Consider the following 72089-nt stretch of genomic DNA (forward strand, 5'->3'; position numbering starts at 1 on the left):
AGAAGATGAAAAGTTCTATTCATCATCAGAAGTGCAACACAACTGTCATCAAGTGTTTTCTGATGGTGAACGCGTGTTTGCACGGTTGGTAAAAGCGTAAGTGAAACTGATGGGACGCCGCCCTAGGTAACTGTGTAAATCATTTCAATTACCATGTTCTCTCACCTAACGTCACTCATCATTTAATGCATTTGATTTCAATTGATTCTGTAACTGTTCATTCTCATAATTTAATTGCATTCTTTTTCAAATCCGCCTCTATAAATATATTTCAAATCATAACGTTTATCTTTTTCGCTCCCATTCTCTCTCTCTCTCTTCTTGCATGCACTTTTGCAACCTCTTTGCCCTTTTCTCAAACCCTAAACGCAAACCCAGTAAAGTTTCAAGTGATCTCAGTACTGTTTCAATGGCTGCTTCATCTTCTCTCAACGCTGGTTCCTTTGTTCCTCTACATCTCCAAGAAGAAGAACAACAGATTGTTCCTGTTATCTCATGCTCTTTACCCAAAGATAAGTTGGAAGTTATCTGTGAACTTATGGTAGACTTTGATAGTCTTGAAGAACATGAGTTTCACCTTAAAGAAGATATCATATTTCAAGGTTGGACTTCGTTATTTGCTGAGTTCTGTGGACCTGTTTACCCAGAACTAGTAAAGGAATTTTGGGTGCATGCTGTTGTAGCCCCTAAATCAATTTTGTCTTTTGTTCATGGGAAGTTTGTGGTTGTTACTGAGAACATCCTAAGAATGATGTTTGACCTAAGAAACGCTGAAGGTGTCTTTGAAGCTGATAAAAGAGCAGATTGGGATGTGGTTCTGTCTACTCTTTATACAGATGTTGAGAAAACAAAGCGTGTCAAGGACATGAAGGATCTCTACAAAATCTGGACCAAGATTCTTCTGGGGTGTTTCTATCACAGGAAATCAACCCATTCTGCAGATTTTGTCAACAAAGAGCAGCAATACATTCTGTATTGCATTGCCACTCAGAAGAAGGTTGATATTATCTACATAATTTTCAACCACATGTGGAATGCTGTGAGGGATTCCAGAAATGCCTTCAGAACAAAGAAGGGTAACATTATTCCTTTTGGAAGACTTATTACCAATCTCCTGGTTCATTCCAAGATTGTTGAAGACTTGGAAGCTCAAAAGATCATCAAAGATCTTGTTGTTGATACAGGAAGCTGCTTGAATGCTTTCACTTTGAGAAAGATGAATGTTATTGAAGCTATCAGATAAACCCCTCAACCTCTTCCTGGAGCAAGAAGCAGAAGAGATCCTGTTCTTGCTGACTTTGAATCCTTTTTCAGAAGTGAGCTACCAGAAGTTAGGACTAAATATCTTAACTCTCTCAAAGAAGAAAAAGACGAAAAATGCTCCTGCAAAAGGTGGTCGCAAGAGAGCTTCTACTTCTAGGCCTGCTGCTTCGAAAGATGTTTCTGAAGCTGCACCGGAAGCTGTTGTCAAAAGGGAAAGAAGGACAAAGCGGAAATTTGATCATCCTTCTGTTAACCAGGAGAAGGAAGTCCAAGGTGTAGCTGCTGCTGCTGTTGTTGAAAAAGTTGTTGAAGAAGAAGTTGCTGCTGAAGAAGTTCAGGAAGCTTTAGTTGAAAATGAAAACAGTGAAAAAGAGACTACGGAGAAAAAGAAGAAGAAGAAGAAGAGAAAGTTGAAAAATAAGAATGTGGAAGATGGAAAGAATGTTGAAAAGAAGAAGAAAAGAAAAAGAAAATTGATCATTGAAGCCTCGGAAGAAGAAGAAGAAGTTCAAGAAGCTGTGAATCAGCAAGAAGAAATTTATCAAGAACCTGTAACTCAAGAAGTTGAAGGTCAAAAAGCTGCTGATAGTGAGAAGGAAAGACTGGAATCTGCCAGAAGAAGAGAAATTTCTCTTGGGAAGGCAAGGATTGTAGAAGAGAAGAAGAGCAAGAAGCAGAGAAATATTGAGGCTGTGTTTGAAGCGATTCAGAATGTGTCTAAAGGTATACATCTTTCTGAACCTGTTTCTGTTCCTGCTTTACGTTCAGAAGTTGCACCAATAGATGTTGCTCAAAATCCTGAACCAGAAAATCAACCAGAAACAGCCCCATCAGAATCACCTATAACCATCCATGTTCTCGCACCTCCTTCTTCTCCTTTAACCAATGTTCTTACTCCCCCTCACTCACCTATCACAAACGTTCCCATTCCTCCCTCTCCATCCTCAACCAACATTGCTTCTGAACAGGCCCTTGAAACCCTTGTTCTTGATATCCAACCCCTTCAAACTCTCCTTCCACCTCACACAAATATATCCACTTCTCAACCTCCACCTAATGCAAACTCTGAACCCATTCCTTCCACCTCACAAAATAATCCTTCTGTATCTGACCTTCCAGATTCTACATCACATGAGAAATTGCTTCGTGACTGCAACTACACACCCAAGCCTCGTCCTGAACCTGAGCTGGTAGTGTTAGAATTTGAGAATGAAGCAGAATCATCTCTCTGACTTGATAGAGAACCTCAACCCTATTCTGTCCCAAAACCAGATTCTGCTATAACCAAAATAAAATCTCGCCGAGCATACCCTATTGGTGTAATTTATGAAATGGTAAAGAGGAATGTTAGAAGAGTCTTTGACACTCTCAGAATAGCTCATCATGCTGGATTAAATGATGTTGCTATGCGGAAATTCTGGAGAATCTTCAGAAGAAAAGCAGATGCTTGTTTTCAAGAACTTCAGGAAATTTGTGTAGAACTTGCTCCACGACCTTGTGGAATTCTGAGGCACTATGAAGATTTTTGGTTCAGTCGTCTTGGAGGGAGATACTGTTTTGAAGAGAAGGAATTCATTGATGACCTTGCATAAGTCAATCCTTGCAGAGACATTTTTGTTTGGAGACCTAAGTATCCAGTTCTGACTGGAGACTTCAAGTGGCTGTTTGACTTTCTGAGGGAGAATCCTTCTGAGAAGTCTCCAAATATGGTCATTCCAGAAGTTGTTTATCCTCCAGAAGTTGAAGGTCCTACTCCACCAAGGAATCTTGCTGCCATTCTTCAAGCCCTTGAGAATGGAGATTCTGATCTTCCTGCTCCTGAGTATGAAGAAGATGCTTCTAGGGAAGAAGCTGGTGCTGAAGATCATCCTGCTGGGAATATTCCTGTTGAGGAAAATCATGATGATGATCTGACAATGGATGCTGCAGTGGAGAATGTTGTCCCTCTGAACAGAAGTTGTGAAGCTTCTTCTGGTGAACCCTCTCTTCTGGTGAAGACTCTAGAGGTTATTCAGAAGAATCAAGCTGATCTGGCTTCTCGCATGGACAAGCAAGATGATATCAACGATGAGTTTCGCTCATTCATGGTGAAGCAGGCTGAGAGCAATGCTGGGATTCATGACATGCTGGCCAATATTATGTCTAAGCTAGGCCCGTCGTAGTCCTTTGTGTCTTAGTTGTTTCCTTTGTTCTTACATCTGTTTTCTATGGATCTCCCTTGTATCTTCTGATAATCTTCTTTTGGAAATCAATGAAAATTATCTTCTTTTCTCTCATATTGTTTGTTTTTCATCTGAATCTTTTATATTTTTTTGATGTTATGACAAAAAGGGGGAGAAAATGTGATAAATGATATGATTTATATTATCAGTTGCTGGGAGTAAGTCTCCGCATTTCTAACAGAATTTGCAAGTTCTATGTCTTTTAGTGTTTTGCAGGATTGAAGACATTCTAAAAAACTCAACATGAGAAGCAAAGACATGATGAAAAGCAATTCTATATAGAAACAAGCTCATGAGAATTGAAGCAAGCTGAGTGCTGTGAAGCTTCAAGATCAGAAGCAAGAAGAAAGAATGTTATGATATTCTGATGATAGAATATGCTCTAACACATTCTTATTCCTTATATGTTCTGATGCATGTTTTTGTTCTTAATATGCTCTAAAACATTATTGTTTATGCTCTGATACATACTATACGTTCTGATACATATTTTATGTTCTGATTCATTCATGCTCTGACTTTTGTCGTTTAGTTTGTTCTGTAACATTTCAGGATGTAGAGATGCTCTGCTGATGCTCTGGTACATTCAACAATGTTCTGATACAATCTAGCATGAAATGATTCAAGATGAAATTCAAAGCTCTGAAGCTGTCCTTTGGAAGCAAGAAGCAGAAGCTATGAATGTTCTGAAGATCTAACCATATGTGATCATCTCAACTGAAATGGAAAATACTCAGGGAAGTCCTTATTTATAAATTTCTTCCAGTATTAATTTCAGGGGGAGATTATTTATCTCAGGGGGAGATTGTTAATCTCAGGGGGAGACATATTCACACACTATGTTTATATGCTTATACTATAACTGTGTAATTGTCTTTAGCCGTCTGATATTCTGATTGCAAATTCATATCATTTATATATGTTTTTGTCATCATCAAAAATGGGGAGATTGTTAGAACAAGATTTGTTCTGATCAATATTCTTAGTTTTGATGATAACAATGTATATGAATTTTGTATGAGATAATGTGGTACTCTAATTCTATGCAATTTCCATTTCAGGAATCACATAAAGAGTAAGCACAAAATCAGCGCAAGAAGCACTGACTCAGAAGGTTCAGCATGCAACATCAGAACATGGTCTGGCAAGACATCAGAAGATGGTCAAGCAGAATCAGAACATGGTCTATGGAAGCATCAGAAGAACTTGAGATCAGAAGCAGAAGCACTGAAGTTCTCATGGTATCACGCTAAGAAGCACTTCAAGGTCAGAAGACAAGAAGATGCTCTGCACCAAGCTGTTTGACTCTGATGATATTTAAACGTTGTTTACACAAACATCAGATCAGAAGCAAGTACAAGATGGCAGGCTACGCTGACTGACAAAAGGAACGTTAGAAGTTATTAAAGCGAAAGCAAGGCTCGAGGTAGTTGACAAAAGAGTGAAACATTAAATGCAATGCTGTACGAATCACGCAAAGCATTAAATGCTCCCAACGGTCATCTTCTCAAACGCCTATAAATAGAAGTTCTGATGAGAAGCTGAATACAACACTTTGCGCAAACTTACAGAAACGCTGTCAAATTCAAAAAGCTCTCAAACTTCATCTTCAAACTCACTACATTGCTGTTGTAATATCTTAGTGAGATTAAGCTTAAACTTAAGAGAAAAATCACAGTTGTGATAATAGCTTATTAAGAAGCATTGTAACTCTTATAAGAATTTGTTTACATTAATTTGTAAGAACTAGAGTGATCAGGTTGTGATCAGAATACTCTAGAAAGTCTTAGAGGGTATCTAAGCAGTTTGTTCCTAGAGTGATCAGGTTGTGATCAGAATACTCTAGAAGACTTAGAGGTTATCTAAGTGGAAAACCATTGTAATCTTGTGTGATTAGTGGATTAAATCCTCAGGTGAGGTAAATCACTCCAAGGGGGTGGACTGGAGTAGTTTAGTTAACAACGAACCAGGATAAAAATCATTGTGCAAATTATTTTTATCTTACAAGTTTTAAAGCTACACTTATTCAAACCCCCCTTTCTAAGTGTTTTTCTATCCTTCAAAATCTACCCAAAATGACCTAGGATGAGTTGGGGTTCAAAAATACCCAAAACATAACCTAAAAAAAATTTGATTTTCGCCTATTTATGAAATTTTCAGATCTGTCCAGCGCGCGTCACGCGCAGGAGCGTGCGTCACGCCCAACTCGCTGACTTGAAAAAATAGCTTTTAATAAAAAAGGCGTAACTTGAGAACTGTAACTCCGATTTGCGCCCGGTTCGAAGCGTTGGAAAGCTTATTCAATTTCCTATCTAACAATGAATAAATGGCAGTCAAATTGATGATTTTTATCATCCTCATTTTGAGCCTTAGCCACCGAATGAATTAATTCCGTCGCTCAAAATCGCGCGTGTGAAGCTGTGTCTTCGACACTTTGTTGCTCATGCTCCAAATACGCAAGAATACCTACAAAAAGAGTAGAAAACTATCAAAAAGTATAAAAGTGTATGAAAATATATCTATTCACAAAGTATACGTATTTATGCACAAAACGGGGAATTATTCAACGAATATCAACAAAAGTCTCGGTAAGTGCCACAAAACATATATACAAAATAACTACATTTTGGCAGTTAACACATTCTTAGTAATATGTCTGACTAAACTCTAAATTGTACACCACTAGTGATAGATCACTAACCCTTGTGAGACTTTGAGCCTAATAATGGATAGCACATAAAAATATATATCTTTTTCTTTCTTGTGTGAAATCACTTATGTTTGTTAGTCTCTAGAACTTGAATTGACTCTTGTTGAAGCTGTTTGTTTACTTGTGCACACTGACGTGATAAAGGCAATTTTGTTTTTGTTTTGTTTTTAACCAGTTAGCCAAAAAGCCAACCTTAACAATATAATTCCTTTGTTTGGAAACCCCTTTGAGCCTATTATCCTTTTTTTTTGTTTTTAACTCAATACAAGCTGAAAAGTGAAATACAATATTATCACCCTATTCAAAGGGTTAAAAGAGTCTTGTATGGAGTTGAACATTATGTTTATGTTGTTATGATGTTGTCAGAAAAGAAAAAAATAGAAAAGAAATGAAAAATTTCAATTTTGCTCGGAGTGCAAAAGTTCAAGTGTGGGTGAATTTGATCAGAACATTTTGATGCACATTCCTCTATGCTTGTACTTATACATTTCAATGGTTTGCTTTGCTTATTTTTATATTTTATAATGTTTTTCTAATTTATTTTATTTTTGGTTTAATTTCATTTTCGTACTTTATTTTCAGCATTAGCAGTCTGCACTAAAATGATCATAACTGGAGCTCCGGGAATTAGATCGACACGTTCTAGTAATAGTCAGAAAGTTAAGAGAAAGAGCTACAACTTTTGTGTTGGATTCAAATGCAGTTTCGGAGCGCATCTATTCCAGAATTTCGTTTGAAGTTGCAGCATTAGTTTTATTTTTGTTTTGGGTCGTTAGTTTTGGGCCTGGGTTATGTTTTCAACCCAGTTGGGTTGTAAACCATTTTGGTTGGTCTCTCTATTACCTAACAGCCGCGGTACTGTTCACACATACCATTTTCACGAGAAAAATTATACGCTTTGTACAACTCATGGAGAACTAACACCTTTTGGACGGATTTGATGTATTCAGGTTTAAAACTTTGAGATTGTTATAACGACAATTAGAATTCTATTCCTTTCAATAATATTATATGATCGTTGTTTGATTAATTCAATTTCCATGTAATATTGTTGATTAAATTCGATTGATATATGTTCTTGACTTTTGATCGCAATTCAACTCTGCTTAACCATTAAATTGCGATATCTTTAACCGTATGCTTAATCTGGCAATAAGAATATATATCTTACAATGTCGATCACGCTTGTTGAATGATATTGTGTTCAAATAGGATAGAGACCGTAGTTGTAGCTATCAATGATAAGTAGAACCCGAGGCAGTGAATTCGTTTGCGCTATAATCACTTATTTCTTGACAGCTTATTTTATAATCACTTTTGTTAATATTTTTTTTATTGTAAATCGATTCAGAATCAACCCCCTAATTCGATTTAATTTGGTTGAAATTACAAGAATCCTTGCGATACGACTCAAGCCGTTGTTGCTATACTGCATTTTTATAAAACACTCGTTTTTGATCCGTGCGCGACAGCGGATCAGCTGGTCAACAGTCTCCCAATCCCATGGTTGCCCAGCAACCACGTAGAGCGTATCAACAAAGGATGCAGGGAGTATATAAGCTAAAACCTTCTCCCTTGTTTCATTTTCTCCTCTCCTTTCTCTCTCTCGATCCAACGCCCTCTCTCCCTCATTTACAAGTCAGAGAGAGAAGCTCTAGCTTCTCTCTAGATTTATGTCACCGGAAATCGCTTCCGCCCCCAGCGCCACCGCCCAACTCCAAATTCTGGTTGAAGTTCAGTCGTGATCTTCATCTAAACCCAGAAACCCTTAGAACACATAAACCTTAACCCTTCAGCATAAGAACCCTAACCCTCAACTACCGTGGGTGTAACACCCGGTTATTTAATTAATTATTTTTATGGTGTGTTTGCAAATTATTTTATAAAATTATGAGTTATTTAGGAATATTTTATTTGGTTGGAAGTTAATTAATTAATAATAATAATATAATGAGAATATAAACATTTAGGCCTATTATGGTGTTAGTAGTAGTATTAGTGGGGGTGTGAGGCTAAGCCCATTAGTAATATTGGAAATTAGTGAGAATAATAAAATAAGAGAAAATTAGGAAAAAAAAATTAGAATTGGGAAGTTTGGAAGAACGTAAAAAGAGAGAAGAGAAAAAAAAACTAGGGCAATCCCATTGGAAGCTTAGAGTAACCTTCAATCCAAGGTAAGGGTGGGGTTCTTACTCTATAAGGGTTAGTATGATGATGGGTATGGTAGAGATTAAGTTCCATAATTTTATATCCATGTTTGTGTGAATAATTGAGTTTTTGAATGTGTTTATGATATTATGATTTATGTGTGACTTCTGTGAAATTGGTGGAATTGGTGTGTAGATATGAATCATTGTATGATGCTGGTGTTAGACTTGAAAAATTGTGACTTATAATGATTTTTTGGTGTGTAAAAGATAGGTTTTTGGGATTTTAGGGGAAAAAGATCGTAGCAGAAAAATTGTAGAATTTTGGCTCTGCAACAGTGAAGTAACCGATTACATGGTTTGAGGTAACCAGTTACCTCACTGAAAATTTGGGAATTTAGCCTCTGGAACTCCAAGTAACCGGTTACTTGGTCTAAGGTAACCGGTTACCTGGGGAAATTTTTGTGAAACAGTGACCACGTAGGTGAAATAACCGGTTATCAAACTTGAAGTAATCGGTTACCCTATAGCTGACAGCACTATTGTAAAACTTTAAAAAATTCGTAACTTTTGACTCGGGTGTTCGTTTAACGCGCTGTTTGAACTTCCGAAAAGATAAAATTATTTCCTATCCAATGAAATTAAATGGAAAATTTTTTGAAAATATTTCTGAAACTCGTGTTTTTCAGTATTTTGTGATGATGCGAAGTACGAAAGTTGTTGTATGATGATGTTACCTAAACGATATAATTATAGATTGCAGATTATTACGATGATGATGATGTTGTTGCTGCCACTAATTACTGGCGATTGAGATGGAGGTTAGTCCTCCTTGATGTTTAGTTGATGTTGTTGTATTTTATGATGTTGCATTATGGAGTCGCATACATTGCATTTTTACGATGACCTGGATTGGCAAACATGTTGGTCTGGATCTATATCCAATCAATTAATTAATTAATTACTAAATAGAAATCTTATTAGCCTTTTAAAATTTATTTTACCACTTAATTAATTAAGGATCTTAATTTGATAAGTAGCTAATATACATCATATAAATATATTTTCTCACATAATAATTATAGGAATATAATAATTAAATAATATTTAAATATAAAATATTCCAACCATCTCCCACTTGGGCAATATATCTTAATAATTATATCTTAGTCTTTAGACGCGCATCCAAATGCTTTTTATCCTTACATTTCAACTTTACAATCTGGTTCATCTCATACATTAATAATGAGACCACCGCAACTGTCATGACTGACATATAACCTGACAGAACCCCGACGACCACCACATAATTGTACTTGATAACATAGATTGATATAGATGAACGGCATAGAAATTTCATGCAATATGACTTCTAAATCATATTTTTCCAACTGGTCTAACTGAAGTATTTATTGAGACCAAACTAAAGTTTGTAAATTCAATATTTGTCAAACTATACAAAAATGGTTATAACATCAATAACTTTATAATCATTATTTCTGCAGATAATTTTAACATAAAGTCATATCAATATCAAAACAATATTATAAAACATAAAGAAGGAGTGGCTCCCACTAATCTAAGATATCATTAGTGACAACAAACATATTAAAGACCTTAGTTGTCAAATCTTTAATTAGTAAGTCAGCTAGCATAAAGTTTCTATTTATATGTTCTATCCTTCAACAACAACTTATAAGTCAATGAACTTTATAAAATGTTGAAACATTATCTGACGAACTTATGTCACAATATAGCTCGAGTTGTCTTTCAAAACTTTTTAGTATATGCAACCAAAAATGAGAGAATTAGAGTGAAAATATGGTATTATTGATTGATAATTTTTTTATAAATATGTGTTACATCCTTTATATAAGATCATACTATTAAATAACTAGTTAGTAACCACATACATAGTTAGCATTAACCACATGATGAACTATCAGTAACCACGTACTGAAATATTAATAACTACTTACTGAGCTATCAATAATCACATGCTGAACTATCAGTAACCCCTTAGTGAACTATCAATAACCACGTGACCACTTGAATTACTATTTTCTCAACAAAAAGGACCATTAACATCTCATTTAGTCATTATACTCAACACTTGGACTTTAGAGCTTCCATGTCTATTATGGTCTTACACTTCTCATGATTTAGCCATATAATGTATCCTTTGGTGCTTCCACGTCTATCATAGTTTTATACTTCTCTGAATTCAGCCTGATGATGTATCCTCAGACCTCTCGAAATACAACCTCTAAGCAATCTTGTTTTTAAACAAACATTTTCCTTATTTTTTTATTTTACTATTTATTTTTGCGACCTTGTTGTGATGTAGATATATATTTCGTCCCAACAAAATTAAATAAAAAAACACCAATTCCTAAACTTCATTATAATCCAAACAAGTTAGGAGTTGTGATCTCCAATGATAGATATCTGAAATTCTCGTATAACAGATCTAGATGTCTTGAGAGATGTCGAGACATGTGATCTGTCAAGAAACATTAGCAAGGTATATACACATATTTACGCCAAACTGAAAGATAAATAACACCAGTAATTGTTGACCCAGTTCGGTGACAAACACACCTACTCTAGGGGCATACCAAGCCAGGAATGAAGTTCACTATCAACAGTATTAATTCAGAGCTAAACATCCCCGTTTATAACCCCTCACTTAATCCCTACCCAATGAACCTTCTACCTAGATCCTATCTAGATATGGAATATCCCCATCCCACTTCCTATTACCGCAGTAATATTGTACAATTTTCCAGTCCCAGGAGCTGTAGCAACGACCTAATACCCAAAGCATTCTGATCACACAGACAAGCAGTTTGGAAGACATACTTCCATGAAAATCCCTAGCCAAGAATCTTGACTATGAACACTACCTTGGAGTTACTTCAAAGCTTCCTCCAAGAACAATACATACTCCTCTTGCCTACAGGCTTCGAGGACTACAGTGACCTTCCCACAGTCCGGGAGGTTCACTTTGACAAACCCTAATGATTACATCTTTTCTACTCGTTGGTTGTCTATACTTTCTAGGTTATCAACACTTCTATTTATAACATATATCCAACTGGATTTGGGCCTTCAATCACAACATATTTGCTGTTACAAATCGCAGTAACTTCTGTACAAACAAGGTCTTCAATCTTTTAGTTTCCGAGAATATCTACATATTTAGAAACTATATAATCTATAAATATTCTGATTTGATTCTTCTGATTGATTCCTCAAATTTTCTTATTGATTCTTCAGACCTGTTACGTAAATATGCCTTTATTTAATTTGCATAATATCCCTGAATATTCTGCATTCTTCTGTAGTAATTAAATCACACAGATTTAATTAGAACTCTTCACTTCATCTTAGGCATGATGTCGTAACATCCCATGTGACATGTTATTCCAGATGTTGAATTACTTCAACATAACATGTTCTATCATTTCAGTGGGACTTCTTTGTTGTACCTGTTCTTCTTATACATTACACAAACTGATACTTTTAATTGTTTTACAAAAATTAAGCCAACCCTAAAAACAGAGAGCTAACAATATCAAAATTAAAATCCTTCATTTTGCATTTGATACATTCTCAATATTATTTTTTACCACATCAATGATTATTCCTTATTTAAACTCTGCGCCTAAATATAAGATTCTTTTAGAATATTCAAATAGACCAAATGCAAGCTAATCAAATTGAGGAGCGTATGTGTTTATGCATCTTTCTATCCATTTGATACCAAAATGATAGGGAATTTCTTACCCCACTCTATGAGGTGGAAAAGAGCCCTGTGGAAATCTTAAAATGCTCCTCTGTTTTTGAAGATGTATTTCCGGATGCATCATTTTTAAATTAGCGACATCTTGTTCAAGTTTATTTGAAACCAAGATGCTCTATGCCACTTACATCATCAAAGTGGGCATCTCATTCATCAACTAAAGTCAAGACTTGGTCGAACCATTTTGTTGAAAGGATGCATGAGTTCACCAAATTGAGAGAGATTGAAAGAGAATCAAATAAATAAAAATCAAAAGGGGTACCACCCATAGTTATAGATTTTGGCGGCGACAAGTCTTTCAGTTCATTTTAGTTTTTCTTTATCAATTTATTATATGTAATCTTGTATTGATGTTAATGATGTCTAATATATACATTTTGAAGTTTACAAAAAATATGCATTTATTACATGTTCTATTTTATTCGGGAATAGAATTTCATTATGTTCTGCGAGGTTCCGAAAATACATCTTCGGATTGAGATAACAGGGTGGTACCGAAGATGCATTTCCGAAACATCCCCTGGTACAAGATATAAATTTTGAGGTCCATAATTATCTACAACTATTATAAATATGGGGCACTTGTCTGATTATTTCATACCAAAATACATTACACCAGAGTGAACATCATTTGACATGTCAAAAATGTCTACTTTAACATTGTGAAACCCTTAATTGCATTTAAGATCAATGAGTACACCCCTCTTGAAAATTTGAAATATATACTGCAGAATCTCCTATCATATAACGACAATCCAAAAATTGTGAAGATCGAGTACTGTTCGCCGTCCGTTTACAACAAAGGGAAGATTGAGTTCAACAACTTTGAGCTGAAGACGGTTGCAGATTTAAGGTCTATGTGAAATATTTTTTCTATTTTGAAAAAAAGTTCTGATAGAGATGGTTGCGACGATTTCGAGATCGGTCGAAGATATTATGAAGATGTTACAACATCCACCTGGATATTGAAATTTAATGTTTGATCTATACTGATATCACCTATGTAATGCTTTTTTTTTATGTTACCAATGAAATTTTTATTTTGTTAACCTACACCTTTCTTGTTTTTCTGCTTTTCTGCTTGAGTTTCAGTATAATACGGAAATGCAACTTTGTATTATTTACGGAGATGTATTTATGGATGCAACATAACTACAAATTTGGGACGTCTTTCAGTTTCAGTTTTAATTGTATGTTTTTGGATGCGTCCAAAGATGCATCTCTAAAATCTGAAAGCGTTATTATACTTTTACGTGGTAAAGTAATTTGCATAAATCAAACTATTATTTAATAAGACACTACAATAATTCAAATGTCCTACTACTTTCATCTATACCTTTCACAAAACACTCATTTAAAAATTAGATGGTGAACATCCTCATTAGAATTGAAGTCGATGACTCACAAATAAAATTCCAATTTGTTACAACATCATTATTATTCAATAATTGAATATAAAATTGTATTACATCCATCATCAAGATTTCACCTAAATTAATAAAAAGTTCATGTACTCCTTTAAAGAGTTTTTTATGTTCTTCACAATAAACCATCTAAAGTAAAACTTTGTCCATTTTGATAATTAAGTACAAAATTGCACAATAATTTTTTTTACACCAAATAAAACTAGAAAATAATAAAAATACATAGCTAACAATTATAGTGCTATGATGGGAGCAGCTGATACACATTTATGAATAGGTGAACAGTCCCACCCTACTTCTTTGCTGTAAGACACTACAAAATGTTTAGGAATCCAATTTTCCCCTTTTGACTCTCTTTCTCTTACAAGCTCCCTTTGTCTCTCCTCCACTACTTGCTTTGCTTCTCTTGCTTTCTCCCAATCTTTGGTCATTATGGCTTGGCTCAACTCACTCCAAACATTCACTGATTCTGTTGGCCACACACACTAATGAACAAGAGAATCTCATGTCACATTCACTAAAACATGTCCCTTAATTACTTGAACACAAAATATTGTCTCTAAAATGACATTGACTGATAATGATTTAGGAAACTAAATTCCTTAGCACATGCAAGAAAGAAATTGGTTCATAATGAAATTAAGAAAAAGGTGAATTGATTTTCATTAGTACCTTTTCATCAATGAGAATAGGTGCTTTTAGCCCTGAAATGACTTCTGTTGCATCATATATCACTCTAACTTGCCCATTTTTTCTATCTTTCAGTTTTACAATCCTACAAAACAAATTTGATGAGAAAGAGGACAGACACTTTTCGATACGACATATACTCAAACTTGTATTCGTGACTCTGACAGGCTCTGCGCTGGTAGAGTTATCAATCAGTGTATCGAGCGTGTATAATAATTATTGAGACTATTTAGTAAAAAATATAAACTTCCATTAATCAAGTTTGTTTAGGATCTTTATGAAGGAAGATAATACATACCTATCCCAATGACCATCAATTTCATATAAAACTTTCAAGGATGAAGAGTCAAGGATCTTCCCTTTGATGACTTTATGATTTCCACCAAATCCTAGAAAAGAATGACTTGACTTGTAGGTTAACTCAGCTACTAAACCTGTCTCTAAGCACCTTATATCAACTGTGCCAACCCAATCAGCACCAGGAATTGGAAGAATTCTAAATAAAAGATGAGGACAATTCATCTCATATGTTTCTCCATGGTTTAAGAGCTTCAGTTCCCTCTTACCATGCACTTGAGCTTCAACTGATGTGCCTACACATTGATTTTAAGATACTAAATACGAATACGATACTAACACATAGACATCAGTAGTAACAATTTTTGTGCTGGTCAACCTCAAGTCCACGCCTCTGTGGCTACGAAACGATACAGAAATACTAATGATCTTAGATAAGGTCAAGATATATACCATAAAATTTAGGAACAGGTTGCTGACACCATATGATTTCAATATTTTCCTTCTGATCAGTTGCGTGGAGGGCCGTTACCGGAGGGTGGTGTGACACCTACATATACATGCAAACCAAGAACTTTATTAGCGTGTATCGAATCTATCAAGGAAACTTGCTCAGCAAGCAACCATTTGAGAGTAAATAAGTACCTGTTCAAGTAAGACATTTAGATTTCCCTTTGAAACATGATGAGTCTCACCAAGAATAGGATTATAAGGAGCAACCCCAAAAGATGCAGGACGTGTGGTAGATATGCACCATGCTACAACAGATATGAACCTATCTAATGGACTCTGTCCTCTGTTGCATGTGGTAAGGATGTCTGAAGCAGTGCAATATACTGATTCACCATAGCATTGTAGTTGGGATTTTGGTAAGTTAAACAATGGTGGCAACTGCATGTAACACAACATTTTCAATTTTTTCATCATTCTTTTTAGAATACATGTTTCAAATTAAGATGATTTGTATTTGCAAATTTCTACTACAAAAAATATATACAAGTAGATGCATGCATGATTGTGTAGTATTTAGTAGAAGGAAGGGTTACACGTAAAATTAATTACAAATTTAGAGTAAACGTATACAAAAGTTGCTGTATTATTTACTGTAATAATAACCAAGTAACGTAATCCAATATTAAGATTTTTAAAAATTCACCTAAATTAAGATTTTTTGCTTAAATTTGTTTATTGTTTTTCAAGGGTGTTTGTGGTTAATGAAGTGATTGAAAAATTTTGTTTGAATGTGTTAAAAAATAATTTTGGGGAAAGAAATGGTTCAAGCTAATTTAAAAAAGGGTCCGGCTAACCTGGATAAGGAACATTAAATGAACTTTAATTATATTTTGATTTTTTAAAAGTAAATAGTACATTAAATATATTTAATTATTACCTGAATTTTTCTTTCATACAGTGCATAATTGATACACATAAAATTAAATGAAATTTAGAGTTTAAATATTATAACTTTATTTAAATATGAGAACTTAATTTACTAAAAATAAAATAAACTAAACAAAAAACATTAAGAAACTCACAAAGAATTAACAATAAAATATTACAAGAAAAAATAATAACTAGAAATAAAAATTTATATCAAATTTAAATATTTAAATGTTTTAGAATAAATAAAAAATGGAAGAAAAAAAACACTTTATCTACAATATCATTTTTTAAACTACATATAAAATGAAAATGTAATTTTTTTTTTTTAAATTAAAAAGTTAGTAGGCGATTAAGAATGAAATATGCAAATACAATAAGAGTAAATGAAAATGGAAAGGTTGAGTAAATATTACGTAACGGTTTCTAAAATTTCAATTTGTGGTCTTAAATAACACCATTTTTATAACAATCATAAATAACACTTTTAATAATAAGCTCTCTTTTTAATGATTATTAATGGATCCATGACGTAATTAATAAGTCTTAACGAGTGCCCCTGGGGCACTGGTTAGCATTGCCCTTTAAAAAATTAAATTTGATTAATTGAATGAGAATTTATGGTTTAATTAATTTAATTTTTTAATAAAGACAAATCATTAAATAAAAAAAAAATGGGACATGCAATTTAATTCAACACCTAACAAAAATGATAGTTGAACATACTCGATCAATTAAACTTATTAATTTTTTAATTTGTTAAATAAAAATTTATGGTGCAACGCAAGTCCCTCATTCAGTTAAACATATATTTGTATTTTTTTTCATTTTTTATGAAGAGTAGAAGGGAAATTCAATGATGAGTTATCGCTATATGAAATTAAAAGAATATTCCAGTTTCTTTATCATGCTTAGTGTGTGGATTCAAATATCTTTAAGAAGATTATTGAGAAAGAAACAACCAAGGAGGCTTGAGATACTCTCAATAAGTTATATGGTGAAAATGAAAAGTTAAATAAAGTGAAGTTACAATCTTTGAGAAAGCAATATGAAAACTTGCAGATGAAAGATGATGAAACCGTTGTTGAGTTCTTCTCAAAGATGGTGGCTTTGACAAATCAAATAAAGTATTGTGGAGAAAAGACTATGAATTGCAGAAGGTGGAGAATGTGTTGAGGGATCTTCCAGCCAAGTTTGATCACATTGTGGTGGCAATTGAAGAATCTAAAGACTTGTTAGAGATGAAGCTAGAATAATTGCAAGCATCTCCTGAGGGCGCTGAGATGAGATTGAAGCAAAAGATTCATAAAAGGTATCTGAACAGGAACTGCAAGCAAATTCATCAAGAAGGTGAAATAAAATTCCTCAAGAAATAACAAAGTTAAAGCAAAATGGCAGAAGAAGTTGAATGACAAGGTAAGGCTGCAAAAGGCCAATGTGAAACTAGCAAGAATGGTGCTAATCAGAACAAGAAGAGCAATAAGAATGTTAACATGGATGAGGTTCAATGATATTGCTTTAAGAATCTTGGTCATTATGCTAGAGATTGCTACTACAACAAGAGCAATGATGAAGACAAAGGCGTGGCTCAATTTCCTCATTATGGTAGCAGTGAATCTGAAGATGTTATCTTGATGGTTGCAACATATTTGGCCTCAGGGAGAAACAAATGTGCAGTACCTTGATACAGGTTGCAGTAATCATATGACAAGCAACAAGAACTGGTTTGTCAAGTTGGATGAATTAGTTAGGATCAACTCGTTTTGCAGACAACAACATGGTGACATCAGAATGAATGAGCAAAATCAGAGTGAAAAAGAAGGATGTACATGAAGCCATCATCAGTGATGTCTTATATGTTGATTCAATGGCAAGTAATTTGACCATCTTAGATAAATTACTTGATAAGAATTACACAATGAAGCTGGAAAGAAAATAACTCAAGGTGTTTGATGAAATGTTTAAAGCAATTATGAGGGCACCTTTATCAACCGACTGGACATTCAAGGTCATGACCAATATGCTTGATCATCAATGTCTTGCATCAATCACATCTGAAGATAAAAATTTGGTTTGGCGTCAAAGATTTGGCTATCTTAATTTCAGAAGTCTTAGCTGATATATATGAAGAATATGGTGTATGAACTTTCGAATATTAAAGTGCCAAAGCAGCTGTGTGAGGAATGTTGCAGAGCCAAGCATACAAGAAAGTATTTCAAACACGACTTGCCAATGAATTCACAATAGAAACTTGAAGTTGAGCACTCATATGTATGTGGTCCATTTGAAGTAAAATCACTAGGAGGAAACTGCTATTTTCTAATCTTCATAGATGAATTTACAAGACATGTGTGGATTTACTTGTTGGAAAAGAAAAGTGAAGTATTCAGTAGTTTCAAAAAGATTCAAGTTGATGCTTGAGAAACAAGTTGGACACACCATCAAGATATTGAGAATTGATGGTGGTGGTTAGTATACATCAATAGAGTTTGCTCAATTTTGTGACATGGAAGGGATTGAGCATGAAGTGATAATACCCTACACACCTCAACACAATGGCATTGCTGAAAGGAAAAATAAAAAACATCTTGGATATAGCTAGGAGTATGCTTAAAGCAGAGTAAATGCCTAAGCACTTTTAGGGAGAATCCAGCTTAACTGCAGTGTACATCATCAAGAAATGTTCAACAAAGAAGTTGAACAACAAAACTCCTTATAAAGCCTAGTCAGGGTTGAAGCCAAGTGTTGTTCATCTCAAAATATTTGGCTCAATACACTTTAGACATGTTCTTGAACAACTTAGAAGAAAGTTGGATAATAGAAGCCATGCTATGGTCAAAGTTGGATATCAGTCAACAGGTGCTTACAAGTTGTTAGTACCTAGTGAAAATAAGGTAGTGATCAACAGAGATGTGGAATTTGATGAAAGCAAAAGATGGAATTGGTTGCTTGCTTCACAAGATTCAGTGCAAGAAGGTGAAATCTCAAGTCACATTAGAGCTACACTGCATGATGAGGAACGACTTGAACCAACTGAGCCTACATAAGTTCATGGAGTAAGAAGGTTAAATAGAACCAAGACTCCATCAGTCAGGCTGAATTATTAGGAGAGATTCCATTATCAAGCTATTAAAGAAAATGGTGAGCTAATTGAAGAAGCCATGATGGATGAGGCAGAACCAATCAATCATGTGCAAGTTCTACATGATGAAAATTGGAAAGTTGCAATGTTTGAGGAACTCAAGGACATTGAGAAAAAACAGACATGGGAGCTGGTTGAGAGCTCCGACAAGAAATTAATTGATGTAAGATGGGTTTACAAGCTGAAGTTGAAACCAGATGGTAAGATTTCCAAGTACAAACAAGATTGGTTGCAAAATGATTTTTCCAGAGACCTAGAGTAGATTTCAATGAATTATATGCATCAGTGGCTAGGCTTGAAACTATAATGATCGTTGTGGCCACAATAACATATAAATTTTGGAAGATTCATCAACTTGATGTGAAGTATGCATTCTTGAATGGACATCTAAGGGAAGAATTCTATGTGAACCAACCACCAGGCTTTGAAGTAAGAGGAAAAGAAGGTTTAGTATATAGTTAAAAAAAAGGCTTTGTATGAATTGAAGCAAGCATCTAGAGCTTGGAATAAGAGAATTGATAACTTCTTAATCAAGCTAGGTTTCAACAAATACACATCAAAACATGGTGTTTATATCAAAGACTTAAATGAACAAGACTAAGTCATTATATGTCTTTATGTATATGATTTATTGGTTACAGGTTCAAATGAAGTAGAATTGACAAAGTTCAAAGCAAGCATGAATACTGAGTTTGAAATGTATGACCTAAGAATGTTGGCATATTTTCTAGGAATGGAAATCATGGAAACCAAACAAGGCATTTTCTTGAATCAGAAGAAATATGCAGAGGAGATATTAAAGAGATTTAAGATGGGTAGCTGCAACCCTGCTATCACATTAATGGAGACCAACATCAAGCTGAAGAAGGAATCCGAAGAAGAATTGGTTGATAATACATTGAATAAGAAGATCATTGGATCTTTGAGGTATCTCTGCAATACAAGACCTGACATTTGTCATAGTGTTGGATTGGTGAGTAGATTCATGGAGAAACCAAGGCTATGTCATCTACTTGCAGCAAAAAGAATCCTAAGATGTATCAAAGGCACGTCAGATTCAGATCATGGAGTGCTAATGTCTCATCAAACAACTAGAACTGGAGCAAGGATATATGGTTACTCAAACTCATATTGGAGTGGTGATCAAGATGACAGAAAAAGCATAGCTGGCTACCTGTTCATGCTTGGATCTGCACTAGTTTCTTGGAGTTCAAAGAAGCAAGAGACTGTTGTTTTGTCCTCATGTGAAGTAGAGTATCTTTCAGGCTCTTATGCAACATGTCAAATACTTTGGTTAGACCTGTTGCTTGAAGAATTCAACATTGGTGACTATGGAAAAATCAAGCTGCTAGTAGACAGTCAATTAGCCATAGATCTAGCAAATCATCAAATGGGTCATGGTAAAAGTGAACATATAAAAATGAGGTATCACTTTCTTAGAGATCAAGTTAGCAAAGCAAGGTTAACTATTGATTATTGCAAGACAGAGTTGCAATTAGCATATATCTTGACAAAAACCCTTAAAGTAAGCCAGGTTTGAAGAAGTTAATGAGAATGAGAAGCATGTTAAATCTGAATTAGGAAGGGGTATTGTGCTTAAGTCAATCTGCTTCAAAGATATACTCAAACATATATATCAATTTTTGTTGGACAGTCTGTTTTAAGGATATACCTGGACAGATATATTGTTTTAAGGATATATCCAGGTGAATATCAAACTATTTTTAGACAGTTTATTTTTAATTTCATTTGAATGACTAGTGTGTCTATAAATATCACCCCTCATTATAATTGAAAGAACGACACATTTAATAAAAGTTTTCCCCTCGATCACTCATTAATTTTCTCTCAATTTATCCTCATTTGTCAAGTAACTTGTGATGCAAATTATTCAGAAATACCTTTTCCTTACAAAAATATTTGAGCTTATATATTAACTAATTTCATCAAACAGTACAATAACACCTAGTTTATTAGATTTTCATTTTGGATGGAAAAATATGGTTGAAAGTGATTTAGAAGTTTTCTTAAACATAAATATAAATATGAATGTCGTATACTACGCATTGATGTCGTTGTCCACAAGGATAGTAAATGGTTGTTCCAAAAGAACAAAGGAGTTTTTCTATACATTACTATTTTCTGAGTACATTATATTCATATACCTCCATTTTCTTATAGTACCTAAAATATCACATAATATTCCTAAAGCCTTAATAATAAAAGAAGAAAAAAAGTAGAGAGGAAAAAAATTGAGAATATCTTTACTCGTTTCACACAACTTTTCAATTAAAAAATAAACATATAGAAAGTATATTGATAATACCTGGAGGGATGTGAGATCAGATCCTGACCGTACATTCTTGAATAAACTTAATAAGCGTTGTAAAAGATTTGGGGCATTGTAACCTTCTTCTGAATCTGATTCTTTTGCAACTTGTAGTGGCTTACTCACCACTATTTTTCTTTCTTTCTTGTCAACCTGCATCACCATTTTTTCACTTTCTTAATTCTTCTCTCAACCAATTAATTAAACTATCCTAAAACTTTGTGTGTCTCTCTCTATTGCAAATTAATGTGAACGGTTATAAAATCAATGCTAAGAAAAGTCCCATTGTTCACCAATGAAGGACTAATGGTGCAAATATTGGAATAAAGTAAGTTGTAATATATTCAGATTTTTGTCATTTTGTGCAAATAAATTTGTCATTTTTAAGAATAATAATTGTTTATTGGTACAACGAACAATTATACAAAATTGTACGATGATTAAAATCAAAATAAGAGTCCGTATCATTTTTGTCTTGCTCTTTTAAAGTTTTACATTTTTAAAAGCAAAGATACAAATTACCAACTATTTACGAACGGCTAAATACTTTCAAAGATAAATGGTTGATTCTTAGAAGAAAAAAAAATTAGATAATTGATAGTAAAACTTCTTATTTATGGTCCTCTTATTTATATCTCAACAAACTTAATTAATTATGGTCCTCTTCTCGATTTGGACAATATACTACTTTCTCCATCTTTAATTATAAAACGTCACATATAAATTTTAATTAATTAAAAATATTTACATACAAAATAAACACACTAGTTACACGATTAAATTTTATTTTATTTTATTTTATTTAAATGAAAGAAATAAAAGTGTCTTACAAGACTTTTTCATTACAAAATAGTTAATAGTTGGTAGATTAAATTATAGGATACAAATTTATTTTAGGGTTAAATATATTTGTGGTCTCCTAAATATTTTATATTTCATTTTTAATCCTTCAAATTTTTTTTTAAAAAAGTAATTTTTTAAATTATTTTCATCCACACTTTTGATCTCTCCTGCTAAAATCGTCGTTATTTATTCGCTAAATAGTAAATCATTGTTAATTTTGTCACTAAATTATAAAAACTATCGCTAAATTACATGAGACAAAAAATTGTGAATGAAAAATTTTAGAAGGATCATTCTTTAAAATGAGATTAAAAATAAAATATAAATATATTTAAGACGACCACAAATATATTTAACTATTTATTTTAATTAGTTAATAAGACTCAAATTACTTCATGAATTTTTTTGTCTTATTTGTAATATTTAATATAATTAACAGCGGAATTTGTTTATAAATATTAAATAGCATAAATTAAATAAAGTTTTAAATTTTAATTAATATAATATAGATAAATTTAAGAAAAAATATAATTCAAAATAAAATTATAAATTAATAAAAAAATCTATAAATTCTTAAAAATAAGCATTACAAAACAAATTTCTTTTAATCATATAAATTTACAAACCAGAAACTATCGGTTATAAGATAATTTGCTGTGAGAATAGAGATCCTAAATAGTATGAGAACGTGCATAAATTTGTTTTGATAATTTGCTCGTGAACTAAACAACAATTTTTTATTTAACAATCTATTAATCTTTTTATAATATTCCTCCACACAAACCCTCAAAATATTCATATTCTATGTCTAGAAACAAAATCTAATCCTACCTACTTATTATAAGACTTCTAACATAATTTACATATATTAAAAATAATACCTGTTATAATAATTTTTTAAATATTATTTTTATATATCTATCTATACATTTATGAATAATTCAAAATATTAATATAATAAAATAGAAAAATATAATTTACATATATTCTTCTACCTGCATTATAACAACACATCAAACAATTTCATTCTTTTGTATGATATACAGAGATTTTCAACATGAATATACACAAATAATAGAAGAAACAAATACCCCTAAAAATAAGAAACAGAGATGAAAATAAGAGTGCATGTAAAAATATAAGATATCAGAACACATACCATAATCTTCAAGTTGAAGAAGAAACAAGAGGTTCAAGAAAATATTATGAAGTTGAAGAAGATGTTGCAGATTGAAAGAGAAGTGTGAAGTTGAAAATTTATAGTACACTCTTAATTATATATAGATAGATGAGGATTCATCTCCATCTTAGGTGTTGTAAAAAGAAAAGAAAAATAAATTAACGTGGAGCCCACGTGTAAAGCCAACAATATATTTTATGGTTATTTCATATGCTTGGTTTTTTTCATTTTTATTTTGTTCTGTCTGTCCTATCAGTTTTTTCATAAGTAAAAATGCCTATCATAATTGAAATATTCATATGTGATCCTTTCATCTATTAGTTGTTACAACTAAAAAAAATTGACTTGCATGCATACTGTTATTCTTTTATGAAACTAAATTATGGTTGGAAATCCATCAAAATTTATGATGAATATTATCAATCTTGATGAACAAGATTGTTATCACCACACGATAACAATGAAAAGAGAAAAGAAATTTAAAGAAAAAAGACATTAGGGTTTCTGCAGTGTAATTCTCGGTCCACAAACTGTAGAAAATTTTATTATTCATTTGCAACTGCAATTTTTTTTTTTTTGGTTTATAACCACCGGTTTAGTCCGGTTCGGGGGAACAGCTCTGGCATCAAGTGGGTCAAGCCCCCTCCCGATCGCAGTTGCGGGGGATCGAACCGTGGTTCTCCCTACCAAGTCCAGCGCCAATCACCACTGGACCAACTAACGATTGGTCAACTGCAAATTTTGTTAATACAACTTTTTGACTTGCAAAATAATGAGGGTTACTCCCTATTTATTGGTTTAGGTTAGCTTGCTCCTTAAGCCAAAGCCCAAAACTATAAAAGTCCAAAATACCTATTTTGGAACTAAATCAAATCAAATCTATTTTAAATCTAAATTAAATCTATCTAGATCTAAAACAAATCTATGTGTAAAAAACTGTTTTCACACTTATAAACAAAACAAATCTTTTCGACACTCCCTTGTTTTTGTCGAGCAAACTACTTCGACACAAGAAATTACACTTTCAACACACCACCTAATTCATTGTGTCTAAGCTATCTATATTCCTCATATCGCTTGGTCTTCTGAATACTTCGACATGCACTTCCTTCGTCATGATGTCTGCAATCTGATTCTCAGTCCTGCAGTGTCCCAAGTTTATCTTCCCTTTAGCTATCTTCTCTCGAAGGTAATGGAACCTCATTTCGATGTGCTTGCTTCGACCATGTGCTATCTGATTCTTCGCCAGGTTGATATCTGACATGTTGTCGATCTTCATGGTAATTTCTCCATGATCTTTACCTGTTATCTCTTCGACCAAGTTCATCATCCATGTTCCTTGACATGCACAAAGAGAAGCAGCTATGTACTCTGCTGCGCATGATGATAATGCCACTACTGGTTCCTTTCTCGAACTCCAAGCAACTGTTGCACCACCTAGCATAAACACATAATCAGTTGTGGTTTTCGATCCTCAGTATCACTACACCAACTCGAATTAGTGTATTCCACTATCTTGCATTATTTTCCTTTATCAACTGCAGGAAATAAAATGCTATAGTCGAGAGTTCCTTTCAGATACCCTAGTATCCTCTTTGTTTCTTCTAGGTCCGATACCTTTGGCTTCTGCATGAATCTACTTACCATACCCACACTGTATGCTAAGTCAGGCCTTGTATGACAAAGGTATCTTAGTGACCCAATAAGTCTTTTGTACTGAGTTGGGTCGACATCATCTTCATATGCATCTTTTGACAGTTGCAGTCATGGTTCTGCAAGGGTTGAAGTCGAGTTGCATTCTTCCATCTCAAATCTCTTAAGAATTTCACTCGCATATCTTCTTTGATGCATCATCAAACCTCTACTAATTTTGTGGAATTCAATGATAAGGAAATATGAAATGTCACCCAGATCCGACATTTCGAATTCCTTGCTGAGATCATCTTTGAAGTCTTCGATCTCTTTCTTGCAGCTACCTGTTATTAACAAGTCATCGACATAGATACATAGTATTAGAAATTCATTATTTCTTCTTCTTACATATACTCTATGTTCAGTTGTGCACTTCACAAATTCCTTCTCCCTAAAGAAACTATCAATATTCTTGTTCCAAGCTCTTGGAGCTTGTTTCAATCCATACAGGGCTTTATGCAGCATGTACACCTTTCTTTCTTCGCCATGTTTCACAAACCCAACTGGTTGTGCAACATAGACTTATTCGTCTAAGGGGCCAATCAGGAATGTACACTTCACATCCATCTGACATATGTGCCAATTGTTCATTTCTACTAGACCAACAACTAACCTAATTGTTTCGATCTTGGCAACAGGTGCAAAAAATTCATCGAAGTCAATTCCTTCTCTTTGAAGAAATCATTTCGTCACAAACCTTGCCTCGTGTCGAGCCACTTCACCTTTGGGATTCATCTTCAGCTTGTATACCCACTTGACATCAATTGCCTTCTTGCCTTGAGGCAATTCGACAAGTGACCAAGTATTATTATCTTCGATAGACTTCACTTCTTCATTCATTTCTTTCACCCATTTCGAATCCTTCAATGGTTCAGCTACATTGACTGGTTTGACATCTGCACAGAAAGCATAATGTACTAGCTCACCCTCATCATCGACCACATCATCTGATGTAATCACACAATCTTGCAACCTTGCACGCATGTGTCTTATTCTCTGAGGTCTAATTGTACTTGGTTGATATCTAACCTCCTATTGTCTAACTTCTCTTTTGACTTGATTTTCTGATTCTTCGAGTAATATTCCCACTAAATATTTCTTGACTTTTTCAGTCCAATCTCATTCTTTAAGCTCATCTATGATCACGTCCCTGATGATCACTACTTGCTTATTCACTAGGTCAAACAATTTGTAACCTCCAATCGAATGATATCCTATTAGGATCATCTGACTCGACTTGTCATCAAGTTTTCTTCTCAAATGATCTGACACATGTCTATGTGCTATAGATCCAAATACCTTCAGATGACTCAAGCTAGGCTTTACACCAGATCAAAATTCTTCTGGAGTAATTCCTTCTATCTTATTCGTCGGACATCTGTTCAAAATGAATGTTGTTGTCGACACAACTTCACCCCAAAATTCTTAAGGTAAATGCTTGCCATTTAACATACTTCTCACCATATTCATGATGGTTCGATTCTTCCTTTCTACAGTTCCATTCTGCTGTAGAGTGTAGGGTGACACCATGTCATGCACATTCCCTTCTTTTTCACACAATGCATAAAAATCTTTCGACACATACTCTCCACCATCATCAGTTCTCAAAACTTTTAGCTTTCGACCACTTTGTCTCTCCACCAAATCGAGTTCGATCTTGAAGGTTCTATTTTGAGACATAGGAGCCTTCAAGATTAACCTTCCTCTTGAGTCGAAGACTCTCATCATCTTGTCTACGATTGAAACTTTGTAGTTCTTTTCGACCAACTGCCCAATGCTGAGCAAATTGCTCTTCATGCTTGGTATGTACAACACATTAGAGATTACTGACCTCTTGCCATCTTTCCTCATAATCAAACCGTCTCCAATACCTTTAGCTGCTAGAGTATTGTCATTTGTAAATTTCACCATGTTCTTCACTGAGGGCTTTATGTTGACAAACCAATATTTCCTTCCAGACATGTTTGATGAGCATCCTGAATCCAAGTACCATTGGTCCTTAAATTTATCTTCATCTTTTTTTGTGACCATCAGTAACATCTCTTCTTCTTTATGTTTTTCAAACTTTGCTTCCCTTTCTTGATTCTCACGCTTCTCTGGACAATCACTCATATAAGGACCATACTTCTGAAAATTGAAACATTTTATGTGAATTTTATCAGACTTTCGACCACCACCTCTTCCTCTACCTGCAGCACCATCTCTTTGGTTGCCTTGGTATGAGGGCTTTCTCTGATTCAAACAACTTCCTTCTTGCTGATTTTGACCAGTCGAATTGTTGTAGCCACCTCTACCTTTATTTCTATCCCAACTTCCTTTGCCTTTCTTTTCTTTTGCTGAGTGGGTCCGCAGAGCCACATCATTCTTCGACTTACCTGTAACTCTTTCAGCCATTCGTTTTTCAAGAGATTCAAGCGTCCCTTGAAGCTCTTCTTATGTCAATTTTGACAAATCCTCCGACTCTTCTATGGCTACCACCACGTGGTCGAACTTAGGGGCCAAAGACCTCAAGATCTTCGAAACGACAGCTCTTGTTGTTAACGCTTCTCCACATATCTTGATTTGATTCACTAGTTTCGTAACCCTAGTAAAGAAATGAGTTATGATTTCACTGTCTTCCATCAGAAGCAATTCATACGTTCTTTTGTGAGTTTGTAACCTCGCCTCTTTCACCTTCTCAGCGCCTCCAAAAGACTATTCAAGAATCTCCCAAGCTTCTTTTGCAGATTTTGAATCACTAACCTTTTCGAAGTTGTCTGGACTCAAACATTAATGAATTATAAAGAATGCTTTATAACTCTTCTTCTCTGATTCTTCATGTTCTTTCTTTTCTTTTACTAAAGCGTCTTCTTCAAGCTCTTCTTCTTCATCCTTTACAAGATCCCAAATACTTTGACACCTGAATAGAACCTTCATCTGTTTGCACCAATTCTCATAGTTATCTACTTTTAGAATTGGTAAACTTGCTGGATAATTTCCATTCCCATAATTCAACACCATAGTGATTTTCTTCTTCTTCGCTTGATCAATAAACCGGAGCTCTTGATACCAGATATTGAAAATCCTCCAAAACCTATGATGAATTTCTATCAATCTTGATGAACAAGATTGTTATCACCACACGAGAACAATGAAAAAAGAAAAGAAATTTAAAGAAAAAAGAGATTGGAGTTTCTGCAGAGTAACTCTCTGCCCACAAACTGTGGAAAATTTTATTAGTCACTTGCAACTGCAAATTTCGTGAATACAACCTTTTGACTTGATTATAAAATAATGAGGGTTACTCCGTATTTATAGATTTAGGTTAGATTGCTCCCTAGGGAAAAACCCAAAACTATAAAAGTCCAAAATACCTATTTTGGAACTAAATCAAATCTAATTTATTTTAAATCTAAATTTAATCTATCTAGATCTAAAACAAATCTGTGTGTAACAAACTGTTTTTACACTTCTAAATAAAAGCCCAAAATACCAATTTTGGAACTAAATCAAATCTAATTTATTTTAAATCTAAATTTAATCTATCTAGATTTAAAACAAATCTATGTGTAACAAACTATTTCCACATTTGTAAACAAAACAAATTTTTTCGACGCTCTCTTGTCTCTGTCGAACAAACAACTTCGATACAAGGAATTACACTTTAAACAATTACAATATCAAAGATTTTATTTTCATATTACTACGTGTGCATAAAAATAGTATTAACATTTGAGGTATACTTTAAAAGATTTTATTTGCAAAGATTATATATATATATATATATATATATATATATATATATATATATATATATATATATATATATATATATATATATATATATATATATATATATATATATATATATATATATATATATATATATACTTTAAAAGACTCTAACAATATATCCTAAACACAATTCAAATGATAAAATAGTATTAACATTTGAGGTAAAGATGTCACATATGAGACAATTTAAAAAACTCTAAAATTATAATGAAAATTGTTTATCAAATATGAGATATTAGCAAAAATATTAAAATAAAAAAAATTGATTTGATTGTTAGATCATATAAGCTATTAAACCAGTGAGAGTCGGTCAGACCAACCAAAACTAGTAAAAAATCGACGATTTTGTAAAATCGACGGTTAAAATCGCCATATAAAATATAAAATTAAAATATAAGTAGAGTTTGTTCATAACTTATTTTAAACAACTTTTTCTCCTTGAAATTAAATTTATTAGACAATGCACTTATTTACTTATTTAGTTTATGTTTCAGTTAGACTTTGTTCAAAAATTATTTTGATTTGTATTTTGTATTATTTTGTTGTGTGTGATGATTATGTTTAGAATTTAAATTTAAAAAATTTGTAAAATTGTGATATTTTGAAATTTTAAAATTTTTTAGGTGTTGTGATTTTTCTAGAGATTGAGTTATTTGGTTTGATTGGTTTAATAACTATATAGTTTTATTATAGAGACTGATTTATTCAACTGAATTATTCAACTTAATAACGAGAATCAACCACTAATCTAATAATTTAATCAATAAATCAATAATTCATTCTCATAGATTTGATAATCGATTCAATATTTAAAAGATTATATATATATATATATATATATATATATATATATATATATATATATATATATATATATATATATATATATATACACACAATTATGAGGCAAAGAGGATTAGCTGATCTAGTAGCAAGCAGATAGGAAGAGGAGTAAGAGAGCAGAAAGAGTGAGCCCTACTAGTATTAACCTAGCATCCATGAGCTCGGCTTGGGCTACCTGCCAACTCCGCTCCCTGCGTCGAAAACTTTGTCTTACGCCGAAAGTTCTGGAGATCTTTCTTTCAGATCTCTTCCAATTATATATATATATATATATATATATATATATATATATATATATATATATATATATATATATATATATATATATATATATATATATATATATATATATATATATATATATATATATATGAATCTTTTGATGTGGCTATAGCCACATAATGGCTAAGCATACGTCCGCCCATGAAAATGTGTTAGAATCCTCGATTCTTTATTTTATAAGTAATTAATTCCACCACTAGACTTTTAAAATAAAATTTTAATAAAAAGTATGTAAATGCATCCAAAATAAACAGTTTATTCTTGGAAACAAAACTTGATAAACACGTATTCATTTTTTATAAGCAAGTGATCCATTAATATATAACAAGTACAAATGGTACTCAAACAACCTATATATATTTTGGGTCGCTCCTACTTAAAATATAAAGTTATAAGGAATTTAACATAGGAATTTTTAAAAGCATCCTTATGTTTTTTTAGGAGAAAATTTCAAAATACCTTCAATATTTAATATTTATATATGTATATTCAAACTCACCACATCATATATATTGAAAGTGATTTCGAATATGAATCTCCTAAACAACCTTTTTGTCAAGATTAAGGGGATATTCGAATCAACTCTATAACTTACGTTTATGAGATTTTCAGAGATGCATATCCGAGTCGGTTTTAAGTATATATTTGACTCAGACAGAACTCCTCATTCTTCCATGCTTTCAACTATTTCTATTCTATTCACACAAACACCAAAATCCTTCATATCCCCACTTTGAGCAAATTACCGAAACAAGTCTTTCTGAGACTTTGAAGAAGTGTTACCAAAGCAAGTGTTTCTCATTTCAACAAGTTTACAATAGCTTCGAATTTGGGTAAGTTTCTCCTAATGATTTGTTGTACATTGAATGTATGTAATAGGTTGTTTAGTATCATTTAAAATCATTATATAGAAGTTTAATCTGGAAAATGTGGCTACTTAGGTCATTATTCTAAGTTTATTGGGGGCATTTGGGGCAAGAACACACACATGTTCATCCATGGATGTTCGGATGTGCATACCTGAAATCTCCTCTTAATAATTTTCAGATATGCCAATCTAAAATGTTGCTTGAGTGTTTTTTTCATATTTGTTCCATTGCTTCCTTTTAATTAATGTATTTTTTCAGGATTATGGCTAAGAACCCTAGATTGAGTCTGGACATGCCAAGCCAGACACCATCCGCTCGGCGTGAGAGAGTTGAGCAGCCTAGAAGGGCATATAGAGCATCCACTTTTGATCCGAGGAGTCGCCTGGCTCATGCTTCCTCGTCTAGGGATCAAAGGGATAGTGAGCAATAACCCGAGGACGAACATGTTCAAGCACAGGTTTCTCCTGATATGCAGGCTACACAACTACGTGCATCAATGAGGCAGGCTGCCCAGAGGTCTGTCCAGGAGTATCCAAGAGGGCCTTATGACCCCTTGTTAGAACAAGATTTGTTCTGATCAATATTCTTGTTTTGATGATAAAAATATATATGAATTTTGTATAAGACAATGTGGTACTCTAATCCTTTGCATTTTCCATTTCAGGAAATATATAAAGAGTATGCACAATTCAGCGCTGAGAAGCACAGACTCAGAAGGTTCAAGATTGCAACATCAGAACATGCTCTCGCAAGACATCAGAAGATGGTCAAGTAGAATCAGAACATGGTCTATGAAGCATCAGAAGAACATGAGATCAGAAGCAGAAGCACTGAAGTTCTTATGGTATCACGCTCAAGCACTTCAAAGTCAGAAGACAAGAAGATGCTCTGGACCAAGCTGAATGACTCTAATTATTCAAACGTTGTATTCTACAAATCATAGATCAGAAGCAAGTACAAGATGACAGGCTACTCTGACTGACAAAAGGAACGTTATAAGCTACAAAAGGCAAAGTCAGTAAAAGCAGCAAAACCATGGCTCGAGGTAGTTGACAAAAGTGTGAAACATTAAATGCAGAGCTGTACTATACACGCAACGCATTAAATGCTCCCAACGGCCATCTTCTCAAACGCCTATATATAGAAGTTCTGATGTGAAGGTCAATACAACACTTGCGCATTATACAGAAACGCTGTCAAATTCAAAGCTCACGAACTTCATCTTCAACCTCACAACTATTGTAATATTTAGTGAGTGTTAAGCTTAGAACTTAAGAGAAATATCACAGTTGTGATTATAGCTTTCTAAGAAGCATTTCATACTCTTTTAAACATTTATTTTACATTGATTGTAAAAGGTTCCTAGAGTGATCAGTGAGATCAGTAGACTCTAGAAGACTTAGTAGTTTCTAAGTGGTGATTTCTGTAACACCCTTCTAAACCCCGCGGAAATTGATAAAATAATTCAGAGTAAAACATGAAAACAAGGGTGCCACAATTCAATTTAAAACAAATGATCATAAATCAATTGTCATGCTTCACTTAGGGGCAAACCATCCATTTAACAAAATCATGTTTCTATACAGCGGAACATTAATCAACAGATAAGCATAACATCATCTATGCAATATCTCACAAAATTACTCCAATAACAACAACATAGAGTATCATCATCAAATCTAAGCTAGCGTTCCCCCAGTGTTACAATATCAGAGCATGACACCGACGCTATACTAAACAAACTGACTCATGAGCTAATCCTCACCGAGCCAAAGCCGCTATCCTCAATCTGAAAATATCAATAGTAAGGGTGAGTCTCATTCACAATTAACAAATGTTATCAAGTCATAAACAATAACACATCATAGTCACATTATTCATCCAATTTCATTATATTCAGATTGTCAGGAAGTACTCATCAACACACAACAACAAATAGAATACATTACTAAGAGACAACACCATAATTCATCCAAAGAAATCATAACCATTATACAATCATCACATATTATAACATTGGAAAATCTTCCATTCATGTTATAATAACACAAGTAGCCTAATGCAAATGCAAATATATGCATGTGGTACCAAAATCTGGGATAACCCAACTCACCGATCCACCATCGTCAAGGATACGGCAACACCCACTCACTAATTCCACACAATGGGAATTAGCTACCACTGATCCACCATCGTCAAGGATCAGCCACATAATGATTATGAAATGCATGTATCAACCATAACATGCTCATCATCCACATAAACCATCCAAATGTCATAATCATCAACCAACACAATAATCAATAGCCACCCACAATTATGCTATTTCTCAACCATAATAAAATACATATTTTACACCAACAATATATGTATAACAAACACCAATTACAACCACAACATCATAACAAGTAAATCATTCATTAATGTGCTTGTACGCATAAACCACCACAAAGTGCAACAACAATAACACCTCTCACAATCGTGTACCAAGTACAACAAATCAACCCAACAACAACAGAGTATTTACATCATCATTCATCAAAACACATGATAATCATATTTACCATGAACAACATCCATTTGCATAACAAGCAGGAGCAATCACATTATAACAACACACATCATTGCACCTCGTCAATTATGCAAAACAAGAATAAACCACGTATGGAGAAAAACAATACTTTTCAAAATAAAATCAAGTTATTGTTGTTTTATTTATTTCATAGGGTAGAGTATTCAATTTAAGGAACAACGTCCAAAACGGTGTCTAAAACGGACCTACGGTTTGAAATTTACACATCTTTACATTTTTCAAGAAAGCAACTATCGCTACAGCACGCGGCGCCACTCCCAGTCCGCAGCGCGTAACGAATAGAAAACACGCCTTGGCGGCACAAACACAGGTTCGCGGCGCGGAACGAGAAAATCACTACGCCTTCGCGGCGCGCACCTACCTTCGCGGCGCGAACTGGCAAAAGTCACAACTTTCATCGCAATTGACAGCATTACGGGATTTACCCCAAAATCCCCAAAACCCAAACCAAGTTATGTCATGAACCTCAATTACCACCATATCAGCCACATACATGTTATAACACAAATATAACACACAAAGAGGATCATTTAATCATCATAACAATCATATAATCATACAATTTATCAAATCATACAATTCCCTTCAAAATCATCCCAAAACCCCAATCCATCATATAACTAATTGACACAGACAATGCATCTAAATCAGTCCTATTATCTATGATACGATAAAAGATATTAACCGGAAGAGTCCCCCCTTACCTTAGCCAAAGATCTTGATTAGCCCTCTTCCTCTTCTGTTCCTCTTTCACGTATCAGCTTTCCAATCTCTCATCTCCTCTGCTCTGCTTTTCACGTTCCTTTTTCCTTTTTCCCAATTTTCCTTATTTCCTTTATTTTATAAAAACATAAAATAATTAGTAACGGGCTTACTCACTTAGCACCCCCATACTACTAATCTCACCATTCCAGCCCAATGGCCCTTAATCCATAATTCTCCAATAATTCAACAAAATACCAAATAATTCTAAATAATAATTTAATTTCCGATTAAATTAAAATTAGAAAATATGGGGTGTTACAACTCTCCCCCACTAAAAGAGTTTTCGTCCTCGAAAACATACCTCAGGTAACCAGCTCGTATAAGAGTCCTTTACCTGAGTCTCCAGCTCTCAATTAACATTACCATCAGTCAATCCCCAAAAATCCATCTGACATAACCAACAGGAAACATGTTTCATACATTCAAATCCGAGTTCTTATGTCGCATTTGACTATCCAAAAGTATACCACTCGCTATAGCTCCAAAAGGTTAACAACAACAGAACATTGAGGTACAACATATACAATACGCTCAACAACCGAGTAATACAATTACACAATCTATAGTATGATCACACTGATCAACACTGCAGTAATGCATACCATCTACCAAACATACCAACCTTAGACATACTCTTCCATCTGAGCGATAAAATAATACTTACACTTTTCACCAACCGCTTCCTTCAAGAACTCAATACTCATATTCCTATACCATTGAATTCCAATTATCTGACTCCTCTTAAGTCAAGCCATCGATTATCCAACACTTTACATTCCGTTTTTTCCACACTACTCTGACTACTCATCACAATCATCTATACCAATTAGACTTCTGAGCTTTACCCGATCTTGACTCTCTTTACTTATTCGTTCAAGAATCATTCTTCATCATTCATGGTACCAATTTACCACTCAGTAATACTTACTCGCACTCAAAAACGAATTCCTGAGTTTTTACATCTATTAAACATTCCGGCCATCGGAACGAGTGCACACAAGTAATTATAATCACGCTCATCAGCCTCAATATACCATCACTTACAAAATAGCTCAACTAAGTCACGCTCTCTACTAAGAATCTAATCAACTCTGTCCTTCATAGAGTGTAATTCCTCATTATATATGGAATTTACAATATCACCTCAATAACAGCACAAAATTATTACAGCATCATATATTATCAATCCTTCGTTTTAATTTCGCCGAATACATACTCGTTAACTACGTACAACCACAATAACATGTTCTTCATCCCGGAAATTATTCAAAAGAGTCCTAATTCTTCGATACGACATCATTACCTCCACTAGATTCTAAATCCAACATATAAATCAATACATATCTTCTATGTAGGCTTCCGACATATTAATTCCTCACTGCTCATGAATAGTACTTGCACACTACTCCACATCATACTTTTGCTGTGCGACTCCGATTACTCGTCTTAAGTCATCGTCCAATATGTTGCACTCTTTCATATTCACTTCTTCATAAGCTCCCACAACATAGTGAGTGCTTACTCTCACGGTTTAATATCCATCACATCTTATACCATTAAGGCAACAAACAAGCTCATTCCATCTATATGATTCCGTCTACTATCAACAAGAGATTAAGGGTGATCAAGTCCTCAATTTGTCAATAGATAGCCGACAACCATATTTAAGCATAAGCTGTCATTACTACATAATAGTGTCCTTTCCGAGTTTGCACCCAAACTCATTAACATCGTCATAGTTCAATAATTCAATACGGTGTCCTTCTTCTAGAATATTCTTCTGAAGCTCAAAACATCAGTTACACAAATCCAATCACTCAACCTCATTACATCGTTTTCGTCGATTCTGAATTCACCGCCTTTACTTTGGTAGTTCAAAGTCAACCTATCGATCAACTCAACATCATCTTTCTGACCTCCTCTAATCTCGTCAAGAATACCACTAGTCATCTTCTAGCATACTCAATCTAACACTATTAGGAGTGCCTTCACATACTAACTCAAGTCTCTAAATTGTCCAATTAAATCCAACTCATTCATCATTAGCACCGACATTTTTAAGACTTCTTACGCAACACAATAGCACAACATTTTCCTCATTAGGATGGTAATTCAAACCAAAATCCTAATCCAAAAAAATATACTCTAATCATCTCTACTGCCTCATATTAAGCCCTTTCTGATCAAAGAGGTACTTCAACTCTTATAATCACAAAACACTTTGAATCTTAAACAATACAATTAACCTGCAAGACCAAGACAACATTCATAACTCGTGGTTTTAATCCAAATTCTATTACATCCTTCACGCCCAAATATCATCCCACTCGGAATCTCAACAAAGTCTTCCTCACGTCAACAAATGTTAGAAATTCCCTACAATTCTTCTTTTATACTTATCGTTACTTTGCCACCACAAATACGATTCCAAGAGTTCTAAAGTTTATTCCATCTTTGCTACTAATTCAATCCTCACTAAAATCCATCGGTACTCAAATCATCTTTATTACCGAATATCTCATCGACCTATTCATCAACAACATGTCTTACTCAACTTCGTTTCGAATAATCACGGTAGTAGGCATTCCTATTCAACAAATTTCACGCTTCCTTAACTGAATTCAGAATATCTTCTCATAGGATCACCTCTACTGTATTTATAACTCTCCCATAATGTAGAACATAATCTCTCCTCTTCATAGGTTCCAACGGCACGTTAATCCGACACTCGGAACTCAAGATATGAATTTTCCAATCAATGCCCGAAAAATGCAACACTGACATCATGCAGCGACACTCTATACGATATATCCAAAACTCCTAAATTGGTAAATTCAATTCTTAAAATTACTTCTCAACAAACCTTCTAATTATTCCTTCAATCCATTCAACAATGGCACTGACATCCCGTGCAGTACCAATAAACAAGTCTAGTTATAAGAACAAGAGTAACTGTAACTTTGCCTCCTTCCAACGTCATCCTGTCACAATTAATTATGTTACAGCTTCTGCAACCATTTTTATAACAAAGTTCATCTCGCTAGCTTTCCGACGCTTCAAACGGAACTCAAATCGGATGTCCAGAACTCTAGTTATGAATTTTCGAAGTTCTGCAGCTATTCAGCAATTTTCCTGCGTTTTTCTTACGAAAATCTCTCTCCAAAACTCATTCTCTTCAACCCTATCACATTCCAAACAGCCCCTTATCATATCTCTTCACTTCCAAACATTCTTATGACTTGAGCAACACATCCCATCGCCGAAGTGCGATTTCTGAAACATTACAACATCAATCCTCTTTGCAACATGCAGCTGAATCTCTTCCGAGGTGTAAGGCTACACAACTGACAACTTCGCAGCATTCTAGCAGAGCTGACACATTGCAACTCTCTAATTTTCCCTTCCTCCAAATAATCATCAATTGCATATAATCATCCTCTTTCAAGATGCTCCAACTTAATTACCAGCCAAGTCTTAATTCCAAGTCACCTTCAATTTGGAAAACAACAACCCCAACAATGCTTGCACTGTTGCCAACAACAGCCGACTGAATCAATCATCTTACAACTGAAACATAACTGAGAAGCAAAAATTCTCCCCCACTTGTTTCAAACCAACTTCACAACTTCACAACAAAGTACCGACAGTGATTCACTCACATGTCGCGTACCAAGGGATAATATGCCGACAATATTCAACCGTCGTGCAACTCAACTGACTCGACAATTGGCCGGACGGACCGACCTGCTCTGATACCACTATTGTAACACCCTTCTAAACCCCGCGGAAATTAATAAAATAATTCAGAGTAAAACATGAAAACAAGGGTGCCACAATTCAATTTAAAACAAATTATCATAAATCAATTTTCATGCTTCACTTAGGGGCAAACCATCCATTTAACAAAATCATGTTTCTATACAGCGGAACATTAATCAACAGATAAGCATAACATCATCTATGCAATATCTCACAAAATTACTCCAATAACAACAACATAGAGTATCATCATCAAATCTAAGCTAGCATTCCCCCAGTGTTACAATATCAGAGCATGACACCGACGCTATACTAAACAAACTGACTCATGAGCTAATCCTCACCGAGCCAAAGCCGCTATCCTCAATCTGAAAATATCAACAGTAAGGGTGAGTCTCATTCACAATTAACAAATGTTATCGAGTCATAAACAATAACACATCATAGTCACATTATTCATCCAATTTCATTATATTCAAATTGTCGGGAAGTACTCATCAACACACAACAACAAATAGAATACATTACTAAGAGACAACACCATAATTCATCCAAAGAAATCATAACCATTATACAATCATCACATATTATAACATTGGACAATCTTACATTCATGTTATAATAACATAAGTAGCCTAATGCAAATGCAACTATATGCATGTGGTACCAAAATCTGGGATAACCCAACTCACCGATCCACCATCGTCAAGGATACGGCAACACCCACTCACTAATTCCACACAATGGGAATTAGCTACCACTGATCCACCATCGTCAAGGATCAGCCACATAATGATTATGAAATGCATGTATCAACCATAACATGCTCATCATCCACATAAACCATCCAAATGTCATAATCATCAACCAACACAATAATCAATAGCCACCCACAATTATGCTATTTCTCAACCATAATAAAATACATATTTTACACCAACAATATATGTATAACAAACACCAATTACAACCACAACATCATAACAAGTAAATCATTCATTAATGTGCTTGTACGCATAAACCACCACAAAGTGCAACAACAATAACACCTCTCACAATCGTGTACCAAGTACAACAAATCAACCCCACAACAACAGAGTATTTACATCATCATTCATCAAAACACATGATAATCATATTTACCATGAACAACATCCATTTGCATAACAAGCAGGAGCAATCACATTATAACAACACACATCATTGCACCTCGTCAATTATGCAAAACAAGAATAAACCACGTATGGAGAAAAACAATACTTTTCAAAATAAAATCAAGTTATTGTTGTTTTATTTATTTCATAGGGTAGAGTATTCAATTTAAGGAACAACGTCCAAAACGGTGTCTAAAACGGACCTACGGTTTGAAATTTACACATCTTTACATTTTTCAAGAAAGCAACTATCGCTACAGCACGCGGCGCCACTCCCAGTCCGCAGCGCGTAACGAATAGAAAACACGCCTTGGCGGCACAAACACAGGTTCGCGGCGCGGAACGAGAAAATCACTACGCCTTCGCGGCGCGCACCTACCTTCGCGGCGCGAACTGGCAAAAGTCACAACTTTCATCGCAATTGACAGCATTACGGGATTTACCCCAAAATCCCCAAAACCCAAACCAAGTTATGTCATGAACCTAAATTACCATCATATCAGCCACATACATGTTATAACACAAATATAACACACAGAGAGGATCATTTAATCATCATAACAATCATATAATCATACAATTCATCAAATCATACAATTCCCTTCAAAATCATCCCAAAACCCCAATCCATCATATAACTAATTGACACAGACAATGCATCTAAATCAGTCCTATTATCTATGATACGATAAAAGATATTAACCGGAAGAGTCCCCCCTTACCTTAGCCAAAGATCTTGATTAGCCCTCTTCCTCTTCTGTTCCTCTTTCACGTATCAGCTTTCCAATCTCTCATCTCCTCTGCTCTGCTTTTCACGTTCCTTTTTCCTTTTTCCCAATTTTCCTTATTTCCTTTATTTTATAAAAACATAAAATAATTAGTAACGGGCTTACTCACTTAGCACCCCCATACTACTAATCTCACCATTCCAGCCCAATGGCCCTTAATCCATAATTCTCCAATAATTCAACAAAATACCAAATAATTCTAAATAATAATTTAATTTCCGATTAAATTAAAATTAAAAAATATGGGGTGTTACAATTTCCTAGAGTGATCAAGTTGTGATCAGTATACTCTAGAAGACTTAGAGGGTATCTAAGTGGAAAACCATTGTAATCAAGAATGATTAGTGGATTAAATCCTCAGTTGAGGTAAATCACTCTAAGGGGGTGGACTGGAGTAGTTTCGTTAACAACGAACCAGGATAAAAATAATTGTGTTCATTGTTTTTATCTTAAGAGTTTTTAAAGTCACACTTATTCAAACCCCCCTTTCTAAGTGTTTTTCTATCCTTTAATTGACATCAGAGCGCCGGTTCTAGGTGCAAGCACTTAACCGTGTTAGAAAAAGATTCAGGAAGAGAAAAACACTAAGTCAATATGGTTGATCCATCAGCAACTGCATCAACTGCTATACCTGTTTCTAATGATCAAAACAATAATGGAAATGGATATTCTAGATCACCAGTATTTGATGGTGATAACTTTGAATACTAGAAAGATAGATTGGAAAGTTACTTTCTTGGTCTAGATGGTGACTTATGGGATCTACTTGTGGATGCTTACAGACATCTTGTAAATGCTAGAGGAGTAAAGATGTCAAGACAAGAAATGAGTGATGATCAAAAGAAACAATTCAAAAATCATCACAAGTCAAGGACTATTCTGCTGAATGCTATTTCTCATACTGAATATGAGAAGATATCAAACAGAGAAACTGCCCATGACATCTTTGAATCCTTAAAGATGACTCACGAAGGAAATGCCCAAGTTAAGGAGACAAAAGCTCTTGCATTAATCCAGAAGTATGAAGCCTTCAAGATGGAGGATGATGAAAACATTGAAGCAATGTTCTCAAGATTTCAAACTCTAACTGCTGGATTAAGAGTGCTTGACAAGGGATATACAAAGGCTGATCATGTCAAGAAGATCATCAGAAGCTTGCCCAGAAGATGGGGCCCAATGGTGACTGCATTCAAGATTGCAAAGAATCTGAATGAAGTCTCTTTGGAAGAGCTGATCAGCGCCTTGAGGAGTCATGAAATAGAGCTGGATGCTAATGAACCTCAGAAGAAAGGTAAGTCTATTGCATTAAAATCTAATAATAAAAAATGCACTAACGCTTTTCAGGCTAAAGAAGAAGATTCTGAAGAGTCAGAATCAGAAGAAGAAGAAGAAGAAGATGAACTGTCCATGATCTCCAGAAGGGTAAACCAACTCTGGAAGAGTAAACAAAGGAAGTTCAAGAACTTCAGAAGTTCCAAAAATCCTGAAAGAGGAGAATCTACTAGACTCAGAAGATCTGACAAAAAGAAGGTCACGTGCTTTGAATGCAAGGAACCAGGTCATTACAAGAGTGAGTGTCCAAAGCTTCAGAGGGAAAAGCCCAAGAAGAAGTTTTAAAAGAAGAAAGGCCTTATGGCAACTTGGGACGATTCAGATTCATCAGAATCAGAATCAGACTCTAAAGATGAGCAGGCAAACATTGCGCTCATGGCCACTGTTGATGATGAATCAGAATCTACATCAGACTCAGATTCTGAAGAGAAAGAACAACATTTACAAGATTGATCTTCAAGATCTTAAGAATCAGAAGGTAACTTATCTTATGTCTGTTAGTGAAGAGCAATGGGTCTGGCACAGAAGATTGGGTCATGCTAGTTTGAGAAAGATTTCTCAAATTAACAAACTTAATCTGGTCAGAGGACTCCCTAATGTGAAATATAAATCAGATGCTCTTTGCGAAGCATGTCAGAAAGGGAAGTTTTCCAAACCTGCATTCAAGTCTAAGAATGTTGTCTCTACCTCTAGGCTGCTAGAACTTCTGCACATTGATCTGTTTGGCCCAGTCAAAACAGCATCTGTTAGAGGGAAGAAATATGGATTAGTCATCGTAGATGATTATAGCAGATGGACGTGGGTAAAGTTATTGAAACACAAGGATGAGTCTCATACAGTGTTCTTTGACTTCTGCACTCAGATTCAATCTGAGAAAGAGTGTAAAATCATAAAGGTCAGAAGTGATCATGGTGGCGAATTTGAGAACAGATTCTTTGAGATTTATTTCAAAGAGAATGGTATTGCCCATGATTTCTCCTGCCCTAGAACTCCACAGCAAAATGGAGTTATAGAGCGAAAGAATAGGACTCTACAAGAAATGGCCAGAACCATGATCAATGAAACCAATGTGGCTAAGCATTTCTGGGAAGAAGCAATTAACATTGCATGTTATATTCAGAATAGAATCTCTAAAAGACCTATTCTTAATAAGACTCCTTATGAATTGTGGAAGAACAGAAAGCCCAACATTTCTTATTTTCATCCATTTGGATGTATATGTTATATTCTGAACACTAAAGATCATCTGCATAAGTTTGATTCTAAGGCATAGAAGTGTTTCCTTCTTGGATATTCTGAACGCTCTAAAGGCTACAAAGTATACAATACTGAAACATTGATTGTTGAAGAATCAATCAATATCAGATTTGATGATAAGCTTGGTCTTGAAAAGCCAAAGCAGTTTGAGAATTTGCAGATATAGAAATCGCTAATTCAGACGCTGAAGAACCCAGAAGCAAAGTATCAGAAGATCAACTGGCTGCTTCATTAGAGAATCTTAGAATTTCTGAAGAGCCAACTATCAGAAGATCTTCTAGACTCAACTCTGCTCACTCAGAAGATGTTATCATTGGGAAGAAAGAAGATCCTATTAGAACAAGAGCAATCCTTAAGAACAATGCAGAATGTCAATTTGGTTTAGTATTTCTTATTGAGCCAACTTCTGTTGATCAGGCTCTGTAGGATGCTGACTGGATAATTGCCATGCAAGAAGAACTAAATCAGTTTACAAGGAATGATGTTTGGGATCTTGTTCCAAGACCAAAAGGATTTAACATCATTGGAACTAAGTGGGTCTTCAGAAACAAGCTAAGCGAAAAAGGAGAAATTGTAAGAAACAAAGCCAGACTGGTTGCTCAGGGCTATAGTCAGCAAGAAGGTATTGACTATACTGAAACCTTTGCACCAGTGGCGAGGTTAGAATCTACCCGCTTATTAATTTCTTTTGCCACTCAACAAAACATCACTCTGTATCAGATGGATGTTAAGAGTGCCTTCTTAAATGATTATATAGATGAGGAAGTTTATGTCCACCAACCTCCTGGTTTTGAAGACTCTAAGTCTCCAGAACATGTTTTCAAATTAAAGAAATCATTATATGGCCTGAAGCAAGCTCCTAGAGCTTGGTATGAAAGATTAAGTTCTTTCCTTCTGGATAATGGTTTCACTATAGGAAAAGTGGATACTACTCTCTTTTGTAAAACCTTTAAAAAGGATATTTTAATTTGCCAAATATATGTTGATGATATTATCTTTGGAACCTCTAATGCTACACTTGGAAAGGAGTTTGCTAAGTCTATGCAGGCTGAGTTTGAAATGAGCATGATGGGAGAACTCAAGTATTTCATTGGGATCCAGATCAATCAAACTTCTGAAGGAACTTATGTTCATCAGACCAAGTATGTGAAAGAACTTCTGAAGAAGTTTAATCTTTCAGAAAGCAAAGAAGCAAAAACTCCTATGCATCCAACGTGTGATCTAGATAAGGATGAGGTAAGTAAGAAGGTAGATCAGAAGCTCTACAGAGGTATGATTGGATCTCTTCTATATCTTAATGCTTCTAGACCTGATATTTTATTTAGTGTTTGTCTGTGTGCAAGATTCCAATCAGATCCTAGAGAATCTCACTTAACAGCTGTTAAGAGAATTCTGAGGTATCTGAACGGTACTACTAATGTTGGTTTAGTCTACAGATGATCTGAAGAATACAACTTAGTAGGATTTTGTGATGCTGATTACGCTGGAGATAGAGCTGAAAGGAAAAGTACTTCTGGAAGTTGTCAATTTCTTGGAAGTCACCTGATCTCCTGGTACAACAAAAAGCAAGCTACAATTGCCCTCTTTACAACAGAAGCAGAATATGTTGCTGCTGCTGGATGTAGTACACAGATGCTCTGAATGAAGAGTCAGCTAGAAGATTATCAGATATATGAGAGTAACATTCCTATCTTCTGTGATAATACTTCTGCTATTTGTTTATCTAAGAATCCAATCTTACATTCCAAAGCTAAACATATTGAGATTAAACATCATTTCATTAGGGACTATGTTCAGAAGGGTGTTATATCTTTAAACTTTGTTGATACATACCATCAATGGGCTGATATCTTTACAAAACCCCTTGCTGAAGATAGGTTTAATTTCATTCTGAAGAATATCAGTATGGATTTATGCCCAGAATGAAAGGATGAGAAGTTCTGATATATGGACTAGATTTGAAATGACAAGTTTTATTTTCTTATAAGAAGTTCTGATTGTTGATCAGCTAGATATTTTGATTTTGTTATTGCTAACGATTCATATGTCTAAGTTGATTCTGAATCTCTTTTAAAGCAAAAAAGCTTTCACCAGCTATTCCAGAAGATGAACACGTGTTCACTTTAATTGGACAAGCATGCGTGCAGTTGATGAGACGTCGCCCTAGGTAACTTTGCAAATCCTTTCAAATATCACATTTTACCCTAACGTCACTCATCATTAAATGCTAACTGATTCAATATCTGTAATCTTGTTCATTTAGAAACATATTGCATTTCATTTCAAATCCGTGCCTATATAAACTCATCTCCATAACATTTCATATCTTTCCATTCTCTCTCTTTGTTCGTTGTCTATATTTGTTCATCTCTTTCGTTTCACATAAACCCTAGTTACTAAACCTTAATCTCAGTGTGAATCCATGGTTTCATCTTCAAATGTTTAACGCAAGGCATCATCGTCTCATCAAGTTCAACAAAAGAAATCTGCAATTACTCCTTTGAAGTCTTCTTCGATTCCTTATGATGAACTGGAGGTTCTCTGCGAAACAATGGTGGATTTTGAAAATCTTATGGCACATGATTTCAAAACCAAAACTGCAATTCTAGTACAAGAATGGTCAAATTTCTTTGAAAGGTTGATTGGACCAGTTTATCCCTTATTAATTAAGGAATTCCGGACACATGCTACGGTTACTTCAACTGCCATCATCTCCTTTGTGCTAGGGCATGAAGTTATTGTAACTGAGAAGCTGATAAGTAAATTGTATGGCCTTGATGGTATAGATGGAATCACTGGTGCTCTTCATGGAAGAACTGATTGGGATAAAATTGATTGAGAGTTGTTTTCTTCTGGTGTTGCCTCTCCTTTCACGACTGACTTGAAGCCTTCCTACAGAGTATGGACTGAGATCATTCTGGGATCATGTGCCATAAGATTATTCTGCTACCTATGTCAATCAGGATCAGAAGTATATATTATTCTGCATTGAAAAAGGCATGAGAGTCAATCTACCACACATTCTTTTTCAACATCTGAAGACAAATATTGAAGAATCAAGAGATGAAGAACGTCAGAAGTATCCCAACCTCAAGAAGAATACTATTCCTTTTGGAAGAATGATTTTAGATATTCTGATTGAGAGTGGCTTGATAGATAATCTGAGAGCAGTTGGATCACTTCAGAACTTGACTGCTATTTGAGGGAGTATTCTGAATGCTCAGTCTCTAAAAAGGATGCAGCTGATTGAAAAGGTGACCACTCCTTCAAAAGTGTTTCCAGATATTCTCATAAGAAGAACTCCTGTTGTGAGTTTCTCTCACATGTTCAAAGAAGAGCTAGACAAATATGTTAAATGTTATCTGAAGTCATGTGTTAAAACTCAAACTTCTGTTGATCCTGCTTGGATTCAAGGAAGAACTCTTCCATCTCTGGATGAGTTAAGAAAGAAGAAAAAGAAGAAGAAAGAAAAGAAGCTGAAGAGAAAGGTCACAGAAGAAGGACCTGATGCTAAACAAGCAAAGAAGCAGAAGAAACCTAAAGAGTCTCTCAAAATACTCAAAACTGAAGAACAGTTTCAGAAGCTCATTCATAAAATTTACCATTCTTCTGACCGCCCCCCTCAGAAAAAGCCTCCTCCTTCTGTTATTCCATCCTCTTCTATAACCACAAACAGAAACCGTCCACTTCTTTCTACACCTGTTCTAAACCCTCAACCACTAAATGCTATCTTTCCTCAACTTCCTTCTGAAAATATATTCTCAACCACCTCCACCACAGATTCTACATCCTCCTTATCCTCTTCTATTACCCATGCTTTATTCTCAAGAGAATCTAAACCATATAGTATTCTTTACCCTGACTATCGTTTCACCTTCAATCCTCCTGAACCCTCTATTGATACTTGTTATAACTTGTTAATATATAAGGTCAGAATAGGGTTGGATACTCTGAAAGTTTCTCATGACTCCAAGATGGATCATGTTTCTACTGGCAAGTTGTGGAAAATCTTTAAGAAGGATATTCAGACTGATTTTTTGAACATCCAGAAGAGATGCTTGGCTGATGCATCTGCATCTTTTGGTTACTCTCTGGAGTTAGATGATGGTAAGTACTATCATCCCATCAGAAGTTGGAAATCTCTTGAAGAGAAGGAATTTTCTGATGAGCTTGAAGAGGTGCATCCTCTTGCTATGGTCGTGTGGAAGCCTCACTATCATGTTCTGACTGGCGATTTTCAGTCAATATTCAACTGGTTAAGGGAGAATCCCTCTACTAAAGCACCAAGTATGGTATATCCAGAAGTTGAATACCCATCAGAACCTGCTGCTCCTACACCTCCTCAGAATTTGGCTGAAATTCTTCTGGCTCTAGAGAATCCAAATGCTGATATCCCTTCTCCTGTGTTTGCTGAAGTTTCTTCTGAATCAGAAGCTGATGTTGGGAATCAAGATGTTGAAACTCAAGATGCTGAGAATCATCCTGCTATGCAATCTCCTGCAAAGGAAAATCAAGCTGATGTTCTCATGGCCGACGCTGCGGCTGAGAATCCTCTTCTGGACAATAGCATTGATGCTTCTTCTGCTGGACCTTCTGTGCTGGTAAACACCATGAAGGCTCTTCAACAGAATCAAGCTGATCTTGCTTCTCGTTTGGACAATCATGAGGATACTCACAATGAGTTCAGATCTTTCATGAAGACGCAGACAGAAAGCACTACTGAGATTAAAAACTTGGCCAAGTTAGCTTCTAAGCTAGGCTAGTCGTAGTCTGTCTTGGTCTTAGATGTTTTCTTGTTTTATGCATCTGTTTCTTGCATCTGCTTCTATCTCTTGTACTTCTGATATATTTTGATCAATGAAAATCATTATCTTCTTCACTTTACGTGTCTTTTATCATTTGAATCTTTTAATGCTTTTTGATATTATGACAAAAAGGGGGAGAAACATGATAATTGATTTGATTTATTATATCAGTTGCTGGGATTAAGTCTCAACATTCCTAACATTATTTGCAAGTTCTATGTCTTTGAGATTTTTTGCAGGATTTAAGATTCTGAAAAAGATCAACATGAGAAGCAAATACACGAGGAAAAGCAATTCTATAAAGAAACATGTTCTTGGAAACTTGAAGCAAGCTTAGTGTTGTGAAGCTTCAAGATCAGAAGCAAGAAGGATGTTCTGATATTCTCTTTGTAGAATATGCTCCGATACATTTACTTCTCTTAAATACTCTGATACATGCTACTTATTAAGAATTTATTAAGAATGCTCTGATACATTCAGGTTCTAATGTTTTGTCTAGTATGTTCTGAAACATTTCAGGATGTAAAGATGCTCTGATGATGCTCTCATACATTCAAGAGTGTTCGGATTCAATCAAGCATGCTATGACAACAAAGAAGAAATTCAAAGCTCTGAAGCTGTCCTATGGAAGCAAGAAGCAGAAGCTCTGAACATTTTGAAGTTCTAGGCAAAGTGAAAGTCTCTGCTGAAATGGAAAAATACTTAGGGAAGTCTTTTATTTAAAAATTCTTCTAGTATTTATTTCAGGGGGAGATTGTTAATCTCAGGGGGAGACATATTCACACACTCTGATTATATGCTTATGCTATATCTGCGTAATTGTCTTTGGTCATCTGATATTCTGATTGCAAATTCATATCAATTATATATGTTTTTGTCATCATCAAAAAGGGGGAGATTGTTAGAACAAGATTTGTTCTGATCAATATTCTTGTTTTGATGATAACAATATATATGAATTTTGTATAAGACAATGTAGTACTCTAATCCTTTGCATTTTCCATTTCAGGAAATATATAAAGAGTATGCACAATTCAACGCTCAGAAGCACTGACTCAGAAGGTTCAAGATTGCAACATCAGAACATGCTCTCGCAAGACATCAGAAGATGGTCAAGTAGAATCAGAACATGGTCTATGAAGCATCAGAAGAACATGAGATCGGAAGTAAAAGCACTGAAGTTCTTATGGTATCACGCTCAAGCACTTCAAAGTCAGAAGACAAGAAGATGCTCTACACCAAGCTGAATGACTCTAGTTATTCAACGTTGTATTCTACAAATCTGAGATCAGAAGCAAGTACAAGATGACAGGCTACTCTGACTGACAAAAGGAACGTTAGAAGCCATAAAAGGCAAAGTCAGTAAAAGCAGCAAAAGCATGGCTCGAGGTAGTTGACAAAAGTGTGAAACATTAAATGCAGAGATGTACTATACACGCAACGCATTAAATGCTCCCAACGGTCATCTTCTCAAACGCCTATATATAGAAGTTCTGATGTGAAGCTCAATACAACACTGCGCATTATACAGAAACGCTGTCAAATTCAAAGCTCACGAACTTCATCTTCAACCTCACAACTATTGTAATATTTAGTGAGTGTTAAGCATAGAACTTAAGAGAAATATCACAGTTGTTATTATAGCTTTCTAAGAAGCATTTCATACTCTTGTAAACATTTATTTTACATTGATTGTAAAAGGTTCCTAGAGTGATCAGTGAGATCAGTAGACTCTAGAAGACTTAGAAGTTTCTAAGTGGTGATTTCCTAGAGTGATCAAGTTGTGATCAGTATATTCTAGAAGACTTAAAGGGTATCTAAGTGGAAAACCATTGTAATCAAGATTGATTAGTGGATTAAATCCTCAGTTGAGGTAAATCACTCTAAGGGGGTGGATTGGAGTAGTTTCGTTAACAACGAACCAGGATAAAAATAATTGTGTTCATTGTTTTTATCTTAAGAGTTTTTAAAGCCACACTTATTCAAACCCCCCTTTCTAAGTGTTTTTCTATCCTTCACCCCTCTCTTTTGATATATTACGACACCCATGCCGCTCCCCATGTTTGGGCAGGAAAGGTATTTTTGTTTACAATTTGTCATCCAATGTTTCACACATAAATATGTTAACAACTAACATTGATATTTATTTTTATTTTTACAGGAACGACTTGCCCTAAAGTTCATGAACCACGCGCAAAAAATATTTGATCTTGTTCAACTCTAGGAGGATTGGTTCAGGGAGGCCATCCTCGACTCCGGATTTGTCGTACTTTGTTGTTCCGGTTATGGGACTATCATCCACGATGCAGGAGGTATTTTTTGATAGATGAAACAAGGAAACCTCATTTTTCCATTTTCTTGTTGGGGAGATGACGATCACACTTGATAACGTCGCATGCCTGCTACACCTTCCTATTAAAGAGAGGATACTTAACCACTTCCGAACCAGTCGTAATGAAGTAATTGAATGGATGGTCGAATATCTGGTAGCTAAACCAAAACATGCTTTTAACCAGTGTGCCTCGACTAATGGAGCTAATGCTAAGTTCTCCTTCCCAACGAAACTGTATGAAGAGCACATAAATGCAGCAGAAGCATTCGCGAGCGAGGGTAATAGTTTTTTTATTGAGTACCACCATGTTGGTGCTCTGCGGTGTTACTTCATGTTCTTGGTTGACACTTCCATTTTTGTGGACAAAAGTGCAACCTACGTGGATGTTGCATACCTCCAGTACTTCTTTAATTTAGATACAATTAACGAGTAGAACAGGGGGGTCGGCTGTTTGGTATATCTATACCAAAAGCTAAATAATCTTTTAACTAGAGGATAGGGTAGTTGACAGACTCTTGCACATAGCTGACGATACTTTTTATTCCAACTATTAAATTTAATTTGGTATTAATATTTTGTTATTACATAACTCTTATTTATTTTTTCAAGGATAAATCATTTCCCACTTCCACCGCATTCATGGTTTCTACATTAATGAGAAGTATCGTGAAGAGTTACCGCAGGCTACCATGTATATCTTGCAAACAAGGAATGATGATGTGTCGTCGTTCTGGGTGTGTCTTGACCAGACTGTTCATGATGATATCAACTGGATGCCTTACGAGGATCACATGGAGATGGTCCCCTTCGACCCCATCTCATTATACTTAGGGTGGTTGGCATGTGGGAGTAACATTATGGTCAAGTATCTTCTTGAGCAATGCATGCGACAATTTGATTATGTGCAGACCATCCTCAGATCTCTCTTTCAAGTTGCTCTTGACACCACTGTTCGTCGGGATCTCGATGGCATCTTTCAGGATTAGGAGTATCATATGGTGTCAGATGGGTATCGAATGATTCCAGCATCAAGTAGTTCGCATTGTGTGGAGGGATATATGACATGGTTCTACACGGTGTCACACCCTATCATGACACTAGACGCTCGTGTACATCTACCTAGGTCAGGTCATGAGAAGATTTTGGACAACCAGTAGGCCAAAGATCACCATGCCACTGATGTCTTGCCGATTTTTCAGCGTATACATTTGATTGGGGAATAAGTTTTAGACTTATGAGTGATTGAGAGAGGCATTTCTGAAGCAGTGACCATCGTAGAACGGATGGTTAGAGAGGTGTCGAGTGCTGTGGGATCCAGGAGACAGAGGAGGGATCAGAAGGTTAGGATTAGGCATACGCAGTAGGCTATGCCCTTCTTTTTTTATTTGGCGATGTATTAATTTTACATTCCGTACTTTTTGAACAATATTTATATTATTTTTTGCTACGTGAGAACAATATTACCTACCTTTATTGTGATTTTTTTATTGTTTTCCGTTTGCGTTTTTATTAACGGTTTAACCAAATTATGGATCAAACTGACATTGTTTCTTTTCAAAATAAGTAAAAAAAATTGTTTCTACCAACCATCATGTTCAACCATGATTTTGGATATGCATATCCGAACTGTAACACCCTAAAAATCTAGATTAATTATTTTATTAATTTAGTGTGAATATTAAATGATTATAGGTGTTTATGAATAATTGCTGGTGTTTTGGTGTATTGGGCTACCTTGTGTGGGGTAGTGGCGTTAGGAATAGAACTAAGGTAGTGGGGTGTGTGAACAAAAGTGTAGAAGTTGGTGGTGTAGAGAGTAGGACTAATAGGATTATATAAGTTAATAATTATTTAGTTATTTAATATTAGGTGGATATTATTTAATTAAGTAATTGGTAGAAATTATCACTATTATTTAATTAGATGGAATAGTAATAATAATAATATTAATAATAATAATCATATATAATAAGGGATTAGTGAAGGGAGTTTTAAAAATAGAACGTGAAAAGAGAAGAAAAAGAGAGAAGTATAGAGCTAGGCTTGAGGAAGAGGGAAGAACACCATTGATAGAGGGAAGAAAGCTTTTTCTAGAAATACCAAGGTAAGGGTGGAGTTCTATCACTATAATTTGTATGTTCATGTTTTGTGTGAATTTGGGGTTTTATGTGTGTATTAGATTTTGAATGTTTGGTGATTGATTGTGTAAATCCTTTGGAAAATTCTGAATTTGTTGATGATTGATGATGTGTGGTGAATCGGCGATGTTTGTGCCTAAACTTTGATGAAAAAAAAAGTTGTTTTGATGTTAAACATATGTGTTTTTTTGGGGCTTTGGGAGAAGAAACTCTTAGCAGAGAAATTCAGTAATTTTTGAGAAAATGTCAGTGGTAACCGGTTACCATCCGGGAGTAACCGGTTACCACGTGAATACTTTACGTTTTGGGGGATTTTTGTGAGACAGTAATCGGTTACCATAACTGGGTAACTGGTTAACGAGTGAACTTGGCAGAGAGGGGGTTTTCAAAAAATTATGGGAACCGATTACCATAAGTAGTGTAACCGATTACCACAGGAAAAGAAACAAAAGTGTTGTTTTGGTTACACTTACACTAGTGTAATCGATTACCATAAATGGGTAACCGGTTACCATAGGAACTGACAATTTTGAAAAACTTTGAAAAATCATAATTTTTTACTCGGGTGTCGTTTGATGCGCCGTTCGAACCTACGGAAAGCTAAAAATATTTTCTATTTAATGAAATCAATTTGGGAACCTTTTGCGAATATTTTTTGAAAACGTATATTTTCCTGGAGTTTTGTTGTAACCCGAAATTGTGAATATGATGATGAAATTGGTGGAACTCTTAATGTGATGATGTTGTACTGATGTGTAAATAAGCGATGTGTAAGACGTGGCCTGTGTTGGCATATTCTGTTGATGTGTGTCGTGTTATTGCAAGAGTTATGGTCACATGATAGTGTTGCATGCATTTCATAGTGATGTAGCCCTTGTGGAAAAAGCGATGTGGCCTTTTATGGAAAAGCGATGTGGCCTTTTATGGCAAAGCGGCGTGTCCTTTTATGGAAAAAGCGATGTGATATGGTACCACATGCATAGAGTCAGTAGAGTTGGTCTCATTGCATTGTCATGATGTTATCGATGAAATAAGATGGTAATTGTATGATTGTGAGGTGCGATTGTGGAAGCTGTGATGCGTGTTGATGTTGATACAGGAAGTATGAATATTATAATTATGAATGCCATATTTTATCTGCTCGTTATCATGTTTTTGTTTATATTGTTATGATATCTCACCCCTTCTGTTTGAATGTTACCTCTACGTGGGTAACGTGCAGGTGACAAGGATTAGATTTGCTTGAGGTGCGGAGTAGCGCCTAGTATTGCGTAGATTGAGTCGGGTCTTGCTATGATACGTAACACCATGGATGAACGCTTGTTTTTCTATCATGTTATGAGTTGCCTTTGAAAGATTTTGAGAGTATTATGAACTCTCTTTGATTTTGTTGTTTTGCTGGTATTTTAAGTTATTGAAGACGATGATTTCTATATGTTGATTTATTTCTGTTGCATTAATAAAGTGAAATTGAACACTATGATGGTTGCGATGTCGGTTCATCCGAACGATTGTGTTATGTATCTATGGTTTAAATGTTGAGCTAAGTTTATGAGTTGATGATGTAGCATCCTATTTGACAATGATTGAAATTTTTATTTACTGTGATTTTATTAAATTACCGATTGGGGAAAATAGGGTTTAAAAATTGGTATCAGAGCAGGTCGGTCTATCCCGCCAAGTTGTCGAGTCAGTTGTGTAGTGTGACAATTGAATATTGTCGATGTGTTATTTTTTAGTACGCGACAAGTGTGTGAAACACTGTCGGTGCTTTAATCTTGTTTTAATTACTTGTTTGCAGGAGTGTGATTGAAACAAGTGGGGGAGAAGCTTGTGCTTCTATGAGGTAGTTCAGGTGTGAACGGTTGGTTCAGTATGCCGTGAATTTCAGAAGTGGAAATATTGGTGAGCATGTGTTATTTCTTGAAATTGTAAGAAGTATGGATTCAAGATTTATGTCTGACTGTCAAGTCGGAGTATCCTTGCGAGGGAATAATAAGGTACTTTTGTGGTTCGCATCTTTAAGAATGGAGGGTGATGTTATGGATAATGATGTTCCATTTGTGTTCCAGTTGTGTGTGAGTCCTGATGTTTCTTCGGAGATAATTGCGACTTGTTGTTAGAGTTAGATGTTGGATTTACTTGAGGTTATCCTTAGGGTGAAACGTTTGGAGTTAAGCCAAGTGAGATTACGAGTTGTTTTGACGGGTCGATGCAGATTCTTATGCCGTAAGATATTTGTTAAGCAAGTAGGATAATTCTTAGAAGGTGAAGCTTAGATAGTTGCAATATTTCCAGCACTGCATATTGACCGTGAAGTTGTTAGTGTTGAGTTATCATTGTGCGTGATGTCGATGTTTTGAATGGTAATAGAAGGAAGAAATGTTATGGGTTTTGTTGTTGGAATCATATAAGTAATTGTCGAATGTGGTTGGTGTTGTGGGGTGGTTGTGAATCGCGAGTCAGAGTTGGAACTCGAAGATAGGAGTAGTTTTGTGAAAAGGACTGAAGTTTTGGAATTTTTTGTTTTGAACGCAGGGGAATCGGTTACCCTGTTATGGTAACCGGTTACCCAACGAAAATTATGGTAAACTGGGCTAGATGTGAGGAGGTAATCGGTTACCGACTTCTAGTAACCGGTTACCCAAGAAGACAGTAGCGTGTAATTTTGAGTTTTGAACGAGTAACCAGTTACCGAGTTATGGTAACCGATTACTGAGAGAAATAAATCCGTTTTTTTGGTTACGAGGAGTCATAACCGATTACCATTATGTTGAGCTGAATTTTCTAAAAACTTCGAAAATTCATAACTGGAGTTCCGGACGTCCGATTTGAGCCCTGTTTGAAGCGTTAAAGAGCTAACGTAATTAAATTCATTTTAAAAATTATTCCAGCATTTGGAAGTGATTTATTTTTCATGTGATGATGGGGAATGAGAGGTGGAGTTTTGCTTTTGGTCTAGTATTTCGTACCAGAATTATTTCTATGGCGCCATATAGGATGTCGGCGTCTGAATTAGCAGAGTTCAAGAAATGAATTTGGAGATTGTTGGAAAATAAGTTTGTGAAACGAAGTGTATCGCCATGGGAGATTTAGTGTTGTTAGTAAAAGAAGATGATGGTAGTATGAGGTTATAGACGGTTAATCAATTGATGATTGAAATTAAACATCCACTTCATATGACTAATGATTTGATGGATCAAATGGTAAACGAGTATGTCCTCAGTATAATCAAATTGAGGTTGAGTTACACTCATATTCGTGTGAATGATAAGGATAGTTAGAGAGAAAGCTTTTAGAACTCGGTGTACATATGTTAGGCGCTGCGATGTGAATTTCAGCATCAAAAGAGGAGAAACTTTTTGATAAGTTGTCAGGGTGTAGGTTACGGTATGAGAAGATAAGTTTCTTAGTTGTGTTATTTAGTTGATGGTATTCTGGTAGACCCATCTAAGGTGTATACAGTGTTGCAGTGGGAAGCTTCAAAATCAGTTACGGAGGTTAAAAGCTTTTTGGGCATAACTAGTTATTATTGTAGTTTGTTTGAGACGAGGTCAAGAATAGTATGTTATTAATAAATGAAATGTTTGTATTAGTAAGAATTTGGAGGTATTGGATAAATGCATAGAGGTGCAGTTTATGTCAATTGAGAATGGTTATAATAGAGTGATCTTTGAGGAAATTGAGAAAGACATTTGTAAGCTTTAGAGAGATTGTTAGACATTATGCTTAGGTAACTTTGGATATAAGATAAAGTACGTTATTGAAGTTGGGTAACGATAGTTTATGCCACCACCATGATTGTCGAATATCTATTAACAAATTGAGGAACTGATCATCCTTAATCTCTTGTTAATAGTAGACGGGATCGTGTTAGATGAGATAGATTTGTCTTACCAGCTTGATAGGTTGTAAAGTGATTGATTTTTTATCTTGAGAATGGTCGATCACCGTTTCGTGTGAACCTAAAAGAAAATGGATATTAAATAACTGAGACTTACTGCATAGTTCAGAGACTTGAGTTGGATGCGAGCTAACGCCGCAGAGTGGAAGATTGAGGATATCAAAGGTGAACAATGATTTTCGGGTGGATCTTAAAGATATTCAGACACTAGATATGAAACTTGAAGATCCGATAGTTGATGGAAATTGAAATGAGAACAATGACTTTAAAGAAGTTGAATTAGGGTGGTGCAGCCAAAGCATGGTGTGGCGCGGTTTGTTATGTGCGTATGACTTGTTAGGAGTTGAGGGTTAAACATCAGAGACTTGAGGGAATGATACAAACCATTGTACATTCTATAATGGAAGTGATAGGTTAAAAGTGTATATACTCATCATGTTGTTGTTATGTCTATAGATGTGTTGATTTGCATGATTCGATTGGTGGATTGTTGATATCATGATGTTATGTTATTGTAAGGTCGTATGATGTGATCTCTAACTTTGAGTGTGTTTTTTGTGAAGTATTGTGATTGTATACTTTACGTTGATATTGGATTGGTGTTACATTATGTTATAATATTTTGGTTGTTGATGTTGTTGGTTGGTCGATGATTATTAGGAATAATGAGTAATACTATATATTATAACGAAGTTTAATTATGTTGATTATATTGATGTCACTATGAAGATGATACGAAGATGTGAATGACGTTGTTGGTATTTTGTTGATGATTTACATACATGGATATGGGAGTGCCATGTGTATGTGTTTCTGTTGTTGTTGTTGTTGTTGTTGATGTTGTTATAATGAGAATATGATGATTTATTAATGATGTTACATATCCAAATATAAATGTGCTATGTTGATGATTATCATGTGGGGGAGGACACACCTGGCTAGCCAAGGACGAATCTATGTGTGCTATTGTTGTTGTTGCTAATTTGAAATGTTATTTAGCGGTTGCTATGTTTGTATCCTGTTATGTCGCAAAGATGTTGAGAGATTAGCACGTGTATTTGGTTGAATCATGATATGTTATCGTCATTTCTGGACGAGTGGTAATCAAAGTGTTGCCAAGCATGACTTAAGGGTCAGAGAGTAGGATGCGAGATTCGTCTTCGGAGTTGTCAGTATCAAGCAAATTTTCGAGGATGAAAATGTTCTAAGTGGGGGAGAGTTGTAACACCCCCAAAATCTAGATTAATTATTTAATTAGTTATTTAATTAATTTAGTATGAATATTAAGTGATTATAGGTGCTCATGAATAATTGTTGGTGTTTTGGTGTATTGGACTACCTTGTGTGGGGTAGTGGCCTTAGGAGTAGAACTAAGGTAGTGGGGTGTGTGAGCAAAAGTGTATGAAAATTTCTTCACCCACCTCCTAACCTTCTTGGCCACCTTCGGTGAATTTACCAAAATACCCCTAGTTTCGGAAGTTCATTTCCGAAAACACCTTTTTTCTCAAAAAAAGTACGTTTTCGGAAATGAACTTCCGAAAAAGTGTTTTTTTTAATATAAAATATTGATTTCGGAGATGCATCTCCGAAATAAAGTTACTTTTCAGAAAATTGGTATATTCGGAAGTTCATCTCCGAATTCATCCCCCTTGGAGGAATTCGGAAATGTACTTCCAAAATAATGTCTGGACAGAAGAAAAATAACAAACAAGAACGATTCGCTTTATTTAATCGGATGAAGATTACATCGATCACATTACATAAGATTAAAGTTACATATTGTTAAACACGGTAATTACACTTTCTTTACTTTTACTGTTTTTACCAAGACATGTAGAAATTGTTGCCCTTTTGTTAACATAGCTGTTTTCATTTAAACATGTTGTAAAATATCTTGTAGGATACTGTATGAGTACAGTTAATGAGTACTAGTACATTCATATATATGAAGCGTGCTTTAGTCAAGTTTAACCCGATTGATTCTCATATATATGACAGAGGAGGTGGATGTCCGGAGGAAGAAGAACCGGAAGTTCATCTCCTTATACATTTTAACTAACTGGTTGATAATTTCTCTACACACTTTTTTTGAAGTAATTTCTGGCGAAATAGATACCTAATAAAATTAATAACATTTATAAAAATTATCAGTCTCTTGATATTCATACCACATTGTATCAATATAATAAACACAAACAAAAACAAAAAATCAGAGTTCAAAAAAAATGTATCAGCATAATATACTAACATCATAGTGGTGTAGATCCTTATCAGCCACTCGCAACTGAAAATGATTAGCACGAACTTGAATTTTCCTTCCCAATTGACCGTAACCAGGTCGGTTAGGGAACCTAACCGCCTTCTGAGACGACGGAGCCGACTCTAGAGTAGCCTTCTGTTTAACTTCGGCAGTCAGGCTCTCGATGGAAATCAGAGCCGAACTCAAGGAAGCAACCGGCACAGCAACAGATGGAGTAATAACCGGCGGTGCAACAGATGGAACAAACAGCGCTGCAACAGGTGGACGAACAACCGGAGCTGCAACATATGGAGGAAAAATGGATGAGAGAGCAGGCTTTTAAGTAGGAAAGTGTTACCACATTTCTTAGAAGGTAACCGTCTGAAAGTGGTGGGGAGAAAGAAAAGGCACATAAAAATTTCAAATCAGGTTGATTACAACTCATTTTTGCCCTGTAATGGTGAATAATTAAGATAAGAAAACGCACTTGTAAAATTTTTGAATTTTTTGAATTTTTTGGTGTTTCGGAGATTCATTTCCGAATTAAAAAAAAATCAAAAAAAAAATAACTTCGGAGATGCATCTCCGAAGCAGGGGTAATTTTGGGATTTCGCTGGGGGTGACCCCCATAGGGAGGTGGCTAAAGAAATTTTCAAAGTGTATAAGTTGGTGGTGTAGAGAGTAGGACTAATGGAATTATATAAGTTAATAATTATTTAGTTATTTAATATTAGATGGATATTATTTAATTAAGTAATTGGTAGAAATTATCACTATTATTTTAATTAGATGGAAGAGTTATAATAATAATAGTATATAATAAGGGATTAGTGAAGGGAGTTTTAAAAATAGAACTTGAAAAGAGAAGAAAAAGAGAGAAGTGCAGAGCTAGAGCTTGAGGAAGAAGAGGGAAGAACACCATTGATAGAGGGAAGAAAGTTTTTGCTAGGAATACCAAAGTAAGAGTGGGGTTCTAACACGATAAAGGGTTATATGATGGTGAATTATGGTAAAGTTAGGTTGTATAATTTGTATGTTCATGTTTTGTGTGAATTTGGGGTTTTATGTGTGTATTGGATTTTGAATGTTTGATGATTAATTGTGTAAAGCCTTTGGAAACTTCTGAATTTGTTAATGGTTGATGATGTGTGGTGAATCGGTGATGTTTGTGCCTAAACTTTGGTGAAAAAAAAGTTGTTTTGATGTTAAAAATATGTGTTTTTGGGAAAAGAAACTTGTAGAAGAGAAATTCTGCAATTTTTGAGAAAATAGCAGTGGTAACCGGTTACCACCTGGGAGTAACCGGTTATTACGTGAAAACTTTGAGTTCTGGGGGATTTTTGTGAGACAGTATCTTGTTACTATAACTGGGTAACCGGTTACTGAGTGGACTTAGCAGAGAGGGGGCTTTTGAAAAATTATGGGAATCGGTTACCATAGGTAGTGTAACCGGTTACCACAGGAAAAGAAATAGAAGCGTTGTTTTGGTTACATTACAGTAGTGTAAACGGTTACCATAAATGGGTAACCGGTTACCACTGGAACAGACAGTTTTGAAAAACTTTGAAAAATCATAACTTTTGACTCAGGTGTCTGTTTGAAGCGTCGTTCGAACCTACGGAAAGCTATAAATATTTTATATTTAATGAAATTGATTTGGGAACCTTTTGTGAACATTTTCTAAAAACGTATATTTTCCTGGTGTTTTGTTGTAAGCCGAAATTGTGAATATGATGATGAAACTGATAGAACTCTTAATGTGATTAATGTTGCACTGATGTGTAAATAAGTGATGTGTAAGACGTGGACTGTGTTGGCATATTATGTTGATGTGTGTCTTGTTATTGCATGAGTTGTGGTCACATGATAGTGTTGCATGCATTTTCATAGTGATGTAGCCCTTGTGGTAAAAGCGATGTGGCCTTTTATGGTAAAGCGACGTGGCCTTTTATGGAAAAAGCAATGTGATATGGTACCACATGCATAGAGTCAGAAGAGTTGGTCTCATCGCATTGTCATGATGTTATAGATGAAATAAGATGGTAATTATATGATTTTGAGGTGCGATTGTGAAAGTTGTGATGTGTGTTGATGTTGATACAGGAAGTATGAATATTATAATTATGAATGCCATATTTTATCTGCTCGTTATCACCCCTTGTGTTTGAATGTTACCTCTACGTGGGTAACATGCAGGTGACAAGGATTAGATTTGCTTGAGGTGCGAAGTAGCACCTAGTAACGTGAAGGTGACAGGGATTAGATTTGCTTGCTCCAATACGTAACACCGAGGATGGACACTTGTTTTGCTATCATTTTATGAGTTGTCTTTGAAAGATTTTGAGAGTATTATGAACTCTCTTTGATTTTGTTGTTTTTCTAGTATTTTAAGTTGTTGAAGACTATGATTTCTATATGTTGATTTATTTCTGTTGCATTAATAAAGTGAAATTGATCACTATGATGGTTTGTCCTCTTCTCCAAAGTACTTAGGACAAACCATTTCATGAGGTCTATTTATTATACGTCTCCTAGATAATTTTGTAATTGTGGGTAGTTTGTTGAATAACATCCACCAAGCAAAGCACTGAATTTAACTTGGCATGCCTGAGTTCCATATCTTGTCCAATGCTGCCGCAATAAGTCTCCTATTATTGTACATGTATTATGAATTCTAGACAGCCTGATATAACTATTATCTGCTTCCATTTCTCCACCATACATATCTATCTTCTGTTATCTGCTTTGCCTGAATTATAATCAAAGTTTTCTATAATTCTTCGAGTTATCCCCTTTTTCTCTATAGACAAACCAACTACGATTATTTTCATATTCCACACCCAACCATTATTGAACCAAATATATGTATACATGACATAAACATAAAATTTCCTTTTTATATTCCAAAAAAATTCGACTAGTTATGAACTTAACTCACATAATCACATTAATACTCTCTCTCTCTCTCTATATATATATATATATATAATTATCATTCTTAAATATATATTTTTTATTTGATTCATCTAAATTTCAAAGTTTATTAACTGCCAAAAGTTTGGCAGAAGGAAGAAGACCCAATTGTAAGACATAATTCAAAATGCCTATGCATATAATGAACATATAGGTCCTTGTTTAAAGGTTGGACACCGTATCCCATATACTAGTACAATTTCGTTGTTATATTAGATCACATGGTTCTCCACATGCCACGCTTGGTTAGAAGGAAGCGATTTTAAGTGTCCAACATATATATGCCTTATCATGCGCGATTTATAAGTATGATTTCACTCTCACTCTTAAACTACTTCTCTCTGACTTCACTGACTTAGGTTTTGGAGTGCTAATCTTGTAGGTCTTCCTCGCTCCACCAAACTTGAAGCTTTCGCTGCCGCACTAGAAGAACTTCTTCTTCTCCAACACCTCATTTTTATCGTTCCACTTTAGAACAATGACGTTGTATGTGAAAATCAACTACTATTTCTCTTGAATTCCAATGAAAACCGCATTTTATTCATTGCTCATCTTCTTCAACTGGTCTTCTTTCTACTTTATCGTTCAATCAACTTTATACAAACTATGACAACATTAAATCCATTCGATTAAGCGTACAAAGTAATATTATTGTTGATGTTGTGATGCTCATGATCCCCGATAGAGGCTTCATCTCCTCCAATAGGATAAGTTGATTCTCCTATACCAACTCCTCAGAATCTAATTCTTCCAAATATCGACCATAGCACATTCCAAGACCTTTCGACTTTTCCGCCTTCTTAGCAGTTGTTACAGGGTCAAACTTCCAAACAACCTCCACCACAACCACTGATCCCTGGATAAGAGATGCTTCAAAGCCTCAAATAACTCCAAGCCAGGGTAGACATGGTAGGATTGAACAAACTCCTCAACAACATCTATACCTTAGTACATAAATATACACTACTACGAAATTCACATGTGACAATGGACGTGAAATGCGTTTGATGTCGATTAAGAAAGCAAGGTAAACAAGGGCATCATAAAAGGTTACTCCTTATCACCTCGATTATTAAAACGCCGATGGTTTAAAATGTGTGCATGTCAGTTTGATTCCCAGTGTCAGCATTTTTATCATTTTCATAATTGGATGGCGCACCAAATATTCTTACCTCAGTTTATTTTAGAAACCGAGGGGTTATGCTTTTATTTTTATTTTTTTCTACTATCGTCTGCACTGAATTACAGAACCTTATTACTCCCTCCGTTCCTTTTTAAGTGTCGTTTTAGAAGAATTTTTTTGTTCCTATTTAAGTGTCGTTTTATAATTTAATGTTATAACTTGTCAATTATACCCTTATTTTTTCAATAACTCCACCTCACATTTTTCAATTAGTTATTGGAAAAAGAGAGTGTATGAATGAATTTATTTGGAAAGAGAAAAATAAATAAGGGTATGATAGGAAAAGTAACTCTAACAATCCACTATCTTGGTTTAAGAGCTTTTTGCTAAAATGACACTTAAAAAGGAACGGAGGGAGTACATAATACAGAACCATATTTTCCCATTCCTCAATCTGAAACAAAAATATTCATTGACTAACACCAAATACAAATAAAAAATGGCACACACTTTATAGTTTTACATCAAACCTAAAACAAATGATTAGAAAACAAAAGCAAAACACCATTTACTTACTAGTATTCCCATATGCCCTATTCATGATCACGAAGAATAGCATGCACATCATTTAAATCATTTTCTTCAGATGATTGACTTACATGTGTTGCTAAACAAGGAGTCTCATAGTTAAAATCTTGATTTTCATCAGTACTATCGGGAAGATGTTATCCTTGAAGAACAATTGACAATCTAGTGTTAGATGGATCAGTGACATAAAAAACTTTTTTTTCTTGGTTTTCCATGATGAATGGTTCGTTCTTGTAAGTTGCCTTTTGAAGATCAACCCTTGTGAATCATAATTCATCAGTTTCTACACCAGTTCTACTATCAATCCACCTGCACTTAAATAAAGGAACTTTAAAAGAAACATAGTCAATCTCCAAAATCTCCTCAATGATCCCAAAGTACGCCCTAGATGCTAGTACGGGATTGTTATCTTTGGAACTAGAAAAGCACATGGATTCATCCTCAACCATTACGCCACTATTTTGCATGGTGCTATGATCATCTTTTGATTTTGTACAGAATGAATATTTTCTTATCGTATGCACTCCAAGTAATGACTTTAAACTTAGACATAAGTGATAACCATTTTCAATCATTCGATACACCACTCTCTTTAGAAATACTTTCATTACACCGATCTATGAAAATTCTTTTATGCTCCGTCAACAACCATTTTTCATTCATCCGGGGGTATTTTTCCTTTATAAAAGCTTTGTGCGCAGTCAAGTAAGGATCAACCTCACTAAGGATTTTCAATATATACAAGTGTGCTTGAAGAACAACTTTTCAACTAAATGTCTAAACACTTAAACCTCGAATGCCTCTAACATCATAAAATTCATCATGACGGGTCTCGGGAACTCCTATAAAGTTCGCATCTGACAAATAGTTTGTACAAAACTCAATAGCTTCTTCTATGATGTACCTTTTCCTTGAAGTACATGTATCAAATTCATATAGAGCACATGCTTTATGACCCTTTACGATGTTGTACCCAAACAAATTACCATATGCAGGAAAATCATTGAATGTGCAAAACCACATGGCACGCAACTTAAAGTTATCATCTGTATACGCATCATCAACATCAACACCTTCCTCCCACAAAATATTAAATCTTCAATCAATGGCATTAAATAAAAATCTATGTTGTTCCCTGGTTGTTTAGGACCCAAAATCATCATCAATAGCATCATATACTTGCACTTCATGCATAACTGTTGGTTATTCTCCATAAAACTATGTTAACGCTAGATTGTCACATGCAAGAATACATGTTTTAATTGCAGCAAGTAATAAGTATAAGAGTATCGTACCCACAGGGAATAAATGCTACTTATATTTGACTTTGTAAAAACTCTATTATTTTAAATTAAGCATGAGTTAAAAAATAATAATATTGGTGGTAACAAGTTCAAAGTTACTTAAAACAAGAATACAAGTAGTGTGAAGAGTGATTGAGTTTAGCATACATCCGCTAATATCATTTGTGCGTTTATGTGTTAATGTTGTGTGGAGTCGTGACAGGTAAGGTAAGAATGATCTTGTGGTGTATTTCTACAACATTTGGAACATGTATACAAAGGCAATGTAACAAACCTTTAAACCTCACTTATATCCCAAATATACATCTTTTAGTAAATTTGAATTCCTTAATGGTTGCAGTTTCTTATCTCTAATTAAACTAGGTCAAGTGAATATATATAAAATATATATATATATATATATATATATATATATATATATATATATATATATATATATATACATATATATATCCTACCTTTTGAACCATTTTTATCATGAAATAAACTTATTGTTGGATCTCTCTCAACACCAAGTTGTTACCTATTTCTAAGTTGATCAGTCAAACAAACAAGTTTTTAACAAATAAACACATGGTAAAAAAAAGCACTAACCATACAGCGTATAACATAAACACACTTTAATATTAACTTGAAGCTTAACTACAAAGGTTTTAGCTCATGGTGAGTTGAGTACAAACAACAGGCATAATTCTTACAATAAACATCTCAAGACAAATGAATGAGAAAAGATATAAACCTAAGAGAAGACTTGAAGGACTCATTGGGATAGATAATCTTCAGGAGGCGGCTCCAGTCACGTTACTGCTCATCAGTTAGCACCAGAATGGATGTGGAAAGAAAACTCTCTCACGCTTACTAACTAAGCACACAAAACTCTTTGTAAATGTTTTTTCCAAAAACTAGTGAAACTCCTTTGTCTTCAGATTTGCTATCTTTATAGGCTAGGGATTTGGGTTGGTGTTTTTCATTGGATCTTGGGCTTGAGCTTATGAAATCACATCCGGCCCACATGGAATTTTGCCAAAACACACAATCAGCTGCTTAGCCAGCAAGGAACTCATAAAAAGAATTTAAAATACGAAAAACATTAAAACATAAAGCCATGTATTAACTCTTAAAATGTGTGTTAACCCACTCCCAAACTTGAATCATTTTATGTAATCAGGTGATGCGACATGCATAGACATAATGAACAATATCAAACAAACACCCCCTTTTCTATAGACTAATATTTTCTCAAACCCAGGGATTTTCTTCTTCGGGACTTGTCTCAAAGATAAGTATAACTCATACCAGAGGCATGATGATGAATATATATTCTATGGGTCACAGACACTTCCTGTCACGACAGAAGTCTTCTGTCAAGATAATCAGGCTATTTTTCAAATTTGTGCTTGTTTTCTCCTATGGTCCAACAACTCATACTTTCATTTTCAATGGGGTTTTTGACTTCATAATTCTTTGAACCTACACCTAGGACCTACACATGCATGCTTTTTATTCAAAAAGACAATGTGGTAGTTATCTCACCTTTTCTTTAGACATGATCTCACGTGTAATGAGTCCAACCTGCTAATTATGGTGAGATACGCTATTGTTCCTCCAGTTTTGGGCACAAGAACTTATTTAAAAGCTTGCTCTTCCAGTTTCGGGCACAAGAGCTTATTTATGAGTGCTCTTTGGAGACTTCCTTTTTACACACGTTAGTGTGTTTATTTGTTATGTCATGCAGTGTTCCTGAGTCTTCTAAGCCTTTTAATCATTGTATCAACCACCCCACTAAACCTTAATTCTAGTTCATATTCCATGCTTAAAACCAAATCAATTTTATCACAAAGGATGAATACATGACATACTACTAGAGTCGCGATAAGATTTGTCTCTAACATAAGATCAATGCTCAAAATACTCCCCAAGTCCTTGTTCCCTATATTGTTAAAGCCTCACATAGAAATTTCTCTAAGTTTTACTTTAGAGAGTTTGTCCTAAGGGGGATTTTACTCTGCTTGCTCTTATTTATTATGTTTTTTATTCTTAATTTTTTTTAAACAGTTATCAAAACAAAATGGACAATTAACAAAAACTCTAACAACGAAAAACATAAAATTACTATTATCAAAAAGGCTGAAAACAGCATCACAAAGCAACAATAAAACGACAAACAAATATGATTGATAAGGTGATTGGGAGAAGAGTGGAGTCACAACTCTATCCACCACTCCCCCCAAACTTAAAGTAAGGACAATGTCCTCACTGTTCAGTAGAAGGGATGGGGCATGCCTCTGTTCTCTTACTTACTAGCTAGGCACAAAGCTTATTGCTCTTACGGGGATGCACAACATCTTGCTTAATCTTCTTCCTAACCTCCATCTGGGCGGGCTCCAGAAGAGTTGATTTCATAGTAGAAGTATTGAATTGAATCTTCTTTGGAGGTGACTCGGGCTTGGTTGGATCTTGACAGGAGAAGGTTTCTTAGAAATCTTTTTGGCTCGGCTTCGAGTGCTGACCTTTGCATGCCCTTAGCCTTCTTAGGAGTGACACCTAGGTTCACATCAGCGTCCATCTCCTTAGGAGTCTCTTCAGATTGTTACAATTCTTCTGAACCATCTAAGGATTCCCCTCCTTCCTCTTCTTCCTATTCTCCAGCCTTCTCATTTGTACCTTCTTCTACCTTTTCTTCCAACACAACTTTATTTTTAGTCTGATTATTTTCTTCCTCCGTAGTGTCATCCTCAGTCACGACATTGGTTTTCTCCATCTCAACATCTTCTTCCTTATTTTTATCTTCCTCTTTCTTTTCTTTAGCCTTCTCCTCAACAACTTCATCCACCACTTTTCAGCTATTTCTTCATTCAGTTCTTTCACCACCTTCTCAATTGCTTTCTTTGTAGTAGCCTTTTTAGGTTTTGCCTTTTCAGACACTTCTTTCCTAAAAACTCTTTGTTTTCACGGCCTACTTGCTTAATCATGCTATTCAATGTCTTGTCATCACCCGAATCAGATTCTTCCACCACCAATGGGATTTTTTCCATAGTCTTCTTCTTTGTCACCACCTTCTTGGCTGGTTCTTCCAATTTTTAGCTTTTTCTTCATCTTTTCAGGTGAGTCCTCCATAGGCACGTCTTGTGTAGATGTACCAGGATCTCTCACAGGTTCGGTTTTCATTACCTTCTTGCCCTTCCTTTTAATATTTTCTTCTTCCTCCTTGTTCACATTGTCCTCCTCTTCCTCTTACATCCCCAATATATGATCAGGGAATGGAGGGGCTGGTTCATCACTATCCATGATATAGTAGACTTTTGATTCCCATTCATATCTCCCCTTTTGGAACTTATAATAGTCCTTCTGGTCCTTCTGCATTTGTAACAAAACTTCCCATGTCAAGCTGTCAATCTGAAAACTTAAATCTCCCTTAGTCGAGCGTTTTCCTGCCTCTGTCCTTTTTCTCGCCTTCGACTTCATAAACATTTACAAATTGTTTCTATTAAAAGTTGCCTTAGGGTTGTTAATCTCATCAGTATCCTTGTCCCATACTCCCTGTTTAGAACACAGAGTAGTGATCAAGCATGGAAAATAAAGCATCTCGTCTTTGTTTTTGGCAGAGGCTTGGATTTCTTAAACAATAATCTTCCCTACATTGACATCGAACCCAGCAGTGATACAATGTAGTAGGGCCAACCTTTACTTGTTGACACTTTCGTTATGAGTGGTAGGCTTGAGCGAGTGTTTGATGAGCTAATACCAAGCTTTTGGTTCTGGTATCAGATCCATTCTCCTCATAGTTTTTTCTCCTCTAGATTCCACCCAAATAGTATTTCGGTTGTAAAGAGATTGCATGTCCACGTCATACTCATTCTCATCAGCTCTTAACAAAATCTCTTGATACTAGTCATCAGATTTATTTATTTAGTCCATACAACATGTTGATTGTGTCTGTTATTCTTAGGAGATGATTTGTGAAACGGTTGTGAATGAATGATGAGGTAGTGGGGAGTTTTCTTTGTGAGTGAGGATTAAAAGTTAAGGATTTAAGAGTGAAGAGAGAGAGAGAGAGAGGTAACATACACTTGTGAAAAATTGTTTTGAATTTGTGACAAGAGAAGTTATCTGGACAACATAGGTTATGGTTAGGGTTAACTCTAGCCACAACTAATCACAAAAACGTGCAACTAGCAATAAATGCATGTCCCCTTTATGACATCACTATGCTATAAAGCAGAGTGCCACGCGTGTGTGACTAACTTTATCTCTTCATGTTCACTTTTCCTCACTTTCCCCAACACTTGCCTTTCCCAAGATACTTCTTATGACAAAGCCTCCATAAATTCTCCCTTTTCTTGTGCAAGACTGACTTAGCTTTTACAGTCACGACGGGACTTGACAATAACTCCTCCATTTTTATTTTATCAATCACAATACCTGAAAAATAAAATATCTAAAACACAAAAGTTAAACTGGGCTACCTCCCAGTAGCACTATTTTATAGTCTTTTAGCCTGACTAAAGAAGAATTCAAACAGAATCACATAAAAGTATGGTGGTCCTTGAGTCGTTTGAGGATTCACCATGATACATTTTCACTCTTTGACCATTTACTTTAAAGGTTTCACTTGTTTTTTCATTAAATAGATCCGCTTCCCCGTGAGGATAAATCTTAATGAGTCTAAAGGGCCTAGACCATCTAGATTTCAGCTTCCTAGGGAAAAGCTTTAATCTAGAATTGAACAAAAGAACAGGTTGTCCTTCAACTAACTTTATCTTTAGGCACTTCATGTCGTGCCACCTCTTAGTCTTTTCTTTGTACAATTCAACATTCTCACAAGAGAATAGCCTGTGCTCCTCAAGTTCGTTTAATTGGAGCATTCTAGCTTGGCCATTCTTGAGTAAATCAAAATTTAGGGTTTTGACTGCCCAAAAAGCCTTATGCTCGAACTCAATATGCAAGTGAAATATTTCCCATAGACAAGTTTGTATGGGGACATGCCTAAGGGAGTCTTAAAAGCTGTTCTATATGCCCATAAGGCATCATCCAAATGCCTAGACCAGTCTTTCCTTGAAGGGTTGACAACCTTTTATAAAATTCTCTTTATTTCCCTATTTGAAACTTCAGCTTGCCCACTACATTGTGGGTGGTAGGCCGTAGCAACTGTGTTTCACTAATGATCATTCTAGGGGTGCCATGTGTGGTGTCGTTTTTTTTACCTCCCCGTTTCACTTGGGAGGACGGCACGCTAGACCCTTCACGCGAAATTTGGAAGGAGAATGCGCCCGTGGTGGGAGGAATTTTGTTTCAGTTCTTCCTACGATATCACACGAACTTTCTTATTTGTCCTACGAGTAGGAAAGGGGAAAAAAGATCTCAACTAAACCCTAGGAGTTTGCTAAGTGTGGGGATTCACCTAGACTAGAAATTCTGGAGTTCGGGGGGTCGGTTATACATAGGGAAGAGTTTAAGCACCCTACATATCCGTAGTACTCTACGGGAACCTTCTCTGTGTCTAAATGTGTTTGTGCTGCTAATGATTATTGGGAAAGTTTCTCCTTTGTATTAGGAGAAGGAATTGAATTGAATAAAAGAAAGACAGACAGACACACTGACTAATTTTGGTATTTTATTAGCTCGCTGAGATTCCTTGTGAACCTCATGCCTACATATCCCTAATGGAAGTCAGAGCTTAATGTAGTTCGGGGAACTAATTAATTATTAATTATTTTTGGGTGCCTTGCTTGAAGCTCAAGGTTGAAGCTTTGAATTAAATCTCTGTTTACAGTAAAGAGACATGAAGTCATCTTTATAGAGAGGTATTTCTACTATTCCACCACAAACATTTTAAAAGAGTGACAGAATGATTGAATTCATTTCATTAAGAGAGTGACCTTACTTGTGTGTTTGCAAGTATGCTAATATCTCTTAAATGAAAGAAAGATGCTCGTCCAAATTAGGGAAAGTTACCACATGTCTGGGTTTTACTGCCAGCTCATGCCTTTCAAAATCCTAAATGGGAGACTTGATTAAAATGAAATGTAATGTTTGTTTGTTTGTTTGAATGTGGTGAGATAGAAGAAAGATCTCTCTATAGAGATAAGCTATGTCTATCTACTGTATAAAAGATTTGATTTTTAACTGGCTTGTATGAGGCCCAAGCTTGAGGCTTTTTGATTAATGTGTTATTTATTGACTCTGGGAGATGACTCCACTGGGGGTTAATTACAAGGAATTTTTTTGTATTCTGTACAAAGCCCAGAACTGAGGCTGACTCTAGCTAGAAAAAAATACTATTTTCTGCCTTGTACAAAGCCCAAGGTTGTGGCTGACTGAGTATGAATGACTCTAATAGGGAAAAGATCCTAGATGTTAGGAATCTTTGACACATGAAGTATGGTCTATCTGCCTTGTACAAAGCCCAAGGTTGTGGCCACCTGAATGATGAAGGACTCACTGGGGAGACTCTATTATCTGCCTTGCACAATGCCCAAGGTTGAGGCTGACTATTAACAGGGGAGTTTTATTGTTTTGGTGCCTTGTATGAAGCCCAAGGTTGAGGCTAACTGTTTTTGTTGGGTTTTGACTCTACTGAAGGATTTATTTATTAAAAGACTGATTTTTTGGAAGCTAACCCTTTCCAGGGATTTTGACTCAGCTGGAGAATTTATCTTTTTGAAAAGAATGATTTTTGGAAGCTAACCCTTTCCAGGGATTTTATTCTTTTAAACAGGTTTTTATTAATTGACTTTGGAGGCTAACCCTTTCCAGGGGTTTTGACTCTTTTGGGGAAATTATCTCCTAAGAGAAATGAATCTTTGATTTTGAAGGAGTGATGTTGGAGGCTAACCCTTTCCAGGGGGGTTTTATTAAGAGGAAAGAATATTTTGGAGGCTAACCCTTTCCAGGGGTTTTTATTAAGATGAAAGAATGATTTGGAGGCTAACCCTTTCTAGGGGTTTTGTTAAAATGATTGGCAGAAAGATTATCTAATGAGACTTCTTGTTTAAAGCCCAAGATGAAGGCTGACTCTTGCTGAGGATAAGCAAACATGGATCCTAGACTCTGCTAAGGAAGATTAATGAAGATAAGGGTGACAGAGACTGTCCATGCCTCTCATTCCAAAAGGTGTACTCAATGTAAAATTGAGACAAACTTAGCTTGTTTAAAGTCTGGTTTAAATTGGAAGAAACTCACCAGGGTATGTTAAAAGGTGACTAAAAACCTGTTCCTATGTTTATAAGAAACCTGATGGGTCCTTGTATACAAGCTCAAGAGGAAGCTGGAAGTGCTTTTAAGAAGCCTGTGGGTCCTTGTACAAAGCCCAAGAGGAGGCTAATCGAGGGTCATCGAGGGTCCTTGTTATAGCACAAGAGAAAGCTATGTAGTTTTGAACTTATTTTGGCTCTAAGCAAATGGGTAAGAGGTTTCACCGGGAATAATTCCTCTTTGGGTGGATGTGTCCTATTTTTTGGATTCTAAGGTTTTTGCCAAGATGTTTCACCGGGAATAATTCATCTTGGGGGTTTGAACTACAGATCTCTAATTAGGAAAGAGCCTTCACCGGGAAGACATTCTCAATCCTAGGTCATATTCCTATAATATATATATATAGTTTAACTGTCCTAGGGTTTACACTCAAACGTAGTTCTAAACAAATATATGCACAGTTTATATTTGACAGTAATTTAAATAAAGACTGTAAATTGAAAGCTTGTAAAGCCTAACCTGGATGGAGTGGAGGCCTTTGAAGAAGTATGTACAAAGCCTCACCAACAGTTGATGGATAACAGTTGAATATATATATGATAAACAGTTAATGGTTTTTTGAAAACAGAAGAAGTGAAGATGGACATAGGTCACATAGGTATCTGAAGAGTTTCACCGGGAATAATGCCCTTCAAATACCAGAAGAATATTTTGAAAACAGAAAGAGGATTTTGTAAATACGGTTTTGAAAATTGACAAAAGTCAGCTTAGTTAAGGTAAAGATAAAATCTATACCTAAATAAGACCTAAATAATTAGGGTTTTATAATAAAATTATTTACAAGATAATTAGATTAAAACAAAATGAAAATATATATATTTAAAGTATTTAAGAAAACACTTAAAACATACTATTTTAAACCTAATTAAAATATATGAAATAAATAATA

The 72089-nt window shown here is 35.0% G+C and overlaps 1 protein-coding gene across 2 annotated transcripts; it reads right to left on the minus strand.

Moving 5' to 3' along the window:
• Positions 1–13642: 13642 nt before the first annotated feature.
• LOC131626372 (oxysterol-binding protein-related protein 4C-like) lies at positions 13643–23513 on the minus strand. Of its 2 annotated transcripts, XM_058897187.1 has the most exons (7): positions 23412–23513; positions 21407–21562; positions 15204–15449; positions 15012–15108; positions 14560–14854; positions 14244–14346; positions 13643–14056 (listed from the first exon to the last, which is right to left on the minus strand). In XM_058897187.1, exons 1-7 carry the CDS (start codon positions 23412–23414, stop codon positions 13805–13807), a joined length of 1152 nt encoding a protein of 383 aa, XP_058753170.1. In that variant the 5' UTR covers positions 23415–23513; the 3' UTR covers positions 13643–13804. The 2 variants fall into 2 exon arrangements, with proteins under 2 accessions (XP_058753170.1, XP_058753168.1); XM_058897185.1 differs by lacking the exon at positions 23412–23513 and having other exon boundaries at positions 21407–21574.
• Between the last annotated feature and the right edge of the window lie 48576 nt (positions 23514–72089).

The sequence above is a fragment of the Vicia villosa genome, unplaced genomic scaffold (genome assembly GCF_029867415.1).
Source record: "Vicia villosa cultivar HV-30 ecotype Madison, WI unplaced genomic scaffold, Vvil1.0 ctg.000283F_1_1, whole genome shotgun sequence".
Taxonomy (NCBI): Eukaryota; Viridiplantae; Streptophyta; class Magnoliopsida; order Fabales; family Fabaceae; genus Vicia; species Vicia villosa.

Coding starts and splice junctions, on each gene's coding strand:
- LOC131626372 (XM_058897185.1), bottom strand. CDS start 21,574: ATGGTGATGCAGGTTGACAAGAAAGAAAGAAAAATAGTGGTGAGTAAG. Junction 14,855..15,011: donor ACCTGTTCCTAAATTTTATG/GTATATATCTTG, acceptor ATCAATGTGTAG/GCACATCAGTTGAAGCTCAA. Junction 14,057..14,243: donor CTATTCTCATTGATGAAAAG/GTACTAATGAAA, acceptor CTTGTTCATTAG/TGTGTGTGGCCAACAGAATC.